At 43.3% G+C, this 72,089-nt stretch overlaps 1 long non-coding RNA gene across 1 annotated transcript; it reads left to right on the top strand.

Annotated features, from left to right (window-relative positions):
- Positions 1–18,206: 18,206 nt before the first annotated feature.
- Positions 18,207–42,008, top strand: LOC146006983 (uncharacterized). Its single transcript, XR_014444162.1, has 3 exons — positions 18,207–18,378; positions 21,761–21,813; positions 41,928–42,008. It is a non-coding gene; the product is annotated as an uncharacterized LOC146006983 (long non-coding RNA).
- The last annotated feature ends 30,081 nt before the right edge of the window (positions 42,009–72,089 follow it).

The raw sequence follows: 72,089 nt of genomic DNA, 5'->3' as shown, positions 1-72,089 counted from the left end.
TGTGGGCCCAAGTGCAAAAATATAATTTGGGCCCCCTCCTCCACCCCAAACCAAGTTCACAATATGCAACACGGCAGTGACAGGTAGAAAGTGTGGATAACAGGAAGAGAATGACAGGGGCTGCAGTGGGCCCCTTAGTCCACAGGGGCCCCGGTGCACTGCACATGCTGCACCAATGGTAGTTCTGCCTCTGCACTGCCCGATCTGTTGTGGTTTACATCAAAAGGCGGGCGCAGTAAGCTGTCAATCACCGGCGGCTCCTGCAGCAGCTGTATGGGCGGATGACGGATCACCCAGACAGAGGTGGAATTAACATTGGTGCAGCAGGTGCAGTGCATCGGGGCCCCAAGGACTAAAGGGCCCACTGCTGCCCCTGTCACCCTCTACCTCGCACTCACTGATTCTCCCTGTCACACTCTTCTGAATTTGGTCTGGGGTGGAGGAGGGAGGCCCAAAATATATTTTTGCACCTGGGCTAACAATCCACAAGTTCAGCCACTGCACTCATACACAGAACAATATGCTGATATATCGGGCATCGGCTTTGTTGCACATCATTCACAGATATATTGATGTTACACACTGGTCAATATATTGATTGTTCAGTGGAATGGCCCGTATATCGGCCAATATGTACGCACCTTAACAATCCAGGTTTTAGTGATATACATGCTTGAGCACAGGTGATTAATTAGTACCTCAGTTATTTGAAGTTAGGCTGTGGGGAGGTGAGTTAGGCACTAAGAAGGTGGGGTTAGAGTTAGGCTGCGGGGTGGGGGGTTAGGCTGTTGAAATAATAATATTTAGGGTTAGAGGGCTAAGGAGAGAGGGTTAGATACCTTATGGCAGATTAAGCACGGGGCTACAGTGGCGGTCACCAACGGGGCCCCCACACCGGCACTACTGTGGGTGTGGGGCTCCTGTCACCCCATGCTTGGGGAGCAGAGTCAGGCAGCGCAGGCGGGTGGTGCAGTGCTGGCGGGCAGGGGGTCCCTGCAGCGGTCTGGGCGGTCAACGCCAGGGTCACGAATGGGAAGTCAGCGGAGGGGTCCCTGCGGCAGATGGGAACTAGTAGCCAATACCACTACTAGTTCCCATCTGCTGCAGGGACCCCGCCACTGACTTCCCATACACTGCAGGGACCACGGCGCTGACTGCTTAGACCACTGCAGGGACACCCTGCCTGCGCTGCACCACCCGCCTGCGCTGCCCAACCCCGCTGTGTCTGTGGGGGGGGGTCTGTGGGGGCCCCCACAATTTTGTTGTTCAGGGTCCCCACAGACCTTAATCCACCCCTGCCTGTCCTATACTCTGAATCAAGATGTCGGGTTTGCCTTTGATCACCAGCATTCTAAATAACAGGATATATTATGTATCCCATTCAGACAGTGTCTACAAGGAGTTTCTTGGATGGGATTAACAACGGAAATATTCAGACATTCTTCTTGGAGTTCTGTTGTACCCAACCAAATTTAAGATGTCCAAGATGCCTCCAAAACAGCAGTTGTCTCCCAAGATGTGCGTTCTCCCAAACAGCTCCTCACATGGGCTGAACTCCATTCTGAGGGACTTCCAATACTACATACATTAGTATGTAGGAAGTATGTAGGAAGTAGTACATCCAATCTTTTCTTGTGGCATCATTCTCCAAATCCTCTACTTCCAGAAACTTGTGACCTCAACTAAATTGCTTAATCTCTATATTAACTTTGACATGAAATGAGAGCTCTGGCCCATTAATATGTTTTGGGGGAAAATACATACTTATAATTCAGTATACAGTACTTGGCAATGGAATAGTATCTGGATAGATTAGCATAGTCATAGGATCACTACTAGGGTTTTAATCCAACATATTGGAGTTTATTTATTAAGATGGGAGTTAAAAATTGTAAATTAACAGCATTCAAAAATTGGTGACCTTCCATCTGTTGGCACAGAGGTTTCACTTTTAGTGCCACTGGACAGGCTGTATCAGCTACTCCAGCTGCATCTTTGAACTAGACTTAGGATGAGTGTCAGTTGTGGCCCTTTAGTCGGTATCTGCAAACAGCAGTTCTGATTCTTTATCTTGTAAGTCTCCATTACTGATGGAATTTATCCAGCTGGATCTGGAAAAGTGGAAAAGCATTCCGAATATCAGGGGAAAGGGCAATTTAGGGGCTATGACAGATACTATGGTAATTATTTTAGATTTAGCAAAAGCCAAGTTTTCTCATATTTATCTGTGGTGACATAAATGCAAATCACTTTTACTTTAGTCAAATTACATTGATAACCTTCCATTATGCAACCCCTGGAGGTGCCAATACCCAGTCTCTAGAGAGTATACGTCAACACAGTCAACATGGATACCGTATCGCTGCACTCGCCATATAGTTACATGGTTACATAGAATTTAAGGCTGAAAAAAGACTCAAGTTCAACCTTGGTGTATTAGCTTCATCCCTTGCTATACGTAGTGTATACTGATATGATTTAAGGACAGATTATGATTATTGTTTGTACCCCTATATGTTTTTAACCAATAGATGTTTGTCCAACCTTATTTTAAATGTATTTATTCTGTCTGCTGAAACCACTTCTCCAGGAAGAGAGTTCCATAGCTGCCCTGACTGTAAAAAAAAAAGTTTTCTTCTAACTGAACACAATCTTCTTTCCTCTAATCTAAACTCATGTCCTTGAGTCATTCCTTACAGTAAAAAATGCGTCTGAAAGTTCCTTATATTGGCCCCTGATATATTTTTACATGTTTAGCATGTCCCCCCTTAAACATCTCTTTTCTAGCGTAAACAATCCTAAATGGTTCAATCTTTCTTCGTAGCTTAAATTCTCCAATCCCTTTATTCGTTTTGTTGCTCTTCTTTGGACTTTTTCCAGTTCTATGATGTCCTTTTTATAGTGCGGGGCCCAGAATTGTTCTCCACATTCTAGATGTGGTCTCACCAATGCTTTATACAGTGGCATAATAACATTTGAGTTCCTAGTCTCCATACCCCTTTTTATGCATGCTACTATTCTGTTTCCCTTATTTGTTGCTATATGACATTGAGCACTACACCCCAGCTTGTTATCTATTTGGACTCCTAGGTCCTTTTCAAGTTCTGAAATACCCAGTGCCTCCCCACTTGGGTTATAGCTAGCACATTGGTTATGTTTCCCAAGATGCATAAGCTTGCATTTATCCACATTGAATCTCATTTTCCACTTTTTTGTCCACTCGTCTAATTTATTAAGATCGCTCTGTAGCTTGTTTGATCTAATTACTCTGCTCAGTTTTGTGTCATCAGCAAAGATGGAAACATTGCTGAGTATACCCACCCCAATATCTTTAATAAATATATTAAATAAAAGGGGCCCTAGCACCGATCCCTGTGGCACTCCACTTAGTACTGGTACCATATTTTATAATGCGCTGTTTACGACCACTCTCTGTTCTTTATTACACAGCCAGTTCCTTATTTACAAATTCTTTCCCCTAGTCCCAGATTTTCCATTTTGTTTATCAACCTTTTATGTGGAACCGTGTCAAAGGCCTTAGCAAAATCTAGGAAGAGCACGTCTACTGCATTTCCATTACCAAGGTTGTTACTGACATCCTCATAAAAGCCTAGTAAATTTGCTTGGCATGAACGATTCTTCCCAAACCCATGTTGGTTAATACTGATTAGCCTGTGAAGCTCTAAATATTTTTGGATACCATCCCTTAAAAATCCCTAAAATAATTTACCCACTATTGATGTTAAGCTCACCGGTCAGTAGTTAGCTGGGCAATCCCTTTTTCCTTTTTTGAATATTGGTACTACCTCCACTATTCTCCAGTCTTTTTGGTACAGATGATAATGAGTTCTCAAAAACGTAATACAGTGGTGTTGCTAATTCCTCCCTTAATTCCAGGGGCAGATTGGGTCCCGAATCCGGCCCGGGAGGCGGGGGGTGTTTGCTGCGGCATGTACGTGGGGGCGCGGCGTACGCCGATATGTACACCTGGGGGACGCGGCGGCGGTGGATGTATGATGTATGATGTATGTATGAAACAATGCTCCCCAGGAGGAGGGGGGCTGGCTCACCTGCTGCTGATGTCAGTGGCAGTGCTGGCTGGGCGGACGGGGAGCAGGAACTCGGAGTCTGGGGAGGTGCTGTGTGCGCATGCGCAGCAGCCCTCCCACAGCCATTTTGGAAGTGGGCAAAGTGCTGCTGCCCGCGGCCCAGCCAGCCCACGACCGGTCCCTTTTTAATGACCTTTGTCACGGTCCACCGGGAAATGGCCCAGTTTCCCTGTGGGCCAATCCGCCTCTGCTTAATTCCATTAGTACCCTAGGATGAATCCCGTCAGGGCCTGGGGATTTGTTTGTTTTGATTTTGCTGAGCCGCAATGTAATCTCATCTGTCGTGAAATTGATTTTAAGATCTGGGTTGCTTGCCCCATTTGTTGTACCTGTATGCTCCACTGTCTGCTCTTCCCTAGTAAACACTGATGAGAAAAACGCATTTAACAATTCTGCTTTTCCCTTATCCTCTGTAAAGCTATTACTGTTTGTATTGGTTAATGGGCCTAAGTTATCTTTGATTATTCATTTACTATTGATGTATTTGAAAAACTTCTTGGGGTTGGTTTTGCTCTCCATGGCTATGGGCTCTTCATTTTCCTTTTTAGCTATTTTGATTACCCCTTTACAAATTTTGTTTGATCCTTTGTACTTGCTGAACGCCTCCAAATTCATGTTATTCTTGTAAAATGTAAATGCTCTTGTCTTTTTGTTAATTGCTGTCCTTACTTTTTTGTCCAACCATGATGTATTTTCTTATTGAATTTACCCTTATTGCCTTTAAGGATATATTTAATAATTAATGAATAAATCACATTTTTTAGTGTATCCCACATTTCTTCTGCATTCTTCCCCTCAAATAACACATCCCACTCTATTTATTTTAAAGAGTCCCTGAATAAATCGAAATTAACTTTCCTAAAATTGTATATTTTAGCTGGTCCTGTATGTTGTAGTTTACAGAAATATCCTTTGAGAGCATATTATGGTCACTGTTACCTAGATGTTCTATTACTTTGGTATTTGAAACTAAATCTGCATGGTTTCTTAATACTAAATCCAATAGAGCCTCATTATGAGTTGGTGTTTTAACCGATTGTGTGATAAACAAGTAAGTTTGAGTAAGTTTAGGAACCCACTGCTTTTTGCTGATTTACATGTCTCATTTGTCCAGTCAATGTCTGGAAGGTTAAAATCCCCCATAATTAATACCTGCCCCTGATCTGAGGATTTCTTTATTTGGTTTAAAAGTAGAGATTCATCCCTTTCATTAATGTTCGGCGGTATTTAGCATACTCCAATTAAAATGTTTTTAGATTTTTTATTATTTTCCTTTAACTCTACCCACACGGCCTCAGTATTATCTTCATCTATCCCCGAGCACATCTCCTTCTCACATAGTTTTAAGTTAGTTCTTACATAAAGGCAAAACCCCCCCACCCCTTTTATTTTCCCTGTCTTTTCTGAAAAGGGTATATCCCTCCATGTTTAAAGCCCAATTGTGTGACTCATTGCACCATATTTCTGTTATACCAAGTATATCGTAATCATCCCTTGTGGCCACGATTTCTAGTTCCCCAATTTTTACTTCCAAGCTTCTTGCATTAGCCAGTAAGCATTTCAATTTACCTTTTATTTATTTATTTTCCAGTAAGGGATGATTGTGTTTTAGATGTGCTACTGATTTCTTACTAAATCTAGTTTTTTTTTCCCAACCCCCACTTCTCCAACCTCCAATCTCTTGCTTAACCATTCCTTATTACTCTGTCCTTCACCCCCATAGTTTCTATTTGAACCCTCCCCCCCTATGTCTAGTTTAAAGATTCCTCCAACCTTCTAACCATCCTGCCTCCCAGCACTGCCACCCCCTTTCCATTCAGGTGCAATCCATCAGTTCCATATAGATGGTGCCTGATTGAAAAGTCCGAGCAGTGCTCTAGGAACCCGAACCCCTCTTTCGTACACCATCCCTTTAGCCACGCATTAAGCTCCATGAGTTCCCTCTGTCTCCCTATACTAGCACGTGGCACAGGTAATATTTCTGAGAAAATTACCTTGGATGTCCTTGCTTTTAACTTATGTCCTAGATCCCTGAAATAATTTTTAAGGACACCCCACCTGCCATTAACTTGGTCATTTGTGCCAACATGCACCATTACTGCTGGGTCTTTCCGAGCCCCACCCAGTAATCTGTCCACCCGGTCCGCGATGTGCCGTACCCGAACACCCAGAAAACAACAGACTGTACCACTATCGCGGCCCCGGTACCAGATTGCCCTGTCTGTCTTGCGGATGATAGAATCCCCTACCAACACCATCTGTCTTGTTGTCCCTGTTTCACTTGCCCCCACTAAACCCGATGTGCCAGACCCCTGGTTGCTAGTGGTACTGGTCACATCCAGCCCAACCAGTTTTGAAGTAACATCCGCAGTAGTTTTGTCCAGTCTGGAGAATCTACTGGGATTGGTTAAGTCAGCACTGGCCTGTCTCTTCCTCCTGCCTAATGCCCCTTCAAACTGTGACCTAGCTAGTTGGCTCACCCACCTCATCTGTTGCTAATATCCCCTGATCCTCCAAAGTTTCCACCGTGAGGCGAAAGCTTTCTTCCAATTTGGTAATGTCCCTCAGAGTTTCGATGGTCTGCTTTAGATCAGAAATCTGGGTTTCCAAAGCAGCCATCTCTACACAGATGTATTCACCCGGGATCACTTGATCCAAGTGCGCGTATATTTGTCAAGATATGAGATTGACGACCCCGCTCATGGTCATTTTAGGGTTTTTTATTTTATTTCTTTTTATTTTGTTTTAAGGGTTTTTTGAGGGTGAAAAACCTACCACAGCTGCTATATTCTATATTATGGAGAAAAAAGAAAATTATACACAGCGATCCACCCCAACAAGTTAGTCATGTACTTACCAGGACCCACGTAAAGAATACAATACCTGTGCAAGGATACAAATACCTATGCAATACAACACAATACAGTACAATACCCAATATACTAAAATACAGCTATAATATACAAATAAAATAAAAGCTACAGTATAGGTACACCTGTTCTCTGTGTCCCTACCCTCTATTCCTAGTTACCACTATTCTCTTATTTACTTCAGCACCAGTCTGCTCACCTCTTCAGAGCACACACTGGCAGTGCTCACTATCCCCCTCACACTTTCAGAAACCCCCCTGCAACATAATTTCCTCTTCAGCACTCTTATGCTTAAGCTCCTGATCCTCCTCTTTTTGGCCCCCAAGCTTGGCCCTGTAGTATGTACCCTGCGCCCACTCCCTTAGCCGTAGGTAAACCTATGTTACACTCACCCCCTCACAGTTAATAGACAGTTAATACTCACCCGGCGCCTGCCTCCGTTAGGCGCCTGCACTCCTCTCCGTCAGATGCCTGGTCCGGTGCTCCCTCTGCCCGCACTTTCCCGGTCCTCATGCCCTGCACCTAGCCCGGCTCTGCCTGGTGTCCTCCTGCATGCGATCCCGCACGTGCACCAGGTGTCCATCTGGTGTCCTCCCCCCCCCTTTCCCCCGGCACTTCCGACTTCCGGTCAGCGCATCACTTTTTTATTGTGTATTTCTTTTTTATGCATACAAAATTATTTTCATTGTGTTTTCATAATATTAAATTAATTGTTATACCTAGCCATGTCATTATCTATATACTTCAATATAGCACTGGCGCCGTTCAATACTTTTCTTTAGCTATTCTGGATATGTCATACAGGTAGCAGCAGTGCTTGGAATCAACTGGAGCTGAACAGGTTAATACCAGCAACTCTGGTAGGAGCCAGCAGGAGGTAATCAGACAAAGTCTATGCAAAGAAGGATATTTCAAATGCATCAACTAGCACAGGAAACAGCTAAGCTGTGGACTTCATTGACTTGGCAATTTCCCAGGTCTCAACCCAGTATACTTATAGGGCCTACTGCAAGGTGATAGGCTAGAGTCTGTGATGTCAGTAACAGGAATGGCAAAGTAATCATGTTGCTGAATCCAAGATGGCCACGCCCATACTTGGAGAATGGAGGAAACTCTGGTTTGTATGCACCGTGGCCTGCAATAATGGCAGAGAGCAGTACTCTGGAACACAGGGGGAGACCGCACAGATGAGACAGGAGAGAGTCTCAAAGGAACTGCAGAGAGCACTACAGTATGGAGGGCAGATTCAACAAAGAGATGCCAGACTGTCCGCAGCATATAAACCTGGTGAGCATGAATACCTGGATTCACCCTCCTGGGAGCACAATGCAGAGCAAGCCTGGAGAGACACTTGAGAGGTAGAACAACCCAATTCATGATGGGGAAACAATATATTTTTTACAAACCCACAGTAAAGCAGGATTATTATTGCATTCCTTTAGGTGTGTGTCTTCAGGACTCATTACAAAAGTGTTTGATAATAGGACTACAGTACATTTTAGGACTATTTACCAAACCATATTTACCCAATACACATCTCTTGTTCAGAATTAAATTTGATATACTGTATGTACTATATTCAGTAGAATTTAAAAAAGTGGGCATGAGGCCTAATTGTATGGAAGTCTGAGTATATTCCTCCATCCAAGGCAAAAAAGCTTAACATGAACTCCCGTTTATGATGTTGGGTCTCCGCTGCAGACATATAGCAGTATTTACTTCAGTGTCATTTACAAAATCCAGTGAGATTCTTCTGATGTTACAATGATGAAAACAAGAGATGCATATGTTGGATTTTACTCAGCAAGTTTCCATCATTCTGTCTCTGCCTGTCTCATACATATAAAATCTTATTGGCTCACAGCAGGGAACTACTTCGGGTTGTGCATGGACTGATGTGGCAGCAATCAATGAAGATTCCAAGATGGCATTTTACATATTAAAAAATGTTCAACCACCAATTATTTATTCTATAACAACAGTTTTGTTATTAACTGTCAAAACCTTTGAAGTATTTTAGAGTCTGTCTAGTAAAATGATTTACTGAAACATACTGTACAGGATATATTAATATAACGCACAGTTACCCTTTGAAGGAATACACATAACTTAGTTCATAATATTTGGTATAGATCATTTAACAGAAGACTAGGACTTAATTAAGGATTAGCATTAACAATTGTAAACATGGCAAAGAAACAACAAAAATAACACTGTTTCTGTCTCACACACTTGCAAAACTTTAGTTTTCACTGTCTCAGTAGGACCCATGTCTGGAACCTTCCATGGAGGGATCCCATTGCCAAATTATTAAGCAGCATGATCACTGCGTCGGAGTGGCTCATTTCCACATCACCCAACAGAGATGTATGCTGGGCTACACAGCGTTATGAAACCACTGCCTCATGGGGACAGGATCATGAATTCTGACCATGTGAGGAACCTCTTAGCTTAGTTTGTGGGTTGAGCCAACAAAAGTAGACATCCAGGTGGAACATAATGTTTCTATAGATTATTTCACATCAGAGCACTGAAAAAAGATCAGTATATACAACTTGACTCAAGTAAGTCCTGACCCATCAGTGACCTGATTCTGCATTACAGCATGTGATGTTCTTTTGTGCCTGGCACCTTTGAAAGAATGACCCACAACAGAAACATCTTGACAGCTTCCATCTCCACTCTATGGTTTTCTCACTGATCACCTACATATAGTTACATAGTTACATAGTAGGTAAGGCTGAAAAAAGACTTGCGTCCATCTAGTTCAACCTGGTATAGATATCCATTGCTGATTTGGTAGGTTCTGGTATTTTACAGACAAATTATATTTCTTATTTGTACCCATGGATGTTTTTCTCCAGTAAATGTTTGTCCAACTTTGCCTTGAACGCATGTAATGAGCCAGCCGTTACCACCTCTCTGGGAAGAGAGTTCCAGAGTTTGACTGTTCTGACCGTAAAGAAATTCTTTCTACTAGCTGAATGAAATCTTTTTTCTTCTAATCTATACTCATGCCCCTGTGTCCTAGATTCCTTTCTAGTAGAAAAGAGGGTGTGTGACAGTTCCTTATATTGGCCCTTGATATACTTGTACATGTTGAGCATGTCCCCCCTTAAACGTCTCTTTTCTAATGTAAAAAGTCCCAAATTGCTTAATCTCTACCCGTAGCTTAAATTCTCCATTCCCCTAATAAGCTTTGTTGCTCGCCTTTGGACTTTTTCTAATTCTATGATGTCCTTTTTATAGTGTGGGGCCCAGAACTGTACTCCGTACTCTAGGTGAGGTCTCACCAATGCTTTATATAGTGGCATAATTACCCTTGAGTCCCTAGTTTCCATTCCCCTCTTAATACATGCCAGAATTTTGTTGGCCTTTTTTGTAGCTACATTACAATGGGCACTACATCCTAGTTTGCTGTCTATTTGGACTCCTAGATCCTTTTCAAGTATGGAATTACCCAGTTCCTCTCCGCTAAGGTTGTAACTTGCACACTGGTTGTGTCTCCCAAGGTGCATAACCTTACATTTATCTACATTGAACCTCATCTTCCATTTTTTTTGCCCACTCATCTAGAATTGCAAGATCATTTTGAAGCATTGTGACATCTTCTGATGATTTGATGACTTTGCTAAGTTTTGTATCGTCCGCAAAGATGGATACATTGCTGAGTAACCCTATCCCAATATCGTTAATAAAAATGTTAAACAAAATGGGCCCCAAAACCGAACCCTGGGGCACTTCACTTAGTACCGGTATCATATCTGATACGGCACCATTCACAACCACTCTTTGTTCTCTATTACATAGCCAATTCCCTACCCATCTGCAGATATTTTCACCCAATCCTAGTTTCTCCGTTTTATTAATCAATCTCTTGTGTGGGACAGTATCAAATGCTTTAGCGAAATCTAGGAAAATCACATCTACAGCATTTCCATTATCGAGGTTTTTGCTAACCTCTTCATAGAACCCAATAGATTAGTTTGGCATGAACGATTTTTCACAAACCCATGTTGGTTAGTACTGAGTACACGGTGATGATCTAAATATTCCTGGATACCATCCCTTAAAAATCCTTCAAATAGTTTACCCACAATTGATGTTAAACTAACGGGTCTGTAATTAGCGGGATCTTCCTTTTTTCCTTTTTTGAATATTGGCACTACCTCTGCTATTCTCCAATCTTTTGGTACTATACCTGACGATAGTGACTTGCTAAAGATATAATGTAGGGGGGTAGCTAGTTCATCCCTTAATTCCATTAATACCTAGGTGGGAGAGAAACTTTTTTATTACACTGTAAAGACACCATCTGCTTACTCTGCCCAATGGGTTTGACAATAAAACATACAGTACCAATTGAATCCATGCCTCCATGACTATGCTGCCCACTTGATCATTGTTCTTCTCCATGAACACAATGCTTGATTGTCTCACTACAAAAAGAGAAGGGCTCATCATCAGACTCTTTGGTTGACAGCTGTAATGGTACTTTGGAGGAAGGGTAGGGGACAATGGGGACATTGCTAAAAAAAAATATTGATAACAGCACATTTAAACAGGTTGACCCTGGATCAACATACCCATGATACATACCATTCAGATCAACTTTGAATTCTGACAGAATGTGCCATTCTCCCATGATCAATGCCTAGTAACATCTTGGATATTTTGGACATTGTAATACTGCTGGTGTACCTTGGTGTCAAAGAGGTCAGTCAGCTAACCCATCTTTTTGTCTCTAAGATTTTGGAAATTGGACAGGTTGGCCAAGTGCTTTCATGGTTTGGTGAAGGCAAGTGGGATCCTTTGCCCTACAGTTCCAGTCAAAAAAAGTATGCAGTCTGTACCCCTGAAATGTAACGATGCAATTGGCCTGGAGAATATGAAGACATTGTTAGCACTCGCACTTCAATCTACATCACCTAATAAAGTTTCCTAAAAAAAAGCACACTTTTTACTGTAATGGTGTTGCAGTCCATCAAAGTGCTACCATGCTACCATGCTTGATATATTTTGCATGCTTTGGAGAAGCTTCAGCACTAGCTATAGTATCTTCATTGCATTGAGAATCATAGCTGATCTCAAATTGTACAGCTTGTAGGAAGTTTGTGAGGTGAATAAGATCATCTAGACCCTAAAAGCAAGTGACCTTTATGGAATGCAACATGAGAGACCCCACAACTTTGAGCTCATGGCAAATGTACTCATGCTAACTGATTTCTAATCTGAGATGGTTGTTTAATTGTGATTGATGAGCTGCATAATATACAGGTCCTTCTTGTTGGAGGATTTCATATCATCTTGCAACATGTTAGTCAGCAACCTAGGAATTGTTGGGCCTTCACGCTTCAAAAATAGGTGCAGCTAGTAATCTGTGTTAGTCACCTACTACCACAACAATAGAATACAAATAATAAAATATTGTAACCAGCGTGCCTAATTGGGAGTAAATAAAACCAGAATATCATCCTTAGTCTTTGTAATGTCTTTTACTCTCTCACGGGTTGAAATCAAGATTCACCCTGGTCCAGAGATGGACCTCTCCTAGGCCTGGATCAATCCCATGTCTGTGAGAGTGTTCCTTATATTATGATTTTTCTTTAAAGGGTCTCCTTATTCATGTGTATTCAATGGTATATTTCTCCTGGAAAATAAGATTAAAGAACACTTACAGTGTATCACAATGTATCAAATTTTTGTACATGGAATCAACCCAAATAAGTGTAACTGCATACCGGAAGGGGGCTTCTCCTAGGCCTGGTTTGTTCATGTTCTTTTTAGAGGAGAAGCAAGAAAAAACTCCATCCTTATTCCTTGATTACCCACCCAGGATCTCCTCCTCAGTGTCAGATAGATATGCATGCACATTTCAGTTGATTCCATGTACAAAAAAATTATACTTTGGTATCAATTGAAAGACCTGGCGATTTGAGTTCAAATGAGACTAGCCCTGAGCTTGTGTGACATCGGGGAGAGAACCGGCAACCGGTGGAACCAGGTGGGAGTGGGTAATTAGCTGTCCCCATTTTATCCTTTGGGAAAAATGGACCCAGTTCGCCTCACGGTATCTTCGTTTCCCTGTACGGGGGAAATAAATTAGGACCCTTGCCACAGAGAACCATGAATTGAAACCGCTATGTTAAGTCAATGTGCAGCTTTTCCCTCGCATATCTCTGGTTCCTGGAGGGGTGGAACCTTAAGGGGGTGTCGTTGGATAGGTCTGCCCGAGACATTTCTAATGTGTCCAGGCTTGTAATTTTAGGACCCAGTGCAGCAGCGTACGGGCATGCCTTGACCCCTTGGACCCAGTTCGCCTCACGGTATCTCTGGTTCCCTGTACGGGGGGCATAAATTAGGACCATGGCCGCAGAGCAACCATGAGTTGAAACCGCAATGTTAAGTCAATTGGTTAATTTTCCCTCGCGTATCTCCGGTTCCTGGAGGGGTGAAACCTTAAGGGGGTGTTGTTGGATAGGTCTGCCCGAGACCTTTCCAATGAGCCAAGACATGTCATTTTAGGACCCAGTGCAGCAGCGTACGGGCATGCCTGACCCCTTGGATCCAAGCTCTGTGAAAATGTGGAGGAGGATCCTGTCCCAGATTTCATTGGAAAGTGAAACCCTGTTGCTATATTTCTTCAATTGGGTGCAGAACTTGTTGACCAGCTGGTTTTCGAGAAAAACTGGAGGGAACTTTTTACTTTTTTCTCCGGTCAAGTTATGGTCATCAGATCGATTGGGCCCCAATGTCCCTGGCTCTGGAGCTATGACCTGGGGATATGCCCCCCCCCCCCCCCCCCTCTTATATGCATAGGAAATGCATATAAAAAACTGATTGGAATTTTCATCCAAATTGAAGGCTAAGAGTCAAACTTTTTCCAGGAACTGATTTTGGTGACATCAGATTCTACTGGATACTATTTTCTGTAACTGTTTTCCAAAACAATGATTTTTCATAGTACGATTAGTGTAAGTCATTTTTTTGTGTTTTTATTTGAAACTGCCCTAACCCTATTAAGTCTGAATAGAATAAACAGCATTTTGCCATTTTCATTTTGTGAGAGTCATGGCCTTTGAGGGGCTCAAGAATTATTGAATGCACTGAAATTTAGCATGTCCATGCAGACCTGTCACCTGGTGTGGCATAAAAAAATGGCAGGACCAAGAAATTACAAATGAGAAATTTGAAATAATATGTACCTGAAAATATCTCCATATTTCCTTCACTTGAGTGTCAAAAGTGTCAATTTGAGGGATTTTGATGTATTTGTGGGTAGGCATAACTCAAGTTAGATTACAATTTAAGACTTTGGGCCAGATGCACTAAGCTTCAAAATGATAAAATGGAGAGTGATAAACAGCCAGCCAATCAGCTCCTACCAGCCATCTTACAGACTATGGGCAGGATGTTGTAACATCCGCTGCCCATTATCGACCCCCTTCGCCGGCCACCGCATTCTTAATAACGGCATATGCTCTAACATATGCAGTTATTAACGCAAGGGACAGCTCTTGCCATAAGAGCTGTCCCTTGCAATGCGGTGCCGGCACTGAACTTCCGGGTCTGTGACCCGGGTGTCCATCTGCGCATGCGCAGAGCGACGGTGGGGGGCATGCATCCCTCACAGTAGCGCTGCGGTAAGAAGCCCATAGGCTTCAACAGGTAACTGGGTTTTTACTGCATTTCTGCTTTAGAGAATCTCCCCCAATGTTTGAAAAATGTCAGGTAGGAGATGTTTGATTGTTTATCACTCTCCATTTTATCACTTTTGAAGCTTAGTGCATCTGGCCCTTTGGGTGAAATTTAATAGGATGAGAGATTCAGAAAGTGAGAGATTTGGTAAGAAATCTCCAGGTTTTTTTTAAAAGAAGCAGCAATCATTTACACTGCAAAATAATTTTTTTTTACCAAATCTCTCACTTGCTGAATCTCTCATCCTATTAAATTCCCCCCTATGAGTTTTTGTTAGACATTGTTATACTTAACTGCCTTTTCAAGGTTACATTTTTTTTTTTGTATTAGGTAAAATGTTCGCCTTACTAAAGTCATGAATTTTCATAATGTTGTGAAAGCCAAGAGGCTGACTATGTTTGGTGTATGTTGCAGTTCTGTAGCTCATCATCTTACCTTTTCTCCTTCAGTGTCACCTCAGAAGACCGGAAGATGGGGCACAAAGAAGAGAGAAGATTTTGAGTCAAGCCTCAGGACAACTAAGCCCTTGTTCTGTGAGAGTCAATTAACCAGCAAAGTGAAGACAAAACCAAGAGGCGAAATAGTATCCAGCACTTTGTGGACTGAGCAGCAATGCTGACCTTTACTGGTAAGGGTGGAATGGAGGGAACTCCTATGCCAAGGTAAGCAAAGCATGTAAGATCCCAGTGGGACACCGTTTACACATAGCCACAGACAACTTGGGTATCAAGTTTTAGGAACATGGATATGTTAGGATAGTGATAGTCATCAACTGCTCTACCATCATTGATCAATTGTTTTAAACCAATGGCAGAAAACCATAGCTGGCATATAACCATCATTGGCTGTGTTCTACACATGCACAGACTGTGGCCATTGGACCAGGACATTTGATGCTTCCTCAAAACAGGGTGCTACTAGCAACAATGTCATGCTATCCATGGCACCCTCACCTGCCATTGACCATATACCATTTATGGTTGCAAAATAATCTAATAGTTGATGGCATTCCTATAGCAGTTGGGTCGGGGCACACTTAAAATATTAAAATCCCACATTCATCGATAATCTTAAGTAACCTTTGAAACATTTTTATATTGGTATAGTCATTGTCTCATATAAATACTTCTGGAATGCAGAGAAATTCATTTCTTTAATTTTAGAATTTTATAAAAAAAAGGTGCTGCCACTAAATCTCAGAGGTTTATTTACAAAGCATAAGCTTCTGAGCGTGTTTATGTGCCTGATTCACAAATGATCGCTTATCCCGTATTTTGCAACCACTGTGTAGCCATCCTTTAGCGATGCTTGATGCTGCCACCCACCAGAGATGCCTGAGTGGCCACTAACAGAAGCTGGCTCTGACAGGAGAGGAAGGGGGGGGGGGGGTTGGTGGCAGCAGGCAAATTGTGGAATTACTATGGCCGATATATATCTATTCATTTAATTTCCAGGCTATGCATATTTGTATTTTTTTAAATATGAATGTATATGCCATTGAAAGAATACTAATATGAATCAATATGTATTGATTTGTGATTCCTAATTTAGTAACCAGCCATATGTAAATTACGGCTGGTATAGGACCTAAAAATATGCATGGAAAATTCTTCTAATTTCCCAGGTGTATTTGAGTGAAGCCTGCACTGAACATTTAGATCCATGCAAGCTTCAGTGTGTAAAAAAATAATAATTAAATAATTTTTAAAAACCAGCATGGGGGGCCCCTCCAGTGGCTATAACCAGCCCTACGCTCAAAGAGCTGGTCCTGGTTTTAGAAATCTAGGGTTGAAACCAAATAGGGATTCCCCTTAATTTATAAAACCAGCAGCAGGCTCAAGCTTCCCAAAATACGTGGGAGAAAATTACTAGGAACCCCCCTTATTTTGGCAACCAGCATTGGGCCCAAACAGCCAGGGTAATTATTAATACTAGTTCCCCTGGTCAAAGCATTAACCCCTGACTAGTTAGCCCAGACAGGGACCCCCCCAATAAAAGAATCTCACCCAGAATTTACCCAGCCTGGGTGTGTAGAATTTACAAGACCCAGCTGGCCCTTTCATTCCCCCACATGATGGAACTTGTGGTTCTCCAAGTCCTTGCAGTTCCACAACAATAAACAATAGTTTTTATCTGTAGCCCAGGCAGAGGGCATCCTGGAGGGGAGACCCCTTCATTGGGGGATCTCCACTCCCCCAGGGTTCCTGTCTGGGCTGAACAGTCAGGGGGATTAATGATTTGACAGTTCTCCCCGGCTGTGGCATTACCCTGCTAATGGTTTGGGCCCGGTGCTGGTTCTCAAAATATGAACCATACTCATTTTGTTCCCTGTATTTTGAGAACCAGGACCAACCTTTGAACCTGGCACTGGTTTTAGAAATTACGGGGATCCCGTATGATTTTTGGCCCCTGAATTTCCGGGGGGGGGGGGGGGGGAGTACCACCACATTATTATTTTTTTGTTGTTGTTGTTGTTTTCTATTTTTACACAATGAAGCCTGAAAGGATCTAACTGATCCGTGCTGGCTCCATCCAAATACGCCTGGAAAATGAGGAGAATTTTCCAGGCCCTATACTGGACGTATTTTACAAACAACCTGTTTGTAAATTTGGAATCACCATTCGGATGAATGGTGATTCCTATTCTATCGATGGCGAATGAATTCGGAAGTACAAACACTCTTGGAATACGAAAACAAATGCCCATATTTCAGCCATAGTAAATTCCAAAAATACAAATTTACGTCTGTAAATGGGCAGAAATGGCTACTAATAGGCTTATTCACAGCCATTTGAGCTTAGTAAATTTCCCCCAATGTGTTTTATTACTTTGGGGGTGACATCATTTGTTTTTTTTACTGCGGAGGTGAAAGCATGTGGTTTATTACTACAGGAAAGGAAGCATTTGTTTTATTACTGCAGGGGCCAATGTGTGTTATTATTGTGTGGGTTAAAGCATTTGTTATATTGCTGTGGGGACCAATGTGTTTAATTACTGCGGAGGTTAAACCATTTGTTTAGTTATTGCTGGGGCCAATGTGTTTTTTCCCGGTGGGGTGTTATTCAGGGCTTAAAGTGGTCCTGGAGAAGTGTGTAAACTCATTTTTCTCAGCCATTTAATTACCCCTTCCCTTTCTATTATTAGAAAAACCAATGATCATGCACTTTAATGATGCTTAAGTCAAGGCACGTGACCACTACCCACCAATGATGTCTAATCCGCATTAAGTAAACAAACATAAATAATTATACTTTTATTTCTTATTATGGAATTACACACTATTAAGTATGCGATATCTATAAAATAAATTCTGCCGCCTCCTCATTTTCGAAAATATTTTTTATTATAATTGGACTGGTTATTATGTGTCATGTGACTATGTACCACGTGACCAATTACCACTTCCTCATCTAGTATATAAACCCTTCTGGTGGCAACCTGACATCATCCTTTGATAAAGCCGTTTGACAAGGTGAAATGCGTCAGCCTTTATTTACTCTACAGAATCCTGGTTTCCAATTCCTGGACTCCTGCCTTATTTGGACCCATCCGAACCAGCCCTATATTCTTCTTGCAGACCACAGCACAGGAGGTTTTGACATCAAACCCCTACACCACCAGCTATCCTCCTTTGGTGAAATGGACCCTTCTTTGGACCAGCCTAAAAACACCTACGTCTTGTATAAAACCAGTCCAATTGGTTTGTAGAAAATATTTTTAACACATTCAGCACTGCTTTTCCACAACCTTTTCCTTGTTCTAGTCTCTAGGGGATTGACTACCCACATTTAGTAGCTGCTTAGTGAAGTTCAACCAGCCGAGCGCCACTACCACATCTTAGGGCGCGCCGTTTGCTTTTTCATTTCTCTTTCATAACTAACCTATAACTCATGGGGCAGCATGGATGATGTAATGGTTAGCATTACTGCTTCTCAGCACTGAGGTCATGGGTTTGATTCCCATCATGGCTCTGTGTGGAGTTAGCATATTCTCCCTGTACTTGTGTGGGTTTCCTCCGATTGATTGCCTATATAGAAAATATTTTTTAACACATTCAGCGCTGCTTTTCCACACCTTTTGAAAGAGAAATGAGCCTAACAGTAGAAATGGTGATTATCTAGGAGGTGAGGTAATGGTACAGTTTAGGAAGGGCTGAATCAGAGGAGCTGTGGAGAATGTACAGTTATGATTATGAGTGTGATATAAACAGTAAGATGCTGGTAGGCCAGATGTTATTAAACACGGTCTGTGAGGTACCCGAATGGTCCACGTTTTAAGGATGTCCATAACTCATCAAAAATGTTTAAATCATATTGACTAAGGTACTAATAAGGGCACCTGTGGCCAAGCATGGATATTCTTAAAACTTGGATAGTAAATGTTCCTTGTGGATCGCATTTAAGAACCTCTGTGGTAGGTATTTAGAAAGTTGAATGGCACTTGAGACGTGTGTGTTGACTGATGTCAGGAATGAGGTTGTCTTTGGGGAGAGGGATGCATGGACTGAGCATTAGACAGAGTGTGAAGATTTAGGCTATTAGGCAGAATGTTTGTGGGAACTAAATTCCGATACTGAATGATGTGGCTGTAGGGAGAGATATGGATGTTGGATCCCAGTGGGATCTGTGTATTGCAGTGAGCACACAAGTCTATGAATTAGCAGCACTGACACTGTGCATACCATATCTGTATTGCACAAGGAACGCATACATTAAGGCATATGCCTTAATGGTAAAAAGATTATTACTTTTTCTAGTTTGAGTGGTAGATATTCTGTAGTTTTATTAAATTTCAGATAAGGTGTAAGACATTGGGTAAGATGCACTACGCTTCAAAAGACATCCAGCCAATCAGCTCCTGCCTGACATTTTTTAAACACAGTCTGTGACTTAGCAGGTAGGAGCTGATTGGCTGGTTGTTTATCACTCTCCTTAGTGCATCTGGCTGACGGTGGCATCCTAATGGTCATGATCTCCACACCTTTTCAGTTATTATGCTAATCTTTGAGGGTGAAGTTTAGTGCAGCACTGCACTAAACTTCACCCTGAGAAATTGATAACCTAACCCAGAACGGTCAACTGGGCAGTGCACAGCGGCGTAACTATAGCACCGCAGCCCCCGCCACCGCGGGGGGGGGGGGGGGGCGCTTTGCATGTGGAGGCACCGGGGGCTGCGGTGCTATAGTTACACCCCCCCAATCCCCCGCAGACTTACCTATCTCGCTGGTCCCGGCGGCTCCATTCTTCTGCCGAGGACCACCACAAAATGGCCGCCCCCATATAGCACACAGTTCTCTGAAACTGTCTGCTGTATGGGGGCGGCCATTTTGTGGTGGTCCTCAGCAGAAGAACTGAGCCGCCGGGACCAGCGCGATAGGTAAGGCTGCGGGGGATTGGGGGGGGTTTGCATGGGCGGAGGGGCGGCGGGGGTGCTTGGTGGGGCGGCGAAGGGGGGTGCTTGGCGGGGTGGCGGCAGGGGGGCGCCCCCCCTAACGACGGGGGGTACCCAAAACATAGCTACGCCACTGGCAGTGCAGCAGCTAGCGCCGCACAAGAGAGGACAGTGCGCAGACCCCCCCAAAAAGACTTTAAATTATGCTAATCTTACCTACTTACCTGCAGTCTAAACCATAAACCTCCCACCTGCAGTCTAACCCTCCTTAATATATTTATGATCAGGTTGGCGACAGTCAGGATTCCGACCAGCATTGCTAAGATTCTGGTGTCGGTATTCCAACTGCCAACATTGAAATCGTATCCTATCCGGATGCCTGTAATTCAGACAATGGCTGTAAGGTTGTAATACAGGGTAATCAGAATTATATGTGTTTGTTTTATATATTATATTTGTTTGTTTTATATATTATATTTGTATATATATTTTCACTTTGAGTAAAAATAAGTAACTGGCATGATGATAAAGTAGATTGAAATCAAATGTGTCAGCACACAATAGCTGTGATTCCACATATAACTCTTGTGCTTGCAGACACAATAATAAATCTTCAATACTGACTTTGAATGAAAATGAAACACAGAGAAAATATCTGTATATCACGCTGTTTTGTTGACAGCAGTTTCCTTATTCTAATGTAAAAATGACAGCAAGTGCTATGTTGTGTGATAGAATAACAGACTCCGCATGTCATTTGTTACAGCTAATTCATACTAGTGTGTCTCCAGTCCATTACTATATTAATCCCATATGATTTCATTATTGTTACTCGTAACAGAGCCTGGCAAATACAATAAATACTTCTGGGGTTTTTTTTATCTGTAATGTTTCTTTTAGTCCAATGAGAGCTTATGGGTGAATAGAACAGTTTTTTTTTTTTTTTTTTTTTTTTTGAGCAGACAAGGTTCTCCCCAGAGAAAAAAACTTCAGACAAATCATTGTTATACTGCCCAATTATTTGTTTCCTTCAATGTCTTTTATTGCCAAGAATAGAGTAGATCTAAACAAACATGTAATTCCAATATAAGGCTAGAGCTGTGCAGTCAAGTTCTCCAGAAATCTGAATCCCCCAAATTTTGTGGGTCCAAACGTGGGTTTCACGTGAACTCCTGAAGAGATGCAATCCAAACAGAGTCCCCAGTACAGATTTTTCTACAGTTTAGAATTTAGATTTTAAATCCGAATTTGGGGTATTGAATTGCTTACCTCTTTTCCTGGTTTTCTTTTTTTTTTAAATTATTATTATTATTATTATTATTATTATTATTATTATTATTATTATTATTATTATATAGACTTTTATAAATGGTTATAACTTGTTATCTTTTTTGTTTAATTTAAACCAAGCCAAAAACTAAATTTCACTTTATACTCCCGCCAGTTCTCTCCACTCCACTTATGCATGCCAACTCTCCTGCTTACTTATTACTTCCTCCCACTTGTAAGATTTTGCATGTGCTGCTCCTTTTCGATGGAATTCTCTACCTCTGCCGCTCTCCAACTCTCTACAAAACCTCAGTGTCATTTGCTGATGCAGCTACAGTATGTTTATATAGCCTGTACTAATTCTATAATGCCTTGAATTATAAGTCACTGTTTTCTTTTTTTTTGCTTTTTTATGTAAAAAGGAGGAGGAGGAGGAGGATGATGATGATAATCAAGCCCACTCGTGCATGAGGGGGTAGGTGATATTCGTTTTACCTCTTCCTAGACATATCTATCCCAATGTGGAATAACAATGGACTGTGCTTGGTGCTGATGGGCTTCATGTTAATTAGAAAACAATATATTTAAAACTTGCGGTCCTAAATTAATAGTTACCTTTTTAGTAGTCCAGTTTAGGTCCAATGTTAACTTGTGGCAATTTTAATACAAATATATATATATATATAGAGAGAGAGAGATCGTTAGACCAAAGCTGCATAGGAACTATGTCTGTCTCATGGAGGGGATGATCTGTGTCATGTCCATTATGCCCCTACCAATGCTAAGTATCAGTCCTTCTTTCTTTTCTGCACTATTTACATTTTTCTTATTTGATTGCATATATTGTGCGCTCTGTGAAAAGGGGTGTGGCCACTGAAAAGGGGGCATGTCTTTAAGTGTAGCATACCACACCACACCACATACCCTTTATACACCACACTAGTAGAACCCTTTATACTATCTAATACTAGTGCCCCTTACACATTGTGCCACACGGTATGAGCCAAAAGAGAGTGACAGCAGGGACACAGAGAGAGAGTGACAGCGGGGACAGATAGAGCGACATGTATATTGGGCATCACAGTGTGTGGCAAATGTATAATGGGCATCACGGTGTGTGGCATATGTATAATGAGCTTATTATACATAGGTCACATACCGTAATAACCATTATACATATGTTACACACCATGATGCCCATTATACATATGCCACACACCGTGATGCCCATTAAACATATGCCGCACACTGTGATGCTCATTATACATATGTCGCACACCGTGTTGCTCATTATACATATGCCACACACCGTGAAGCCCAATATACTTATGCCACACACTGTAATGCCTATTACACATTATGCCATACACCGTAATGCCTATTACATATTATACTACACATAACTGCTGCTTACCGACATGTTCGTTTTCAGAAGTTACATGCTTGTTGCCAGGGATTTCTTACTCGATGCCAGCGGTTACATGCTCGCTGCCAGGGGTTACATGCTTGTTGCTATGGGTTTCATACTCATTGCTATGGGGGGTAAATGATTGCTGCCATGTGGAATTATATGCTCATTGCCATGGGGGAAATACATGCTTGTTGCCATGGGGAATACTTGTTTGTTGCCCAGGGTGAGCTACATGCTCATTGCCATGGGGGAGATAAATTCTCATTGCCAGGGGGAACTACTTGCCCATTGCCCAGGGGTGTGCACTGTAGTGCACACCTGGGACAATTGCCCCAATAATACCCCCCTGATGGCATCCCTGGCATAGTACCCCCCTGATGGCATCCCTGGCATAGTACCCCCCTGATGGCATCCCTGGCATTCTTGGGCATAGCTTCCTGTGTGTGGGTGTGGGGGGGATGGGGAAGCCACGGGGTGTGTACCTGAGCATGGGGGAGAGGAAGAGGAGGGGTGAGACAGTCCCTGGGTTTCTGAGATGGAGGGCACAGTCACCAGGGGGAAGGGGTGAGACATCCGCTGGTTGCTGAGCTGAGACACGGTTGGTGCGAGACTGGGGCTGGGTGTTTTACCAGGGCAGGGGAGCAGGACCCGACACCACACAATCACCGCCGGAGGTACGCCCAGGGCCGGGTGGGACGGGACTGACAAACAGCGTGGTGCACGGGCAGGTACCGCAAGACTGCCGTGGTCTGATGCCTGAGCGGGGAACAGGTGGTATATGGATGAGGTGGGAGAGCTGCTACCACTTAAAAATAACACAATATATATATATATATATAATATATATATATATATATATATATATATATATATATATATATATATATAATCCAGTCTGGGCAACACTCCAGTATATGCAGGTTTAATAGGTAGAAATAATGAAGACTTCCCAACGGGTATCTACGCATATAGTATTCTGTACGATGGCGCTCAATAACAATAGTCTCACTCCAGAAGTGACTGCAACGTTTCGATGTATTTCATTTCCACATCGTCATCAGGCAACGATATATATATATATGTATATATATATATATATATATATATATATATATATATATATATATATATAGACATCTATATACAATATAAGTCTAGGGTCTGTGTGTCACTGAAACACTGCCATCTGTTGGCATCAAGTGAAACTACATCTCTTTCCCTCACACAGAGGCAATCAGAAGGCAGCAGACTAGCTTTCGAAGCATTAATTCAAGAATTCTTTGTCCTCTCTTTTCAATAAAGCAAACACTTAGGTGTTTATAGGCAGGAGATTATTTTCACCGATCCCTGCACCTTTAAAAATGAAAATCGTCTTCTCCGTGTGTCAGATGTTTGGAAGTGATAAGGACAGTGATGAATACCTTCTGAGAAACTGTAAGCAGGGGGTGCCAGCCTGGCAGGTTGATATGAAGGCTACGCAGGAGTTTGAAGAGCGCTCGTAGTGCCAGAATAGCAGCTTGTCCCTTGATGATAGCTCAGCCAGGAAGATCCAGACATCACTAGCATATTAACAGCATTCTGCTGCACTATAAATTTGGTCTGATCAGTTCTTGGCTTATGATCTGTTTTCTTTATTCTCTGGCTAGATGAAGCTGAGCAGAGGGATTCATGCAAAGGATGCTACTTAACCCTCTCTCTGCTAGAAAAAAAGGGAGGGGGGGACAGATGTTTTACTATTCATTGGTAATTGCTTTAATAGATATGCATCTACAATACAACTGCCTGGATAGCATCTTTCCCAACATATTAGCCCTGTTATTAAATATAAATACATTTGATGTGCTTCTCATTCTATTCTTATAACAATAATACAGCTTTGTTTTTTCAATTCTGAAAGACGTTGAGGGCTATTTATAAAACAAAAGAGCATTATTGCTTATATAATCTTTCATATTTTTCCTATAAATAGCGCTGGAGCAGGAACCCACTCCCACCATCCCCGAATATATGTCATTGTGACATTAAACTGAGGGGACAGCAATCAGTGGCTCCAAGAGAGGGGAAGGGGATTCTTATCACATGGGCCAAGGTTTGATAGAGGTGCCCAGTGGGGCCCCATTACCTTGCAACTGTAGATCTTTTCTCTGTGCAGAACATGCTGCTGTGTGGCCAGGAAAGTCCTTAAATTGCAATTTTCCTGAATTGTATTCTAAGGGTGCTTTGCCACGTCTCATACCGATGTAGCCGGCCTCATTCATGCAGGGGCTGGTGAAACTTTCGCCAGCCCCCGCTAGCCGCCTGCTCTCGCCAGGGGGTGCGTGCGCATGAGACGCTTGCGCGCCCTGTGGCAACGGAGCTCCCCCAGGTACACACCACCGTCGCCGCGGACGGTCCCCCTCGCCGCCCCGACCCCCCCTAACCCTGCCTGTCTCCGTGAAGCGGAGATGGGCAGGGACCCGCTGCACCCCCGTCAATAGACTGGGACGTGTCCCAGTCAGATGGAGCGCCTCTCTGCCTGGCAATCGCCAGCGGGGACATTCTGGTGATCCCCGGCGCTGAAAGAGAGACGCTCCATCTGTATGTTTTGCCCATGCCCCCTGAAAAGTACCTGAGCCCGGCCAGGTTCTATACTGCCTTGGTTCTCAAACTCGGTCCTCAGGACCCCACTCCGTGCACGTTTTCCAGGTTTCCTCACAGAATCACAAGTGAAATAATTAGCTCCATCTGTGTATCTTTTAAAATGTGTCAATAAGAAATGAATGCACCTGCCGGGTGACATGGAAAACGTGAACTGTGTGGGGTCCTGAGGACTGAGTTTGAGAACCCCTGGCCTAGTGCATTCTTAGGAGCATCCGTTACAGATATCATACAAACCAAAGTAGGGGCCAAATGCCATAGGGTGTGAGAATCGGAAAGTGAGAGATTTTTGGAGTTTCCCCCAAAAAATGTAAAGCGGCAATCAGTTAAATGGCAAAATACGTAAGACTTGTTTTGCAGTGTAATTGATTCCCGATTCTCTAACCCTTTACATTTGGTCCCTGGTGTTCTTAGTGGCATTGCTGACACTTCAAGTTATGGGTGGCAAGCTACCTCGAAGAAGGATTTCCTTTGCTTTTCATATAACTAACTGTCCATCATGGTGCTCTGAATATATACAGTAAAGAGCAATACTGAATGATCCCTACCATGTTGGATCTGATACAGGTCACATGCAAACACATGATTTGATTGATTGTACAGTATCACTAATAATAAATTCTATGCATACTTTAACATTTATTTTGAAACATCTCATCTGAAGTTGGCCATACATCTACAGATTTATTGTCTGATCTGGCTGGTTGGAACAAAATCCTGGTAGTGGATGAGAGCAAATGGCAGGTGACCATTTGCTTTGAAATCCTGGAAAACTGCCAAAAACTGTCACTCAGATATTACCAGGTTTTCGTTTCAACCAGTCAGATCTGACAATCAATCTGTAGATGTATGGCCAGCTTAAGTCATCTTTGCCTATAGTCCTGCTTCTAATCACCCATGTTTCAACTGGACACTTCCATTGCTACAACTGAACCCATACAGTTTGTACACTTAACTAGATAAAACAGACACCAACAGAGCACTGATAATGTAGTATGATAGCTATTCATTTTAGAACTTAACAGAACACTTATACAGTATGTATACATTACAATTGGATATTGACGATTTGTATTTTCTGTTAAAAGACATCACCTTGTGGGACTTCCCATCCAATATTATTACTTGGTTGTATTTATTAGGTCCTTTCCTCCTATATACTTATTCTGTTCTTGCACCAAAAAACACCCAATGAAGTAAAGGCTTTAGACCAGGTGTTCTAAAGCTATTTTGCTGTGTGACCCCATCAGACAATAGAAATGATTAGAGGACCCCAGCAGTTACTGCAGAAGGTCATCACATCACATGTGTAGTCAGCAGACAGCACATACATGGCAGCATTGTGGAGGCACAAAATGATTGGAGGAGTCTAACATAACAGACAATTCAACAGATATTTCAGACTACTTGAATCACTGACTGAGATTAGAATAGTCATCAGCCTGATGGTCAGCAACATGGAGTTGGGACCCACTTTGGGGTCAGGACCCACAGTTTTAGAACCACTGCTTTAGTCCAGTCATTGGTCAATACAACTAAATGCTATAGAACTTAAAGATGAAAGGCCCTTAGAAATGTATTTAATTCTGAATGTCACACAACGGACTCTCTGCTCCCATTACCTGCCCCTCCACTGTCTCTAAAGTCAGCATGCTCTGCTGGTCTCATGTCTCTATGCAGTTGCTCATGATGGAGTTACCCCTAGAACTGGTGCACGGGAGCCATCATTCGAGAGTCACTTGCTCTCTCTCTCTCAGCCAGTCAGAATCACTTATTCTTGCTTAGGCAGTGCACTTAGCATTCCGGTTCCAGTCCATTTCAGCAATCCAGTTCCAGTCCAGTCTAATTAACCAGTTCGAGTTCTATCATGAATTCTGCATCCAGTCGAGCTCTCCCGACTGGTTTTGGTGCTGGTTTGCCTGTTCTGGTCCTTTAAAAGCCTCATTATTATCTTGCTACTTCTGAATACATGCCAGATTCCAGTTATCAACGTTACCTAGTAGTTTCTTGAACTCTCAGCAACTACTACAGTATATGACATCAGTTCCTTTTAACCTACGCAAAAGAATCTAATCAAGCCACCTAGATTTTTGCATGTTACCACCAGCACAACTTAAAAGACATGACCATTTATAGATACAGACAAGTCATCAGGCGTGGCAATTAAAATTCATAAAATAATGTAATTCATTAAGTATTCAGCAGTTCCACTTCACCCAGAATGCATGCTGCTTGATACTAACTGATGTTACTTCCAAATTCCAATACAGTAAATCTATTCAATGCATTTCATTACTGTTGGCATCTTTTTTGGGATATGGCTTACTAAGAACAGTTACATTATGCACTTAAATAGGGGATACGGTCACTTTCATCAAGCATTAGGTCGACACCACTAGGTCGACATGCATTAACGTCAACATGACTGAAGGTCAACATGGGCTAGGTCGACAGGGTCATTAGGTCGACATCGGTGAAGTCATCAGGTTCAAACGGTCGACGTGGGAGCTTTTCACTTTTTTGTGTGCCGACAGGCGGTATTTCATGCCCTACCATCCACTAGGGCGTGGTTGGAGAATAAAATAGTGTGACCAAAGCATGGTGAGTGCAGCAAGCCATGCGAGGGGACGCGGTGCTACGTTTCAGTGTCAATGTCGACTGTGTCGACACTCGGGTAAAAAAACAGTGAAAAACCCCATGCCGACCTTATGGCCCTGTCGACCTTCCCCATGTCGATCTAATGACCCTGTCGACCTAACCCATGTTGACCTTCAATCATGTCGACCTTCCTGCATGTTGACCTAGTGGTGTCAACCTAATGCTTGTAGACTTAATGCTTGTATACCCAATGATCCCATTCCTTAAAGAGAGATTCCAACAAAACCATCCAATAGTGTCTTCAGATTCACATTTACAATTAGAAATCAATGTCATCATGAACGCTTCTACACAAAGGGTAATATACTGTATTTCCTAAAGAATACAAAATACTAATCATTATTTAAGTCCCTGTGTCAATAGTGTACATAATTAATTATAGATTGCAAATTCAGGCAATTATTTCACATAAGAATGCATGCTTGATACTGAAATAAAACTTAGACGGATATCAAGTCAACTTCACTTTCAGGATAAGTCCATTGGTAAACATGGCTTACATGGCTTCTATTCTCCTATCATTGTTCTCAGAAAATATAGTTTAATTAGTTTGCCACTTCATATTGACTGAACCCTTACGTATTATTAGTAACAGATTTGCATTCAAGTGTGCTAGCAACCAAATTAAGTACTTCATAAAGGTAACTGATTCCTTTTGCTTAAACCAAAACTTACGGATGGAGCCGGCTCCATCCATTGAGGGTGTCCAACAGATCCCCTTCTCTGGCGAGCACCAGCGATAGGGACTGGGACACACGTGCCTCTCACGTGCACGCACGTCCCAGTATCAAGGCAGTTCGGCAGCGTCTCTCTGCCCGTCTCCGTTTCAGGGAGATGCTGCCTATTCCGGGGAGGGGGGTCCGGGGCGGCAAGGGGGACCGGCGGTGACAGCATGCTCCATCGCCACGGGCGTGCTAGCGTCTCGTGTGTGCGCACCCATGGCAGTAGCCGGCCGCTGGCCCCTGCTAGCCGGCCGCCAGCCCCTGCAAAGATGTAGCTGGCTACATCCTTTCATGTGATAGGAACTGAATGGCTGGAGTACCATTTATCATTCACAATGAATTTAATACTTATCGTTTTATTCCACCTCATTGTTTATTTCCACTCTAGAAATTAAGTGTTTACAATTTGTACTTATATTATAATTTAACAAACAAGATAATTCATGAAACTCACCCACTGTAACAATACCAAAGTACATTCAATTAATTAATATTTCCAATACACATCTTGAGGGTACTCCGAGGTAGATATTGGCTTCTTTCCCTAACAACTATTTTTGTCTTTAATTGAACTATAATTTTGCTCACCTAATTGAAAAGTCCAATGACACGGCCATAAGCACACTTATTTATGTGCTTATCCTCTCATTTCATAATCAATCTCCTATCTTGAATATCATGATTATTGTCTATCCTACATACTCTATTTATTATGAACCTTATCTTAAAAAAAAAAAAAAAATTTTCATTTTTTTCATATATTAAATAAAAAAAATATTCATATATTCTTTTTCATAATTTTCTTGAATTTGTATTATATATTTTTTCATATTTTATTCTCATTATATATAAAAATTCTTCCAAAAAACTGTATAACAAAAATTATTTCGTTATAATGATTAATGTGTGTACATATATTTCTTTATATATAAGATTTTTTGTATATAATAATTTGGTACTTGTGTAGTTTCACGGCTCCAGCATGGCGCCGTGCGTCTGAGTCCCCTTGCGGGGCTCGCTTCGCTCGCCCACGCTGCGGGCTCGGGCTCGCTACGTTCGCCACACTATTTAAAATCAACTCCATGCCAACATGGATAGTGGAGGCATGAACTATCCATGTTGGCATGGAGTTAAGTTACTTTTTTGGACATATTTCGTGGCGAGCGTACACCCGGATGTAGCATGGCGCCGTGACACACAAGTATCAATAATTTTTAGATATAAATATTTAATTTTTATATATATATATATATATATATATATATATATATATACTTTTTCTTTCAGTGTCTTTTCCTTATAATAATGTATTTAACATTGAGTAATCCATTTACCATTTGGTTTGTGTGGGAGTAATAGAGAAATAACAGCCATTAAATATAATTGAATTAACATTCCAATCATCCTCAATTAATTAGGAACATTTCCTTTTAAATTCAAACCCTCCCGTCAATTCCTTCACCGTGAACAAGCTCTTTGGCGAAGCGATATCGTCGGTTCAACAAGGAATGCACTGTGCGCACAGTGCAAACCTATCATGATGTACCCCCCATCACAATATCTCTAAACTATTGCGGCATACTTTTCTGACAGGCAATCTGCGCTGTGAGACGCTGGGACGCAGATCACCTACACAACGGGCAGTTAACCGGGACTTTCCCGCTCTCCCTGCACTACAGCACAGGACTGAGACTGTGTACAGACCTCTGCAGCAAGTGCACGGAGACAAGTACTTTGGACCTCCGTGCCTTCCCAGATGTCCTCACAGATACAGCGGCTGACACCAGAGTAGTGAACGGACTAGGGGCTAACAAACAAGGACCGATATCCGGGCATTGCTCCACAGCTACAGGTCCTCTCGCTATCCCTACACAGAGAATACAATCTCAAAATACACCATATTGGGACCTCCGTGCCTTCTCCCTGCACTACTGCCCTTATTCAGATCTGATCGCAGTGCAAATTTGTTCTCAAAATGGGCAAAACCATGTGCACTGCAAGTGGTGCTGATGTAACATGTATAGAGAGAGTTAGATTTGTGTGAGTTATTTTGTTTCTGTGCAGGATAAATACTGGCTGCATAATTTGTACACTGCATTTTAGATTTCACTTTCCACACACCCCACCCATATTTAACTCTCTCTGGCTGCACATGTTACATCTGCCCCACCTGTAGTGCACATGGTTTTGCCCATTTTGAGAACAAATTTGTACTGTGATCAGATCTGAATAAGGGCCTAACTAACACTTGGACAGACAGCACTCCGTTTAATCTTACACAAGGGATGTGGTAATGTAACCCGAATATTACACTAGTGTTATGATCACAGTAGGATTGTATGCCGTATACTTATTTCTAAGTGCATATGCAAATTCTTAGTCACACTTTGTTATCCTAAAAATATAGCTGAATGTAATGTGACAGTTGAGACACAATAAGATACCAGTGGAAAGATGGTCCAATCTGATGCTGAGCAAGATTTGTGCAATGTTACAAAGACATTCAATATCCAGTTAATAACAATCAATAATTTAGGATTAAGTGTAAAGAGGCTTCACTGTACAAATACATTAATATACCTATATGTTGTGAGATATACCCTGAACTGTATTCTTAAGACAACATAAATATTATCATAACAGGGCGTAAATTGGATTTTATTTTGATATATGCTGCAATCCGATTGATAGCTACATACTGCTGACTATATTCTACATAAATTAGTGTTCTGGACATGGATTCAACACGGGCAGACAGACGGTCCAGTCTGATGCTGGGTTTAATTTGTGTATTGATACACTCAGACGAAGTGTCCCGCACAAGATTGTGTTATGACTCTTAATTGAAAACTTCTTATTTATGTGGTTTCTGTAAATATCAGCCTTCCCTGCCTAAACTATTACTTCTGAGTCCACTCATTGGCAGGTTAAGGGCGTATAGCCGACAGCAGTAGCTCTCTATACCTGTCAGGATTTTGAGACACGGAGATCAAACACCGAATCTTCCCCTCCGCTGTAAACTCTACATGAGGGGAACTAGTAAGTGTTAGTGGCTAGTCCTGTCACAGGTCGTTTTCCAAACTAACTCATTTTTTACTTTCCGGCTATTATATATAACATAGAGTCAACAGGAGATACTCATGCATCATCAATGTAAAAACCTATATGATGTTGCACAGCAGGCATCCTGCACTAAAGGTTATATCTTTTCATGCTCTCCCTATCCCTGACTATCCTGTGACTTTAAGAGTAAACCTATACAGCTGCCTCTAGGAATTTATGCATATTGTAACATTTTAGAAACAGACAATTCACTCTATCTGTTTCAGTGTGTCAATAAAATCTCTAAGCCAATGGGGACATCTAATGGTGTGTACACACGGTAGATGTGCCTTAAGATCCTATCCACGATCTGACCAGATAGGATCGTGGATAGGATCTTAAGGCACGTCCGATTTGCATCCTATCTTGACTATATAGTGCAGATCTGCACTATATAGACAAGGCAGCCAAGACTTTCTGGCTTCCGATACGTGAACGCGCATCGGGATCGGATCGGGATCGCAAGGGTTAAAACCCTTGCGATCTGCATCCGATTCAGATCCGATGCCGATCCGATGTTGACTATATAGCATAAGTTCTGAAAATAGGTAATTTATACCGTTATTAATGAATTATTAAAAGTATTTTCCGCTCATTCAAGCACAGTTAGCTATTTATCCAAAGTAGGCTTTAACTCCACAGTATACCTTACACAGAGTGCATATGCAATAGCTGTATTTTGTATGTCTTTAGTGTTATATGTTATGTATTTCTTTTTTATCCAAAATTGAATAAATGATTTTTGTCTAATATCTTTAAATAACAAGAAGTGCCCCAACAAAAAGAGTTTCTCTGTTTCCGCTTTTCCTTATATTATAATTTATCAAGAATACATTAATTACCAGAATTTGTGATCAATGCATCCACCATCCATGTATATACTCTTAGATAATACTGCACCCTTTCACTGAAATTAGGTTCCTCACTCTTAAGGGGCAAACACACAGGGTGATTTCAGCCCTATTTCTAACCTATCTGACTAGATCACTTATTTTTTTATTCTAATCATTTTTATAGTCAAAACTCTGGAGTCTATGGCAGGTGAGGCAGTGCCTCACCTGGCTACCTTTTCTGTGCATCTCTTATCAAAACTCAGCGAATCTCCAGCAATGTATACTGCTGCACATGTGTATAATAGTGGCATGTTGTGTGCATATCTGGCTCTGGTACTTGTGTGCATATCTGGCTCTGGTACTTGCCTGGGACTCTTGAGCCCTTTACCTCACCGCATGTCCCTGGGTGGTCCCATGCATCCCCATTGTCCACAGGGAAAGACAGTGCATGCAGTCCTGCTAAGATCGCAGCGTTTTGCCTATTAGCATACATAAAATGCTGCTCTGCACAGATCGCTCAGCACACATCACGGGTGTGCAGCAATGTGTGCTGAGCAATCCATGCTTAAGCATGTCACCCAGCACAGGCTCCCCCATCGCCCCATGTTCATCAAAGCGCACCCTTCACACACACTGGGTGATGGGAGCCTTGTGCTATTTAAGTACAGTTCGCTCAGCACACCTCGTTGCACAAGCGAGGTGTGCTGAGTGATGTGTCACTGCCTGTGTTCTCAATGGAGAGAACACGAGCAATGACTAGATATTTCAAGCATGCTGAAATATGTAGCCCAGCAATAGCAACGCGTTGTCGTCGAGGGCCATAAACACGGAGCGATCCGTGTTTCACTTCTAAGAAATTTTGTCAGATCGCTTAGAAATTATACTTATGTCACCCTGTATGTATGCCCCATTACTCTCAAGGCTGCTCTTCCACCCCCCTTGCCTTATCTCTGCCATGCTTACTTCCTGCCAACAGGACACTAACTGCTCACTTGCTCTAATCTCTTCTGGCTGTCTTCCCTGACCCCTCCCCTCAGTTTGTAAGTTCCTTTGAGCAAGACCCTCTTCTCTAACAAATTAATTTTTAGCTCTTTTTAGCTCACTCAGCAACCACTAAAACCTGCATCTCCTCTCACTCATAAACGTTCATCTCTTACAATGGTTGCCAGCCCCAAGTAGTATGCCAATGACTATTTTGCTTCCGTACATCTCAGCTGTATAGTGTACTGAGAATTTTGAAACTGTTACCTGTGCTCTGGTTTGGTTTGTCAGTCCCTGCAACGTGACAGTACGTTTATGTACTCACATTGTTTTATGTATGCCTTATATACAGCACTGTGAACCATTTGTGTTGCCTTATAAATAAAATGTAACAATAATACCACTTCTAATATGGCTTTAAAAATTATAAAATTAATACAACATTAATGAGATTATTCCAATAAATTTTAGACCAATTCTATTTACTATAGGTTTAAAAAAATTGAAAATTGCCCACACTGAATACTTTGGTTCCTTTTGTTTGCTTGTGCAATTTGCCTAAGCAGGAGACAATGTCTTTCCCCTAACTGAGCCATAGAGGAGTCAGTGCCTTTTAAGTATAAACCGAAAGATTCCATTTTGATTGATAATTATTCCTGTTATTGACAGATTGTCATGGCTAATTGGAGATCCCCTGGAGACACAATTACCAGCTGTAAATTACGGCACCTAATTGGATACCTCCCCTAATCTGTTTGTTATTAACTTGTCTGATTTATTTTTTTTATTTTCGTTTTTTTTACCCTGTAGTAAGGCACAATGGTACTATATATTGTAAAGTGTGGTATAATTTTTTTGGTGTTGACAAGTTCCAAATGTTGATATTTAGAATGTTGACATGAACGGGAGGTCAACATGTCAATGTCTACTATCACAATGTCAAACATGTATATTTCTATTGGCAGAGTATCTGGCAATGGTGATTGTGGTTGTTAGACGACACAATTCAGAAGACTTAACCAGCTTAAGGTTTATTCTAAATGATATGCACGCAATGTACAACAGTACTGCAGAGGTTAACTTCAGGTATGATATAACTGGTGCATGGACCACAATCACAGGTACAATCTCATACAGGTGATATTCAGCAGGTGTATGATGCAGTTGTCTACTTATCTGTTCCTTGTAGCTTATAGGGTAATGGCGGCAGCCCTGAGCGTCCAGACTGATCTGCACTTGGGAAGTCTGGACCGGACTCTGTCCCTCTAGCCCTTCGGGGTGAATAATGGATCCCTCCGTATACAGAACTCGCTGACAGCGGGGATATAACAGGACTCCCTGAATACACACTCCAGTGCTCGGGATGAAAGCTCTATACGCATGGGATGACGCCAGTACACGCTTCTCCGGCACACAACACCCGCCAAGCTCAAAGGAGGAAGCTGTAACAGCCGGGGTTAGAGGATACTGCCCTGCTGTTTGGCTATGCACGATTTCACTCAGTATAGTGACAGCGATTAGGGATGCTGAGACTACTCTGTGCTAGCTACAGTGCCTGCAAGGCCACAAGGTAGCCTGTAGGCTCCTCGCTGGTGGGGAAACTATGGTGACAGGATGCTGAGCGCTCCTTTCCAACATTCCCCCTTGCTCAAAACTGTCTCCGGCTACATAAAAGAACATATTACTATACTTTTTCCTTGGCTATACCTGTAACCGAAAACATATGGTTAGAGTAAAGACTCATATAAGACAGCAAAAACATTGTGAGCAAGTTTGTCAACAGTCCTTTTGTAAGCATGCCGGCAACATTTTCTTCACTCGCTATGCAATCAACGTTGATGGACTTGTCGTCCTCTATTCTCGAATTAAGTGATGTCTTATCGCGATGTGCTTTGACCGTCCATGGTGCTTGGTACTACAGGAAATATCTATAGCTCCCCTGTTATCACAAGCATAGTAATAGTCTCTGCTTTGTAGAGTAGGCCTAATTCACACAAAGTCTCTTTGACCCAGAGTGCTTCTTTGGATGTCTCTGTAAGAGCCATGTTTTTGGCCTCAGTCATTGAAAGGGCAATGGTTGGTTGCTTTCTATTTGCCCAGTTAACTGCTGCTCCAGCCAGTGCAAACAGATAGCCGGTAGGGGAACGCCGGTCGTCTTCATCTGCTCCCCAGTCGGCATCACAGAAGACTTTCAAGTTTTAGTTGCTTGTCTTTGTGAACTTTAGTTTCAGGGAACTTGTTCCTTTCAGGTATCTCGGGATTCTCTTTACTGCGATCCAGTGTTGCCTTCCAGGATTAATTGCAAATTGGCTCACCCGACTGACTGCATGTGTGATGTCAGGGTGGGTTCCAACACTTGCATACATAAGACTTCCAACCATGTTCTTGTAAGGGATATCTTGCATTTCCTCTATCTCTTCTACTGTGACGTAGCTTTCACCATCTTGATACTTTTGTCAATTGGACTATTTACTGGCTTGGAATCTGCCATTCCATACTTTGAAATAGTTGCTTCAATATACATTTGTTGGTTGACTGTAACCATTTCTTCAAGTCTTGGACAATCCTCATTCCCAACAAATGATTGGCTGGTCCTAAGTCCTTCAATTTGAATATTTATTGTAGTTGATCCCTCACACCTTTGATGTGATCTTCTTGACCTGCCATCAGTATATCGTCCACATAGACCGCTATGAACAACTTTTCTCCTGTTTTGTGATAGAGGCAGTGTCACTGTCTGGGTAAAACAAACATTATTTTTACCTTCAAGTGTCTCCCCACAGTCTCTCAGCTGTGCAGCAAGGCCTGCAATCTTGCCTGATGCCGCAGCTCACTACAGCTGCACTCGTTATTACTTTTGTCATTGGCCAGCCAAGTCTCCTCCCACTTGCAGGTATAAAGGTGCTAGGAGGACTCCTGCACTTTGCTAGTGCTTCATTTGTCATTCCTACATTCAAGTGTTGTCTTCTGGTGTTTGTCTCTCCCTGCTGCAGTGTGATCCTCCAGGTATTCCAGCTCCTGAGGCTATCCAGGAATTCCGTCTCCTGTGGCCATCCGGGTATAACATCTCCTGTGATCAGTGTCCGCTGCCAGACTCACCAGCATTGGTTCCAGCCTAGCTCCAGGACTCAGGTCCTATCCGATGCTCCGCCATCGATCCTGTCCGATGTTCCGCCATCGATCCTAAAGTCCGATATTCCGGATAACCCAGTTTTCATCTACAGTCCGATACTCCGGATACCTCATTCCATTCCGCATCCGATGTTCTACCATCAATTCTTAATCGCATCAAGGCTGTAAAGTATTGCTTCCTACAGTGACTGTATTTATCCTATACTTTACTGCATACTTTACTGCCAATGATCATTACAACCATCTGTTTAATAAATCTGGTTGTATTTTACAAATGACTGTTTATTGCCTCTGGGTGCACTGTCGTGCAAGGTATATGCACAAGGGTCTCCTACAGCCTGCCCGGTTTAAATACCGATCCAGACCCACGCCAGAGGTCTTAGTCTCCCCGACTCAGACCCCTGGTGTGACAGGCAGTGGTCAGTTTTTGATCTAACAAAGTTCATTTCAAGTAGTGCTGCATCTAGTTTTACCACTCTGTTTTAGGCCGTATAATGATTTCTTCAGAAGACATACCTTCCCTGTCTGGAACTCACTCTCTTTGTAATGATCTGGTGATTCCATATAGATTTCTTCAGCCAGTTCTCCATTCAAGAATGCTGAATCGAAGTCCAATTGGTATAGTTATAAATTGTGTAGGGCGGCGACTGCAATTACCAATCTAAAAGTGCTGTATCTTGCAACTGGTGAGTAAATCTCACCGTAGTCAATCCCGGATCTTTGAGTTTATCCCTTGGCAACAAGACAGGCTTTGTAACGGGTGACTTTTCTGTCCGCATTTAACTTCTTGCAGAAGACCCACTTGTTTTTGCCTGTCTTACAGTTGTCTGGCCTATCTACGATAGTCCATGTATGATTCTCTTCCAGTGCTGATAACTCTGTGTCTATTGCAGATTTCCATTCCACCCAATCACTGCACGTTTTTGTTTCTTAAATACTCTGAGGTTCACTGAAAACAATGTTTGCATAATCTTCGCTATACCTTCTGGCTGGTATGCCCTTCTTGTTACTTGCAGAAACCCTGTTTGTCAGTTCGCTTTCTCTTTCGGTATTCTCTATCTCAGGCACGCTTTCTGTTGCGTACACTTCTACCAGTGCTTCCCTTTCTTGCTCTCTTGTTTTTGTGAGTGGTACTGTTTCTTGAAATATCACATCTCTTAATTACTTGATGACTACTATGGTGCATACTGTCATATGAATTTAGGGCACTACTATGGTTCAGAAAATGAACTAGGCAATATCATGCTTTAGAGAGGTGTCTTAAAAATCACCGGGACATTGGCCCTTCAAAATGTTGCTATGGGGTCCAGTGAGTTCTAGTCACATCCCTGCATGCCCGATTTAGAACTTTTAACACTGTACTTAACCGTTATTACCTTTAATAAGGCATTCTGAACTCTCATTTTGAGCTATACATTTTATTTCAGAGTGGAAAATGTATATTTTGATAAGGATCAGTACTGAAAATATAAAAACATAATGTTTCCAAGCAACACCTTGCACTGGACCTTTCCTTTGTGCGTGCCAGTGAAAAACGAACACATGGAATTCATATATTCATACAAACAGATTCAACACTGGCATGACTCCATTTAATTTATCTATAATTTTATCACAAGAAGCTTGTGTTTAATGGAAGACCTTTTTATTTAAATGAGAAAATCCCCTCATAGTTATTGCATTAACATTTTTCTCCTCAGATGAAATGGAATCTTGAATATTTGATCAAAAACATTAAATGCTTTTGCTGCCAGGCCGGATCACTGGTGTAATTTATTCAGCAGACTACTAATGTTGATGCCTCTGTTTATGAGTCTTCATCAAGCTCTTCATAAATACATAAATGCATAAAACAGTGCCTTCTTTAGCAATGTCATATGATTATAGTTCACTTTACCTCGCCGCAAGACTATGCAAATATTGTTGACTTGTCTTCTACAATGGAGATGAAAAATTATTATAATTTTGCCTACTGCTGCTTCCTTTTTCAATCTGAATGGATTGAACACTCATAATTCATTTCTTCTGTCCAAGTATCACCAGACAAGATGACAAAAGGAAGCCTTCAGTATTATAAATAATTCCTAGAATTAAAAACAACTCTTACAGAGCACATTGAAATTCTTGGGTTTTGGATGAAATATGTTTTCAAAATCATTGGACTGCCAAATCAATGGAAAGTAAAAAAACAAAAACATAAATTAGGTTAAACATGGTTCCTTTCATTTATATGTTGTCAGATGTTATATATTAACATAAGGGCATTGTATATTGTATACTGCTAGAACCACATTAAAGCTAATATAAATTACATGGCAGTGGTTTCATCATTAATAGAATTTTTGCATTTTTGCTACTCTATAAAAGATTTACCTTATTTGTGTGTTTAATAACTTTGTTGGAGTGTAGTTTTTACCAAAATCCAGAATCTTAGTATATTTTTCAGATCTGTAGATATTGTTTTTCTACCATATAATGCTTGTGAATTAGAATCTCTATTTTAAAATGAGATTCACAGTAATATGTTTTACGTGCATGTTTACCTGTTCAATCCTAGTATATATATTCCCAAGTAAATAATCCAGATACCAGTATAGTTTACAGAGAAAAATGAGGACACTCACCGGAATTCATATATGGATGAATAACTTTTTCTTTTTAATCCATCTTCCATATGACATTGCTATAAAATCCAGATACTTAGGGGGGTATTCAATGTCTGGGGCACGGCTGTCGAGCTAGCGCGACAGCCGTGCCCCTGTCCCGTTCTCGGTGAGCTCGCCAGGAGCTCGGCAGTCGGGATTCAATGTCCCGGCCGCCGAGCGGCGAGAAGGGGGCGTGGCCGCGAGTTGCGGCCGGGAAGTGACGAGATGCAGCCGGCAGCTCGTCACTTCCCGGCTGTTCTCGGCAGAACGAGCCCGACAGCTAGAGATGTCGGGCTCGTTCTGACAGGAAACCCTGTTCAATGCTGTCGGGGAAGACAGCATTGAATAGGGCCCGTCGAGCATCTCCCCCACGGGAGATGCTCGACGGAGATTGAATATCCCCCTTAAACTGAATGATGGCTAATGTTAATAAAAGACTAAAATGCTTAATTTTAAAGGTACCTGGCAGTCACATGGAAAAAAAATACTCATAGTTGAAATGCAGAAACTGCAAATGAGTGATATTTAGCTTTAAAAATAATGGAATTTGGGTTGTGGTTACTGCGCTATAAAAAGAGCAGCTCTTATAGTGTTAGGCTGGCAAAAAGGGTTTTTAAAGAGCGCTTGGTATTAAGAGAAATATGTGCAGAATGAGTTGGTGAAAAGATTAATATGAAATTGGGAAGGGTGGGGGGAACTTGAGGGTTACCTGTGAAATAAAAAAGGTTAATATTTGTGATGTTCACACCCTTTTGGTGACTATTTGAGCTATTTTAAAAAAATGGATATTTCCAGCTTACCTGAAGGAGGTACACCAAATCGGAGGAGATTCAGGGTAATACAGGGACAGGGTCTTCTCTACTTTTTTAGTCCATCGTAGTTGAAATAAGAAACTATATTTTATTTTCTACTTTTATTATTCAATGTAATCAAAATTGAAGAAAGTACAAATTAATTACATTCTCAAAATGATAGATAAATTACAATGAAGAAGCGGTACAAGCTCACGTACTCTACTTGTTATTTTTTCCTTTGTTAAATGCATATTATGTACATCAGAAGCGTACACAATTACATACATAATATAGCCAAACTCAATATAATTGTAATCAGCAGATGCTGCTTGTGTGTCCAGTTCACACCCAATGCGTATAAGATTCAATTAATTGGGAAAAACCTGAGCTGTTTTCACAGATCAATGTATATTTTGCACTTTTTAGAATAGAAATAATTTTGAAGCTGTTTGTTACAAATGTTCTCTAATTTTGGACTTGTAAGTAAATTTAAACATTACTGAATACAATTTCAATTTACCCAAAAAAACAGTCAGTTATGTCCAACTTTATAGAGCTGTTTTTGTGAGACTTTCTAACACTGCTACTATTACATCCTGGTCTTCAACTATGACCCATTTTAGTTGGTCCTCAATAATAAGATGCTTCCTGCTCTAAAAATACCATTAAAAGTTGGGATTCTAACCTACGACTTTGAGCGACATTTTCCCTGCCATTAAAATTGGATGTCATTACATCCCGGGCCATAACATGAAAAAATCTCTATACTGTAATTCTTGTCCTGGAGTACCGGTGGCATCCACATCTATAAAGAAGGATAAAGTTTTAGCCCACTTAAAATGTTTTGCCCCAAATGGGGTTCTCCTACAGGAAACCCACTGCAAGGTTTGGGATTCTACCACATTATAAGACTCTTGGATAGGAGAATGCCTATCAGTAAATTAGGGATCCTTTTACTGATCTCTAATAGGGTTTGCTACACTATTTAGATAGTATATCTGACCCTGAGGGTTATTAAATCTTAAACTAATTTTAGAAGCAGAATGTTTCACTATAGCTAATACCCCTAATTCAGTTCCCGGGACAAGCAGGGATATTCCCGGGTTTGGACCCATTCACACCAGAAAAGTCCCTGCATTTTCTGGTGTGTGAAGGGGGCGGGGAGGAGGCGGGCGGGATGGCATCGGGATGGTGGGTGAGGTGGGCAGGAGGTGGGGAGAATACTCACCCCGGTTGCTGGTCCTGAGCACAGGCCAGGGATCCACACAGGCGGCGGTGCAAATGACGGGACAGGCGGCGGATGAAGATGACGCAGCTCTCCGGTGCCCTCACTGCCGCCGGAGAGCTGCGTCGTCATCATCCACTGGCTGCCCCGTCATTTGCGCCTGCCGTCTGCATCAAATCCCCGCGGGACAGGACACCGAGGACCTGGCAACCCGGGTAAATATACCCTAACCCATTCACACCAGCCAGGTACCCGGGTTGAACCCGGGAACAATCCTGCTACCTAGCAGGGTTGGATTGCCGGCAAATTAGCCCGGTAATTTGTCCTGGGTACCTTTCACACCAGAGGTAGTACCGGGTTGTTCCCGGACTCAACCCGGGAATTTATGCTGGTGTGAAAGGGGTGTAATTTATATAAACCTACTGATCTCAATGCTTCTTGTTTTATAGATGTTTATAACTTTGGACAACAGGTGCATTAAATACAGCGACCATATCTACTGTGTACTGTCACACTTAATAAAGGAAAGGCAAAAGAAGGCATGGATAAGTGGAAGAGAGAATATACAGATATTTCCTGAGGTAATGTACTGGCACCTGTTGTTAGGTTAAACTTACAACTGGTTTCTACAACCTATGCTGAAATGCATTATAAATTGTTACATCGTTCATTTTAAACCTGGACTGTGCAATTGCGGCCCTCCAGATGTTGATGAACTACACATCCCAGGATGCTTTGCATTCGTTTTGCTATGTGGCCATGCTGAAACTGATGCAAGGCATGCTGGGATGTGTTGTTCATCAACATCTGGAGGGCCGGTGTTGCCCAGCCCTGTTTTAAACCCATAAAATTTGTTGTATTATTGGGACTTCTAAAACAAATTGTTTTAAAGGTAAGACACATGAGGGTGATTTTTTAAACTATTTGTGGCCATGCACCAAAATACAGTTGTTTTGGACAGAGATGCAGAATTATAAACAGAATGATTTAGGTATTTATTATAATAATAATAATTATTATTATTATTGTTATTATTATTATTATTATTATTATTATTATTATTATTATTTTATATGGTGCCACAAGGGTTGAGTACAGTACAGCAGTACAGTCAGAATGGCCCTCCATATTGGTTTGGTTACCTATTTAGAAGGACATGGTGTGTTGCCTTGTCGACTGACTTTTTGAAATAGAGAGGACTAATCTACTGCTGCCAGAACTCCCAACTGATGTTAAATTTGAGTTATCAAGGGTGTGGTTGAATGAACTAGTAAATGGTTTCTGATGTGATAATTCATAGGTTGACCATGGTATTAATGAGTTATGATTCTCGTTTCTCCTGATTCTGAAGAATCTTTATTGGTAGGTTTTTGTTTATTTGCAAATATCTTCAGGCAAAGCCTAGAAAACTGGTTGATAGTCAAGTAACTATCTCTTTCTAGGTGAAGTGGGTTATGTTTGGTGTGCTCTTGCCCGAGGCTAATGCAATTGGCTTTCATTGAAAGCTGGATAGGACTGACCCAAAATATGTTGGTTCCAACCAATTTGAAGTCCTGTATCTCAGCATGGCAGTTATTCATTATTGTCTACATACGTGGGACCAAATAGGTAAGCCAATACCATAGAGCTCCTTTACTTTCCTCTTGAATCATTACAGTAGAGATAGCTATAGCTTCCACTTAGGACTTCAGTTTAGAGTTTGTCATTAAGTAAAACCTATACATGAATTGTCCATGAAAATACGGTACTTGTTTCCTAGCACGGCCACACCGATCAGAATCGCGGTCATCGGGGGTAAAATCGGGGCCATCGCGGCCGCTAAAAAAATCGGGTGCGATGGCCAGACGCGATGCCCGCGATTTCCCCATAGAGAACAATGTTAAATGCCTCAATTTACCCGCGATGACCACGATTTCCCATAGGAAACAATGTGAAATGGCTCAATTTAGCCAAATTATCATAGGGAACAATGGTAAATGGCCCAAAAACACCCCAGAACATTGAAATGTCCCCCCAAAAGTTATTGACGCCACCCCGCCATCAACGTGAACCCGAAGCGTGGCGAGCGGCGGCGGTACGCGTCCTCCGACCTTTTCATGCCCTACTATCAACTAGGGCGTGGAGTGAGAATAGAATAGTGTGGCGAGCGCAGCGAGCCACCGAGCCCGAAGCGTGGCGAGCGCACGCGGATACCTTCACAGTTATACGCGTCCCCTCGCGGGCTTCCCAGGTGTCCATGGCGACGCGGACACCTGGGAAGCCCGCAAAGGGACGCGTTTACCTGTGAAGGTATCCGCGTCCCCTCGCCACGCTTCGGGCTCGGTGGCTCGCTGCGCTCGCCACACTATTCTATTCTCACTCCACGCCCGAGTGGATAGTAGGGCATGAAAAGGTCGGAGGACGCGTACCGCCGCCCCTCGCGGGCTCGCTGCGCTCGCCACGCTTCGGGTTCACGTTGATGGCGGGGTGGCGTCAACTACTTTTGGGGGGACATTTCAATGTTCAGGGGTGTTTTTGGCCCATTTACTATTGTTCCTATGCTGATTTGGGTAAATTGATCCATTTAACATTGTTTCCTATGGGAAATCGTGGTCATCGCGGGTAAATTGAGGCATTTAACATTGTTCCCTATGGGGAAATCGGGGGCATCGCGTCTGGACCATTTAAGCATTTTTAGGTGCACACGACGCGACCGACCCGATTTTTCACTGTTTTCAATGCATTTCAATGGAAAAATCGGGGGCATCGCGTCGGTTGCGTCGCAGGCCACTCAAATTACCCCCGATGGCCAAGATATGTGGCCGTGCTAGGAAACAAGTACCGAAAATACATATATGCATCACTCAAAGTTCCAATTGAAAACAAATTATGACTACTAATACTCAAAAAAAGACTGCTTAATTAGAATTTTATCTTAAAAATATCTGTTGGCGGGGGGATATATATTTTAAATGTATGGTGCGTGACATGAGGTTCCTATTTTAGCAGCTTTCTACAGATTACTGTGCTTTTAGCATTAATACTGCCACACAGCTGTAACCTGTACATTATAGGTAATCAGAGTGCTGCCATATTTCGTTATGTTATGTCTCAAAATTGTGACTAGTGCTATCATGGCTGCTATCAATCAAGGCTATAAAAGGCCTAGTTGAACGTGGCCCCCACTTTTCCAAACACCAGCCATAACCGTATATCTCTGCTAATGCCAATGTCTCAAGCATGAATTATATACGCTACATCTGAGAATTCATTGATTTAGACCTTCTTTCAAGACAAGGTAGTAACTGAAACTTTGGTGCCATATGTGAAAGAATACTGTCCATGTAGCTGAAGGCTGTTCAGGGAAAATAATCAAAAACCTTGCATTAGCCAAAGTCATGGGGTGGGGTGGGGGGGGGGGGGGATCCATTGGCATTATGAGAGTATTGTCATACTGGGGCAGATGTATTAAGCCTTAACAAGATAAATGCAAGGTTGATAAAGATAGATAAACATCTAGCTAATCAGCTCCTTACTGACTTTTTTCAAACACAGCCTGTAACATGGCAGTTGGGATGTGATTGGCTTTTATCTTTCTTTATCACCCTTTAATTTATATCTTGTTAAGGCTTAATACATAATACTTATGTACAGATAATAGTATATGTACTCCTAATACATTCATGGGGGGGGGCACCCAGGCACATGCCCCCTGTCATATTTTTATAGCTGAGGTCCAGGGCTTTCCAATGAGCCCAGACCCTTGTCTCTAGCCCCCTGGGAAGCAGAGATATCACCTGGCAAAGCTGTAACGTTTTTCCCCATAGGATAATATGGGACCCAGTGGCGTAACTATAGTGTGTGCAGGGGATGCAACTGCTATGGGGCCCAGCAGGTTGGGGGGCCCGGGGACCAAGCAGGCTATCCCCTGCACCCTTTTAATTTATTTTTCAATATTGCTGCGCCAACATCCAGTGATCAGTGGCCACTGCCTGCTCCCACCCAATCAGCGGCTACCTAGATGAGGAGCCAGCGCACAGACCATCACTCGCAATTTCTAGAGACCGTGCAGGTGCACACTGAACACTTGCGGCGCGGAGGCACAGAACACCCGCCACCGCCACTTCCAGCCCTTGGGAACAGCACAGGACAACCTCCGCTGCCGGGTACAGGAGACCCAATACAACACGCCACTACCACCCAACACAACATGCCGGGCACAGGAGACCCAGCACAACACGCACGCAACTACCACTTCCGGCGCCGGGCACAGGAGAGACTCAGGCACCGGAGCTTGAGACACTGCTACTTTCAGACCCATAGTAAAAGAGACACTCTCGCGCCAGGCACAGGAATCCCTTCACCCCCGGAGTAAAGCCACTGAACTTCCGGCATCAAGGCACCCGACCATGCCCATACTAGAGCCGATGCAGGGTACAGGAGACCTGCCAACACCACTGTCTGAGCCTGCTGGAGCAGAGAAGATCTGGCAGGTGAGAAGTAGCCCTGCACACCCCCTCTATGTCTCTCTCCCCACCCCTTATCACTCCCCCCACCCCTTTTCACTCTCCCCATCCCGTTTTCACTCTCCCCATCCTGTTTTCTCTCCTGTGATCTCTCGTTCCACGGTCCCCCCTCTCCCCCCCCCCTATCTCTCTTCCTTCTGCCACCCATCTTTCTCTCCCCCTCCCTGCCCCCTCTCTTTCTCCCCTGGTCTCTCTTCTCCCCCTCACATCTATTTCTCTTTCCTTCTCTCTTTCTCTTGCCACCCTTCTTTCGCTCTCTTCTGCTCCCTCACTCTCCTGGTCTCTCTGCCCCCTCTTTCTCTCTCCCTGCTCTCCCCCCTGCCCCCTCTTTCTCTCTCCCTTGCTCTCTTTTCCCAGTGCATCCTCTCTTTCTCTCAACATTCTCTCACTCCACCTACATCTCACCTCCATCCTTTTCTTTCTCTGCCCTTAGTTTTTCTCTTTCTCCCCCCACCTTTTTCCCCAAGCTTCTCCTCTCTCTCTTCTTCTCTCTCTGAAAGTCTCTCTCTACCTGGCACCACTTTCTTTCCCTATAGCTGTGTACACACGGGGGCGATAGGGGCTGAAATCGCTGGGAATATGGTCGCAGGCGACCATATTGCCAGTGATGGAAGTGTGCCCTGGCGATAAATCGCCGGGTGCGCGCTCCCGTTTTCAGCCCCATTGTAATTGCTGGTCGCAGGAGCTTGCTCTTGCGACCAGCTAATTGCCAGTGCGGCTCCCCCAGCAGAGGTTCCCTTTCATCAGCAACCATCTCTGGTCGCTGATGAAAAGGAGACACTGGGCAATATATTGCTCAGCAATGTATTGCTAGCAATATATTGCTGAGCAATATATCTCCCCCGTGTGTACGGGGCTTAACTCTCACTCTCTATAATAGTTACGCGTTACGCTCCCCTCTCTTTTTCTAATTCACTATTTTTCCATGTAGCAGCCTCTCACCACCTGACCACCCCTCTTTCCCTCTCTCAGGCCCTTATTCTAATTCGGACGGTACGGCCCGCGTGCGGCCGTACCGCCGATGTTTTTATTCTGCACATGCGCAGAGGTCAATCTGCGCATGTGCAGCCCCCTTCGCCGCAGACGTATTTCGTCCGCCGCAAAGGGGGCGTGTAGGGGCGTGAGGGGCTTCATACCCTCATTTCCCTATGTGTACGCCCCGCGTTTCATGGGCGTTCCCATGCAAACGCGGGGCGTATGCATGGTAATGAGGGTATGACGCAACTCATGGGGGCGGAAAGCTGACGTCGCCGGATGTCAGCTTTCAGCCCCCATACAAGCTAACACACGGACGATTGTCCGTGTGGTCTCAGCTTGCGGGAGCTGCTGGGGCGTGCGGACCTGCCTTCGATGGTCGACGACCATCGAATGCAGGGGGCAGCTCCCACCATGGTGGAGGCGTACGCCTCCACCATTTTCGTGCGGATCGCCAGCCGTCCGTGTACGGACGGCCGTGGCGATCTGTAGTGTGGGCGGGGATTGGTTTGTGCGGCCAGAGCACCGTGTGCGGCTCTGGCCGCACCAACCAGAATAAGGGCCTCAATCCTCTCTCTTTTTCTCACTCTTTCCCCGACACTAGGATGGGATGTACCAAGCTGTGGTTGGGGGGGCCCTTTCAAAATGTTGCTATGGGGCCCTCAAAGTGGTAGTTACGCCCCTGATGGGACCCATTAATTCCGACCCCCACCCGGTTCTGACGGCTGCCAGGTCCTCCCCTAAAATCATAGAAGCTTGTAGTTCAATTCTAAATCGCTGGGTCTTTAACAGGCTAGTCCATATCGGTCAATCGGTTCCAGAGATATTGCGGATAAACCGATTTTTTTATTTTTGAAATGTAATTTCATGGCTGTTCATGTTTTTTGAGTACAGATTACTCTGGAATCAAACGTTCCAGTATCACTGGACCAAAATCCTTCAAAGCCCATTCAAAAGTTCTTCAATATGATACTTGTCTCATGTTGGTTCCGAAGATATAACCGGTTAAATGAGATAACTGGTTAAAGGGGGGAGGGGTGGTTTTTTTCTTCCCCTCACACCAGAAAATGCAGGGACTAGGCTGGTGTAAAAGGGGCCAACCTGGGAATGCATTTTCTGGTGTGAAAGGGGTATTATTTCAAATAGCTGGGACCTTAATACAGCCAGGCTCTGCCACTGTCAGTGACTATCACTTCTGCCTGGCCACAGCTGTCCCCCATTTACCGCGAGCCTGTATTCCCCCTTGGCAATGAGCATGGAACCTCTGGCAATGAGCATGTAGATAAGCAGCACTTATGTAGCATTATTTTTAAAAGGCATTATGGTATTTGGCATAATACATAATGGACATAATGGTGTGTAACTTAACGTGTAATAGACATTATGGTGTAAATATTTAATGCGCGCCTTTGGCAAACAATGTCCCTGTTTATGAAGCGTATTGTGAATTTTGGCTTAATCTGTGTGGCATTATATGAATTCTGGCTCAATCCGTGCGGCATTATGTGAATTTTGGCTCAATCCGTGTGGTATTATGTGAATTTTGGCTCATTCCGTGTGGCATTATATGAATTTTGTCTCAATCTGTGTGCCATTATGTGAATTTTGGTTCTTTCCATGTGGCATTATGTGTATTTTGACACAATCCATGTGGCATTATGTGAATTTTGGCTCAATCCATTTGGCATTATGTGAATTTTGGTTCAATCCGTGTGGCATTATGTGAATTTTGGCTCAATCCGTGTGGCATTATCTGAATTTTGGCTCAATCCGTGTGCCATTATGTGAATTTTGGCTCAATCCGTGTGCCATTATGTGAATTTTGACACAATCCATGTGGCATTATGTGAATTTTGGCTCAATCCATTTGGCATTATGTGAATTTTGGCTCAATCCTTGCGTTATTATGTGAATTTTGGCTCAATCCGTGTGACATTATGTGAATTTTGACACAATCCATGTGGCATTATTTGAATTTTGGCTCAATCCATGTGGCATTATGTGAATTTTGGCTCATTCCATTTGGTATTATGTGTAAGGGGCAATTATAATGGGCTCCAGTATTTTGTTGCATAATGTGTAGAAGTTGTATATGGTGTGGTATACTACACCGAAGGACATGCCCCCTGTTGAGTGGCCACACACCCTTTTCCGGAGAGTGCCTTCGGCACGTGCACAACTACATCCTTTACATTTGTCGCCATGGTGAGCCTGCGTACTTTAAATGCCAGGGCCTATTTTTAATCCCATTCCCACCCTCTCTCTGGCGCTCTCTATCAGCATGTACACTGGCACCACTAACACTGCCCCTCCCCCACCCAAACCCTCTTTTATCGTGGTGCCCCACCTGTCAGTTTATCCTGGATCCGCCCCTGGCCACAATGACTACCATGCTGCATACAGTATGTTTCCCTCAGACTCACTACTTTGCTTTCATTGTTCTACTTTTTACTTAAATATGTGTCTTCATTTGAAACTAGTGTACAAGGTTTGTGGTGTGTTTTTTGTGGCAAAGAATGTATTTATTATTTATCAACCGTTTTATAGATAGCACACACATATTCCGCAGCACTTTTCAGAGAATATTTGAACATTTAAAGCAGTCCCTGACCCAGTGGAGCTTACAATCTATATTCCTTACCAGATGTACATGCAATCACATACATTCTAGGGTTACAGAAACTAGAATACCCAGAGTAATCCCATGCAAGCACGTGGAGAATATACAAACTCCACACAGTCGGGACTATAGTGGGAATCAAACCCATTACACCATCTGTGCTGCCCTAACGGAATTAAAATATAACTTTGCAGACAGTACTATTTTTCTGGAAAAATAGGTGCAGGAGGTGTAGCTAGGTGCCATGGTGCCCGGAGCAAGGGCATGTTTCGCGCCCCCCCCCCCCCCCCCCCTATTTTTAATTGTTTCTTATATAGGTCTCCTTCTTTCTCCCTCTGATATTCCTTCACGTCTTTCCTTTTTCTGTGTCTCTCATTCTTGCTCTCTTTTAGACACATAATATCCTTTTATTTCTGACACACACACTGTGAGCACCACTCTCAAACATACATACACCCTGCTGCTCTCAAACATACATACATAAACCCTTTCACTCTCATGCATACATACATAAACCCTGTCGCTCTCATACATACATACATAAACCCTGTCGCTCTCATACATACATACATACACCGTCACTCTCATACACACATACATACACCCTGTCGCTCATACATACACCTTGCTGCTCTCAAACATACATAAACCCTGTCGCTCTCATACATACATACACCATCACTCTCATACACACATACATACACCCTGTCGCTCATATATACATACACCCTGCTGCTCTCAAACATACATACACCCTGTCGCTCTCATACATACATACACCCTGTCGCTCTCATACATACATACACCCTGTCGCTCATACATACATACATACACCCTGCTGCTCTTAAACATACATACATACATACATACATACACCCTGTCGCTCTCATACATACACCATCACTCTCATACACACATACATACACCCTGTCACTCATACATACACCGTCACTCTCATACACACATATATACACCCTGTCGCTCATACATACATACACCCTGCTGCTCTCAAACATACATAAACCCTGTCACTCTCATACATACATACATACACCCTGTTGCTCATACATACATTCACCCTGCTGCTCTCAAACATACATACATACATACACCCTGTCGCTCTCATACATACACCGTCACTCTCATACACACATACATACACCCTGTCGCTCATACATACATACACCCTGCTGCTCTCAAACATACATAAACCCTGTCACTCTCATACATACATACATACACCCTGTTGCTCATACATACATTCACCCTGCTGCTCTCAAACATACATACATACATACACCCTGTCGCTCTCATACATACACCGTCACTCTCATACACACATACATACACCCTGTCGCTCATACATACATACACCCTGCTGCTCTCAAACATACATACACCGTCACTCTCATACACACATACATACACCCTGTTGCTCATACATACATACATTCACCCTGCTGCTCTCAAACATACATACATACATACACCCTGTCGCTCTCATACATACACCGTCACTCTCATACACACATACATACACCCTGTCACTCATACATACACCGTCACTCTCATACACACATACATACACCCTGTCGCTCATACATACATACACCCTGCTGCTCTCAAACATACATACACCGTCACTCTCATACACACATACATACACCCTGTCGCTCATACATACATACACCCTGCTGCTCTCAAACATACATAAACCCTGTCGCTCATACATACATACACCCTGCTGCTCTCAAACATACATAAACCCTGTCGCTCTCATACATACATACATACACCCTGCTGCTCTCAAACATACATAAACCCTGTCGCTCTCATACATACATACAGACACCCTGTCGCTCTCATACATACATACATACACCCTGTCACTCTCATACATACATACATACATCCTGCTGCTCTCAAACATACATACATACATACATACACCGTCACTCTCATACACACATACATACACCCTGTCACTCATGCATACACCGTCACTCTCATACACACATACATACACCCTGTCGCTCATACATACATACACCCTGCTGCTCTCAAACATACATAAACCCTGTCGCTCTCATACATACATACACCGTCACTCTCATACACACATACATACACCCTGCTGCTCTCAAACATACATAAACCCTGTCGCTCATACATACATACACCCTGCTGCTCTCAAACATACATAAACCCTGTCGCTCATACATACAGTACATACACCCTGTCGCTCTCATACACACATACATAAACCCTGTCGCTCTCATACGTACATACACCCTGTCGCTCTCATACACACATACATAAACCCTGTCTCTCTCATACATACACCGTCACTCTCATACACACAAACATACACCCTGTCGCTCATATATACATACACCGTCACTCTCATACACACATCCTGTCGCTCATACATACATACAACCTGCTGCTCTCAAACATACATACACCCTGTCGCTCATACATACACCCTGCTGCTCTCAAACATACATAAACCCTGTCGCTCTCATACATACATACACCGTCACTCTCATACACACATACATACACCCTGCTGCTCTCATACATACATACACCCTGCTGCTCTCAAACATACATAAACCCTGTCGCTCTCATACATAAACCCTGTCACTCACACCACCACTTTTATACATACATACACTGCTTCTCTCATTCATACATATATACATACAATGATGGTATCATATATAGATACATGCACCCACCTCCACTCTCACCATACATATATGCAAACATACACTGCCTAACATATATACATCCTATCATATATACCTCATCACACCTCCTCCAGCTCCATAAATATATATACAACTCCCCCCCCCACTCCCGAGTCCCCACCAATACATCAGAAAGCACTCATTCCCCTTACCACTGGAAGCCTGCAGTGCTATCATCTCCCTGCTTCTTATGGGGCTGCAGCTGCTTCATCTGATGGGGCCTGCTTCTGGCTCCTTAGTTCCGCTGGTCTGTTTGGCGAGTCAGGGTGGCAGTGGCACCTGTTGTGTCTTCGTGTACAGCACTGACTGCACACAGGAACCAGGGCCGCGGTGTGCGCACAGGAAAATGTGCGGTGACAGGTACTTCTGTCTCGCGGGCCTCCCGAAACAGCCGGGGCCCGTCCCAGTCCGCCACTGAGCAGGGGAAGGAGGGAGCGCCGTTGTGACGTCATGGTGCCACAACCCATGGCACCAGCGTCCTAATCCGGCGCATGCGCAGTAAGAGCACTCGCAGGATTTTTTTCTTTAAAACAGCGGGGAGCGGGCGAGCAGGGCGGGGGAGCCGGCGGCAGAGTGCATGGCTCCAGCGCCAGGTGACATGGCAGCGCCTGGAGCACATGCTCCGCCGGCTCCACCGTAGCTACGCCTCTGGGTGGAGGTCTGGAGGTGGATCGATTAAATAGCGAGAGAGAGTGAAAAAACTGTAATTGAGAAATTCAAAATCGGCTAGTGTGGAAAAGTTGTGACTTGACTTGAATAAGAAACGTGCAAAAGCATTTTGATCTGAGTCAACATCTTCTGTTCTGGCAAGAGGCCTGAAGTTTCACTTTTTTGGTGAAAATGACGAAAACTATGAAGATGATCCGATCTAGTTAAAATTATGTCAGGATGTCTTAGAGTGGTTCATTAATATACTTTAGCATAGTAAAAGAGAGTACGAGCTTGTCCTAGTGCAAAGTGACTGACTTTGGTGGGATAAAAAATCCCTAATAATTGACCTATTTTCATGGTCACAATTGTGAATATTGTGTGTTTTCTCCTGAACGTGTTTATAATAGAAGCACAAATACTCTAAATGGAATTTCGGTGACACTGTGTGAAATATAATACTGCATTCACCACCTGCGGTCCAGCATTTTTTTGCCCATTTTGGGAACAAATTTGTACTGCGATCAGGTCTGATTAAGGGCCATTATGCAGTGTTATATTTCACACAGTGTCACTGAAATACATGAAATTGGATTTATGCTGCTCTCTTTGCAGTGCATATACAAAGATAGACAATCCTGTGTATATAAATAAGAAATAACTGTTGCAGTCTGTTATTGAAAAACAGTAACTGTTACAATAAGTGTAACAGTGTAAACTGTCTAATGTATCATTTTACATATCACTTCTGTTTATTGACAGAAAAACAGTGTTGCATCCCCTATACTGGGAACATGATTGGGCTGCATTACAGCATATAATTATGCCAAAAATAAGCCAATATATTAACTGGTCAATACGTTGAAGTGTATTATGATGTAATAAATTGTAAGCTTGCAGCAGGGCCCTCTAACCCCCAAGTCTGTCTGTCATTACCCAGTTTGTTTTATCACTGTCTACTATTGTAAAGCGCAACGGAATCTGCTGAGCTATATAAGAAACTGTAAATAAATAAATAAACAAATACATCTAATGTTTAGGGGGAAAAAAACAAGAACATTGATTCAAAAAATAACAGGTTAATCATTCTATGAGTGGTGTCCAGCAGTACATATATGCCAATCACTGTGTTCATTTCTAGGCAGCAGGGCCATCTTAACAGCAGTGTGGGCACCTGGGCAAAGCAATGCACTGGGGCCCTTACCCATTCTCCCCTCCTAGGGGTGGGGGGTGATATCAGCAGCAGCTTTGCTGTCCCATGGGTGGCAGGGGGTGCTCTATCTTCCATTCAACATGTAGGACCTGGAGCAGTAACTTCTGCTAATTACTCCTTTACTGCACAGGTGGTGGGAGGGTGAACACTAACATGTGGAAGGGGGCACTGAGCTGTATGAAGGGTCCCTTGTAAATGACTTCCAGAGAGGTAGGGGGTGTTTTATACACAGGGGACGGTTGGATAATGGAGTGGGCTTAATATTCGTCATTTTCCGGTGGAAGGGCAGCTTGTTTGACTGCAGATATCGCCATTATCTGGAAAAAGATTTCTTAGCCTAGTATAAAAACCTAGAGTCCCAACTTTCAGGAGGTGCTAGGAACTTGGGTATCAGAGATCAGGAGCCAGAGCAATCCATTGACAAAAATATAAAACTACACCAGAAGTTTGGAGCTGGAGCAGGGACCGGCTGCTTGAAGGCTGATATCTCTGGTTCTGGGCATGATAGAGACAAGCCGCTAGTGTCAGAGAGAACCTGAGAAATATGACTGGAAATTGTAATTAACAGGTCGGATGTGGACTGCTGCTTTGAAGTTGGATATCTGCAGTTCCCCAGGGCCGATTTTCAAAATTCTGGTATCCCTGGAAAAAGGGGATCCTCAGCTATCAACATAGAGCCCTTATACGCCTGGGGACCCTGGGAAAGTGCCCATTAAGCCCATACAAAAAGACGGCCCTGCTAGGCAGGATTGATCAGCAATACTTATTACAGCATAATGCACTTTAATGTATTTAACTGTTAATATATTGGCTTATCTTTGGCATAATTATATGCTGTAATGCAGCTGCAGGTGGGGCAGATGTAACATGTGCAGAGGGAGTTAATGTGGCCATACATCTACAGATTTATTGTCTGATCTGTCTGTTTGGAACAAAATACTGGTAATGGATGAGAGCACTTTGCTTTGAAATGCTGGAAAACTGCCAATATATATATATAGATATTACCAGGTATTTGTTCCAACCAGCCAGATCTGACAATCGATCTGTAGATGTATGGCCACCTTTAGATTTGTGTTGAGTTATTTTGTTTCTGTGCAGGGTAAATACCTGCTGCATTATTTTTACACTGCAATTTAGATTTCAGTTTCAACACACCCCACTCAAATTTAACTCTCTCAGCACGTTACATCTGCCCCACCTGCAATGCAGCATTTGTTTTGCCCATTTTGAGAACAAATTTGTACTGCGATCAGGTCTGATTAAGGGCTATTATGCAGTGTTATATTTCACACAGTGTCAATGAAATTCCATTTAGAGTATTTGTGCTTCTTCTATTATAAACACGTTCAGGAGAAAACACACAATATTCACAATTGTGACCATGAAAATGGGTCAATTATTAGGGATTTTTTCTCCCGCCAGTCATTCACTTTGCACTAGGACAAGCTCGTACTGTTTTTTTACTATGCTAAAGTATATTAATGAACCACTCTAAGACATCCTGACATAATTATAACTAGATCGGGGCATCTTCATAGGTTTCGTTATTTTCACCTAAAAAGTGAAACTTTAGGTCTCTTTGCCAGAACAGAAGATGTTGACTCAGATCAAAATGCTTTTGCACGTTTCTTAATCAGGTCAAGTCACAACTTTCCCACACTAGCCGATTTTGAATTTCTCAATTTCAGTTTTTTCACTCCGCCCTAATGTATATATTGTATTTAGAAATAAAGGCAATCGCAGGTGATATTAAATAATACTTATCTTATGGAAAGTACATTTTGACCCAGAACAGGTTCAGGAACCCAGTTCCTGATGATGTCATATTTAATTAGAGGTTCAGGAACTGAGTTTCTGCTGAAAAATAGCACTGGTTGCATATTAAAAATGCATGTCAGACCTGTCTTTTGTGTTTGTGTCCGGTTTTGATGAGTTACATGTAGGGTGGCCAATCCCGGGATCGGGATCCGCGGGATCCCGGGATTTGGCCCTCAAAACGCCGGGATTTCAATCCCGGGATTGGAGTTTCCAATCCCGGGATTTCAGGATTAGACTGCGCATGCGCAGTCTAATGACGGGCAGCGTCTGAGCGGGTGCTCAGCAACTGCCCGGCTTCTCCCGTCCTGTGTAGTGCGGCTCTGCACAGCGTGATGACATCGGAGTTCACGCTGCGCAAGCCGCACAGGCTACCACCCACTCATCCAACAGCGGAGCAGCAGCACGCGGCGCTGTGCAGCGTGATTACATCAGAGTTCACGCTGCACAGGTTACCTCCGTCAGCACACACCAGGCGACCAGCCCGGGGTCAATCAGACCGGCTCGCCCACACGCCCGGCTCCACCTCCTGGCTCCCGTCCGCACCACGCATGTAAGAATGCGGGGCGGACGAGGCAGACTTACTTAAAATCTCGCAAATACTATCTAGTCCGGGCTGACTGTGAGAAGATAGGTGAGAGAGGAGTACTGCAATAATCTGGTGAGGATTCATCTCACACACACACATAAATACTGACTATACTGCAACTCTCGGTACACATACACAAAGACCCCCCACCCCCCCATGTTACTTACTGTGCGCCTGGGCCGGGGGGCTGCACAATGCATCAGTCTGGGGGTCCTGACAAGTCCACAGGGTGCGTAGGGAGCAGAGTCTGCTCAGCATTAGGGAAGCCAATCCCGGGATCGGGCATTTTTCAATCCCGAATCCCGGGATTGAAAAAATGCCCCGGGATTGGCATCCCTAGTTACATGTATATTCACTGTATGAAATTTGGGAACAGAGTGGTAAAAATCCTCAACCTGCAAACTTATTTCTAAAACCAAATGCGATTCTAGGTATAGAAATAAACGGTATCCAGAAAACGGGTCGACTTGCAAGAAGGTCGTCATGACTGTATGTCGACATGGGTTTAGGTCGACGTGTCATTAAGCCGACACAAGCATTAGGTCGACATGTGGTTTTCACTTTTTTTGGAGCCGACATGAGCCGACAGGTGGTATTTCATGCCCTTCCATCCTCTAGGGCAGTGTTTTTCAACCAGTGTGCCGTGGCACACTAGTGTGCCTTGAGCTGTTCTCAAGTGTGCCCCCAGATATAGAGATGCCCAAACCCATTTACAGCCACCACCAGTTCAAATGTTATTTACTGATATCTTCTTTTAATATAAAGGGCCTATGTATTTTATTTTTGTTACCTGTGGGGACCAGTGTGATTGTTTTTAATGTGCGGGCCAATAGGTTTTTTTTTTCCTGTGGTGGCCAATGTGTTTTGCCCTGTGGGGATCTTAGGGTGTGCCTTGGCAATTTTAAAGTCTTATTTAGTGTGGCGCAAGGTAAAAAGGCTGAAAATCACTGTTCTAGGGCATGGTGGGAGAATAAAATAGTGTGCCGGGAGTAGCGAGGCACCGTGCCCGAACCATGGCAAGCGAACGCAGTGCTACATTTTAGTGTCAATGTCCTTCACCATGTCAACCTACAGTCATGTCCACCTTCTTGCATGTTGACCTAAATGCATGTTGACCTAATGGTGTAGACCTTTTTGCTGTCTACCCAGTGTCCCACACCCAAAATAAACACATACAATAATGGCAATATGTTGGACGTTTTAGGATATGGAAAGCTGGAATTAGTTATTACCACTTGCTGTGCTTGGTGCACTTTTATGCCAAATTAAATGTCACTTCTAGAATTGGAGATATTTAACCCATAAATAATAGTCCATCATTTTAACATTTTGTAGACGTTGCATGTGTAGGTTCTGTAATATTAAGGTGTGCAAGAAAGCAGCTTGTCGTTAACATTTTATTTTCTGAATTTAAGCTCATAGAAATACAGTGAGCATCTTCAAACATTATTATTGCCCCAGGTCATTTACTTGTTACAAAGAAGTACTTGTATGGCCTGAAGACAAATGCTGCTCTGCACTATCTTATCTGCTTGCTAATTCTACTAACATAGTTCTTGCCTTAAGCAATTCAAGGATATGGCACTCCAGGGGTTAACATGGCCACATAACAGAATTATTAGTCACTTAAAATAATGTAACTCAGTTTATTTTACACAATGTCCCAGTAATGTTTGGAGAATCACATATGCTATAGTGAGAAATAGTCAATTATTTTATTTGTTTGTATATGTATATTAATATATACAGTACAGTACACTGGAAATCTGCATTGGAGACAAATCATCCCAATAACATGTGTATTTACAACATAACATTTTAGTCCTCAATGGCATCTTTTACAGGATCTACAGTATATGACAAAATGATAGAAACACATGTATCTAAAAAAAAGTGAAGTTTAGGCCTAAATGCAATGATACTTTGTGATCTTCATTATAGATCTAAAAGTGTTCACATAGGCACTTTTATCCTGATGTAAGCAAAGTTATGCAGAATGGACCAATTTATTAAGGGTCAAATGTTTTTTTAGAGCTTAAACTTGAAGGCTAATACAGGTTGAGTATCCCTTATCCAAATAACCATTATTCAAATTATTCCGAAAACCATACATTGCAGAAAGTGGAATTTTTCTTTTTGCTAAAAGCACTACTGGGGACATCTGTAGCAGCACTACTGGGGACATGATATATAACTGGCACTACTGAGGAGAAGATATGTAACTGGCACTAATGGGGATATGATATGTAACTGGCACTACTGGGGACATGATATATAACTGGCACGACTGAGGACATGATATGTAATTGGCACTACTGGGGATATGAAATGTAACTATCACTACTGGGGACATGATATGTAACTAGCACTACTGAGGACATGATATGTAACTGGCACTTCTGAGGACATGATATGTAACTGCTACTACTGGGGAGATGATATGTAACTGGCAATAAATATGTGCAAGAAAATGATTGCTTGGCATTTAAATTCAATATCTGAGATAAGACACAAACTTTCATGCACAAATAAAATGTATTTGTGTGTATTTCATGTGTTTGATGTGTTTATACAACATAAATGCAAGATACCTTAGGATACATCATTGAAATATAAAAATATTCTGATATACAGAATAATCCATTATCCAAAATTCTTCTGGTCCCGAGCATTTTGGATAAGGGATACTCAACCTGTATATGTAACAGAAATGACAGTAATTTATATAAGACAAGATGGTACTTCTTTACTTTCACGGCGCCACTAGATTAGGACAGATAGGAAATCGCGGTCATCGCGGGCATTGAATGCACTAAAAAATCGGGTGCGACGCGATGCCCGCGATTTCCCATAGGGACCAATGTTAAATTTCTCAATGGACACGATTTTCTGTTCAATGCCTCAATTGACACGATTTTTCCATAGGAAACAATGTTAAATGGCCCACAGAGGCCAAATAGGCACCCTCAAGTTGTTAACGCCACCCCACGATCAACGTCAACCCGAAGCGTGGCGAGCGCAGCGAGCCCGCGAGGGGCGGCAGTACGCGTCCTCCGACCTTTTCATGCCCTACTATCCACTAGGGCGTGGAGTGAGAATAGAATAATGTGGCGAGTGCAGCAAGCCACCGAGCCCGAAGCGTGGCGAGCGCAGCGAGCCCCGCGAGGGGACGCGGATACCTGTGAAGCCCGCGAAGGGACGCGTTTACCTGTGAAGGTATCCGCGTCCCCTCGCGGGGCTCGCTGCGCTCGCCACGCTTCGGGCTCGGTGGCGCGCTGCGCTCGCCACACTATTCTATTCTCACTCCACGCCCTAGTGGATAGTAGGGCATGAAAAGGTCAGAGGACGCGTACCGCCGCCCCTCGCGGCCTCGCTGCGCTCGCCACGCTTCGGGTTGAGGTTGATCGTGGGGTGGCGTTAACAATTGTGGGGGTCATTTCACACTTGAGGGTGCCTATTTGGCCTCTGTGGGCCATTTAACATTGTTTCCTATGGAAAAATCGTGTCAATTGAGGCATTGAACAGAAAATCGTGTCCATTGAGAAATTTAACATTGGTCCCTATGGGAAATCGCGGGCATCGCGTCGCACCCGATTTTTAGTGCATTCAATGCCCGCGATGACCGCGATTTCTAGTGGCGCCGTGAAAGTAAAGAAGTACCGACAAGATCTGTTACATTTTTTAGGGGTTGCAAGACTCAGGGCAGTATTCAATGATGATTTTCGACATGTGCAGCGAATCCGGTTTAGGATTCACTGCACAATCGCTGCGTTCTGGAGGGCTGGAGCATTTGTTGCCAGCCCTCCCTGTCACCCTATTCAATGCCGCAGGGGCTTGCTGCCCCTGATGGCGAATTTTAATGCCGCAGAGAGCTGGGGGACGGCGTCAGGCAAGGAAAATGAAGTCTCCCTGCCTGCGCAGGAATGTGTGGGGGGAGGGCTCCCGGTGACACAGGCAGCAGAAGCTGCCCCCCCCCGGAGAGCTGGCAGGGGACGCGGGTAGGGAGCTGCTGCACTGCTTACGCTTGTGCATATGTAATGAGTGGGAGAAGTGTGAAATTAATATGTAATGAGCGGCTCCCGGCCCTCTACTGGCTGATATGTGTAAAAAAATAAATTAATTAAAAATGAAATATATATACATGTGCACATGAATAAAAATAGCATGCCCCTATACAGGAAAAGGTACTCTTTACCTAGCACGGCGCCCACGATCTTGATCGTGGGCATTGTGAGGTAAAAAATCGCGTCGGTCGCGTCGTATGCGGGCTAAAGATGCCCGGACGCGACGCGACCGACGCGATGTCCACGATTTCCCCATTGAAAACCATGTTAAACATGGACATCGCGTCGGTCGCGTCGCGGCCGGCCATAAATGTGCACACGATGGCCGCGACGCGATGCCCACGATTTGCCATAGGAATCAATGTTAAAAGGCCCGATGGACACGATTTTCATGTTAAATGGCTGAATGGACCCGATTTTACCATAGGAAACAATGTTAAATGGGCCTTAGAGCCCAAATAGTTACCCTGAACTCTGAAATGGCCCCCCAATTGTTTACGCCACCCCACGATCAACGTCAACCCGAAGCGTGGCGAGCGGCGGCGGTACGCGTCCTCCGACCTTTTCATACCCCCACTATCCACGTCGGCGTGGAGTTGAGAATAGAATAGTGTGGCGAGCGCAGCGAGCCACCGAGCCCGAAGCGTGGCGAGCGGACGCGGATACCTTCACAGGTAAACGCGTCCCTTCGTGGGCTTCACAGGTGTCCGCGTCGCCATGGACACCTGTGAAGCCCGCGAGGGGACGCGTATAGCTGTGAAGGTATCCGCGTCCCCTCGCGGGGCTCGCTGCGCTCGCCACGCTTCGGGCTCGGTGGCTCGCTGCGCTCGCCACACTATTCTATTCTCAACTCCACGCCGACGTGGATAGTGGGGGTATGAAAAGGTCGGAGGACGCGTACCGCCGCCCCTCGCGAGCTCGCTGCGCTCGCCACGCTTCGGGTTGACGTTGATCGTGGGGTGGCGTAAACAATTGGGGGGGCCATTTCAGAGTTCAGGGTAACTATTTGGGCTCTAAGGCCCATTTAACATTGTTTCCTATGGCCACATCGGGTCCATTGAGGCATTTAACAGTAAAATCGTGTCGGTCGGGCCATTTAACATTGATTGCTATGGGAAATCGGGAGCATCGCGTCGCGGGCATCGCGGGTACATTTATGGCCGGCCGCGACGCGACCGACGCGATTTCCATGTTTAACATGGGTTTCAATGGGAAATCGCGGGCATCGCGTCGGTCGCGTCGCGGCCAGACATAAATGTACCCGCGATGCCCGCGATGGGCGCCGTGATAGGTAAAGAGTACCCAGGAAAAAATTACTGATTTTTTACACCAAATAAAAAAAAAACTATATTTTAAAATAAAACACATCCAGTTCACCTAAATAAAATGGCTATTGCTACACGGTAAAGCACAGCGAAAATCATGCTGAAAGCAATTTGCCATCCTAGCATTGAATACACTCACGGCGAATCACGGTGAATCACAGTGAAAAACCCATTGGAAAACAGCAGCGAATTGCGGCGACTATAAGACAGTGAATTGTCCGTCATTCACTGTTCGCCATCGGCGAATAGTGCAAATTGAATAGGACGAATCACTTTTTCAGTAAAAAGATTCACCTTACAGTATGAAAATAGCACACAATCGCTGTAGAACATGGCGAATCAGCGTCATTGAATACTGCCCACTGCAAACATTCTCTCAAGCATTCAGTGTGTGTGTGTGTGTGTGTGTGTGTATATATATATGTAAACTTTGTATGAGTGGCGCCACCTGTGCTAAAGAAATATTTATTTAAAACCGTAATGTTCCCTTAATTAATGGAGGGTGTCAGCCAATCTTTTATGAATAAGTAATGGTATGTTACTTTAAAAAATGTGAACAAATATATAAAGAGATCGGCGACTAATTACTGTACGATTAAAAAGCTGATTGTATATATAGAAAATATATTTATTTAGATGACAAAAGGGTATAAATGTACATAAAAATGTGACAGTGCCCCTGTAACGGTGTGGTGAAAAATGATACCTGAACCTGGAGCTGATGACGACGGCAGCTTCTGGATTCCTCACAGCTTCTTCCGGAGAACCTGTGGCAGGGAAACGGCACAACCCAAGGAGAACCCACAAAAGACAAGGCTACTACGGTTAGCAGCAACAAATATTTATTTAGAAAATATATGAAAACCGGTTGCTGCAAGACATTCACGGCTATATGCAAAACAGTCACTTAATACTATGTAGTACTTAAAGCAGTAGATCATCAATACCAATACGAAAAGAGCAAAACATTCAAATCACAAATTACTACGTCACTACGGCACTTGCTACACATATGACACTTCAACACAATAAGTCCGCCAGGTGGCGCTATGCACCCTATATGCTGCACGGTAGCCCCTGGTGCAAACCACACAGTTATTACATTCAAATAACGGTCCCACGACGGTAATCCTCACAAGTAAACGGTAATCCCTACCTTAGTGTGCACACTACTATATAAAGGCCAGAAAATATTAATGGTCCCCTATAACGGGGTACAGGCGAGTCCCCGTTACCTAGGGCAACTCCCTGCTAGACATACAACACAGGCTGTAGATATGGGCTTGGAGGTGGTGGCAAATCTGGCATGCAGCCAGAGGGGCGTTGCAGGTGTCTCTGGGCTGCTAATGTCGCAGGGTGATCAGCACCCCAATAACAGTTGTCCCCTATGCAGTGGAGAGCCACTTCAATGGCTGGGTAAAGTGGGCCAATGTGGGGTGCAGGCCAGCCTGGGGGTAGGGGTGCTCCTGTACCTTAACTCTCAGCTGCAGATGCCAGCTCCTGCTGGTCATGACTCTTCAGGGTCTCTCACTCCTCTCTGGGTCTCACTCCTCTCTGGGTCTCACTCCTCTTCAGTGCAGGACAGGGGAACAGCTTCTCCATTCACTGCACCCACGCTGCTGGGCTTTCTCCTTTTCCTCTCTCTGCCTGAGTCTCACCCTGCTCCCAGCACGTCTTCTCACTCTCTGCACACCTCCTCCCTCTCACCTTGCTGCTGGGATCACCTCTGACCTCTCAGCTTCCTGTCACAAGTGCAGGGGAGCTGGGACACTAGCTGTCTGTTAACCCCTCACAGCCCTGCTGTTTCTATAAAAATGCAGTTCTTTCTCTGAGCAGCATTAGCTGCAATTTACCTTCTTTGAGGGCACAGGGACACCTCTGGGGTGGACTGCCACAAAAACACAAAAGAGAAAAAGTTAAAAAATATATATATATATATATATATATATGTGTATATATATATTTAAAAATAAAATTATATATATATATATATAAAAAGGGGGATATAATATATAATAAGAGGAGTATAAATATTCAGAAAAGCACTTATCTTATGATGATGGTAGGAGTTTGGTTAACCAACGCGTTTCGCCAATGTGACTTCATCAAGGGGACCCATATGTTGTATAAACAGAACATGCACACTGTATTTAACAAAACAATAATTTCAGTGACAGTCTTCTACACAACTGGCTGAAATGATTGGTTTGTTTGGGCCCCCACAAAAAAAGAAGTAAATAACCTACCCTTGCGCAAACTGGCTCTACAGAGGCAAGATGTCCTCCAATTCCTCACCCCCTTCAGTGTGTACATCCACATCCTCACGCTGTATTAATTCATCCCCACTGGAATCCACCATCACAGGTCCCTGTACTTTCTGAAGGCAATTGCTGGTCTTCCTGGAGGAATTTTTGATTCATTTTGATGAACATCATCTTCTTCACATTTTGTGGAAGGAACCTCCTACAAAAAACGCTGACCATGCTCCCAGCTGCACTAAAAACTCTTTTGGAGTACACACTAGACGGGGGGCAACTTATGTAATATAAAGCCAGTTTGTGAAAGGGCCTCCAAATTGCCTTTTTTTTCTGCCAGTATAGATACGAACTGTCTGACATGCCTACTTATACTGTTTTCAGACCGCAAACCCGTGTCCAACCCTGCATTTTGAACACGGGTTTGTCCTTGTGAAGAGCCGTGTCAGACTCTTAAAATGCCCCTTTTACACTGCACTGCAACCCGGGTTGTCTTAGGATTGGTGCTTACACACTGAACCTGTGTCCGACCTGCAAAACCTAAGTGTGTCATTAAAAATTTACTTTTTTCACGGGATGCCAATACCATCGCAATATTTTTGTAGACCACAGGGTCCTTTACGGTTCCGGTGATTTGTCTGCGAATATCCTCCTCACCCCTAATGTTGAGCAATTCCCTCACCTCCTCATCTGTCCAGAGAGAGGACATATTGCTGTAAAGCAGGCTGTAGAAGTGTGGAATACACACTGGACAAGTGTGGATTGCAGGCTGTAGATTTGTGGAACAATAGGCTTCCAAAGTGTGGAGCGCAGGCTGGGATGGTGCCTGTGTCCCGTGGTCCGCAGCTTCTGCGGGCTGCTTGTTGGTTTACGGGGTCAGACTGCTGACCTCACAGGAATCCACCAATAGCGGCATTTCATAAGCAGTGTCGGATGACACGGGTCGGGGCCTTTCTGACCGCACAGAAACACGTGTTAGAGCCGTGTTCAACCCAGGGTTGAAAAGCCGTGTTGCTCAACACGGGTTTTCTGAGTGTGGCGCTTTCATACCGCACCTTCACCCGTGTTTAAGCCCCGTGAACACGGCAATAACCCGTGTTCACAGTGCGGTCCGAAAGCGGTATTAGATGCTGTCACTGATATAATCCTCCACCAGTCTTTTGATAGTGACAGCATCATATGCAGTGGCAGTACACATGTCAGTAATTGTTGGCAGCTCCTTCAATCCATACCAGAAGTCCAAACTTGCTCCTGACTGCCCTGCATCACTGCCAATGGTTCTGCTATGAAAATTTATTTTTTCCTTCCTTCCAGTTCCAGTTGCGGGACAAAATGAAGGAGGAGCTGACTCAAGCTGGCAGTGTCTGAACTGACTTCACGTATGTCAAGTTTGAAGAGTTGGAGAACCTTGCACAACATGGAAATCAGTCTCCACTGCGCTTGAATCCGGTGCATTCCCCCTTAGGTAAAGACCTGTGTCATAGGTGAAATCAATGGACTTTTGCTGCTCCTCCATCCTCTGAAGCATATAGAGGGTGCAATTCCACCTCATTACTAGTTCTTGCTTCAGGTGATGGTAGGGTAGGTTGAAGAGGGTTTGCTGGTGCTCCAGTCTTCAACATTGCATCTCTTGCGCACCGCTGTAATTTCTAAAAAAATTCTGCACCACCAAACTACTGGTGTGAGCAAAACATTGGACATGCTGGAATTTGCCCAGATGTCGGCATCAGATATCACATCAGATATCACAAATCCCCAGGAGAGTCTAAGTGGTGTAAGCCATTATGCGATGATGTCCCTGAGGTTCTCAGCGGTGTGCATCTTAGAAACTGGTGATAAACAGCATGGCCTGCCTAGGAACAAGTTGGAACTTGTGGGGTGCTGCTACTGGTGCCACTTCTGTTGTTGCTTTGTAAGGTAATAAATCTACCCAGTGTACTGTCACAGTTAACCCCTTAGTTTTACCTGTTCTGCATGTCCATGGTTAAGTGGACAGTGGGTACACCTGCATTTTTGAGGAAACTAAGGACACTTGCTTAGTGTCTCTGTACAGTCTGGGAATCACTAGCCTAGTGAAGTGGAATCTTTACAGGATTTGGTACCGGGGACACAGTACATCCACAGGCAAGGAAGTCCAGAAACAGAGCATTTTGTACCTAATGAAATGGGTCATGTTGGAGGGTATGATCTCTGCTACACTTATACAGCACCACAGGACATCACTGCTGGACATATATACAGCACTTTTAACAGCCTAGGACAGAGCCCTAGAACTGCACCCCTGTACAGCACAGGATGAAAGCATCTCTAACAGCACACGACACCACCACTGGACTTACACGGCAGCACAGGGCAGTACCGCTGGACAGCGTCCCAGAAGAGTACCCCAGGACAGCAGCCCTGTACAGCACAGGACAGCAGCACCCCTAACAGAATAATGAATAAGATTTATCACGGTTTTAATGCATTATCCTTAATTGTCACTATTATTACTATATACACTTTCATTTATTTGTTACAGTCACTGCCTTTGTAACATTTTCTCACTGACACTCAGGGTGTATTTACTAGTTTCTTCCTTGTAGCTGAGTTGAAGTCAGACGCCGGGATGGTTGCCAGGGCAACGTGACGTATTTGGAGGTCGCCGGAACCGACTATAGGCTGACTGCCCACCCATTCTTTCCACCGCTCGGATGCACGGTGATGGGTCCCCTCCTCATTGAAGACTCCTATTTAAGGTAGGGCACTATGTTTATCTGTTCACTCACCTTGAAAAAAGACGCATACTGTCTCGAAGTGTCGATTTTGTGTGATGATAGATAGATAGATAGATAGATAGATAGATAGATAGATAGATAGATAGATAGATAGATAATAAAGCAATATATGGGAGCATATGACGATTAACCAGTCACTCCCAAATGCTCAAAAATGGACAAAATGATTGTTTGGATAAATTTGTTAAATCAAATAGCATTGTCTGTTTTCCAGTGTTTGGGAGCACCAGTTCCATTCTCATACGATCCCATACATTATCAGATTTTTGTTCCCACCAGATATACATTGTATCCAGCATAAAAAGAACATTTTTCACAAACTCAGATTCTCGTAAATGAGTGCTTTAGTATCTAAACCTACCTGTTTCGTCTCAAATGAAAGATTCTTTCATTAGTAGCAGCTTGTATTTGTTTTACATTTTTTATGTGTTTCTTTAGACAACACAAACCTTATAGTGTAGCTGGAGCAGATGGTTGTTTTCTGTATAAACTTGTGGACCACTAGCCCCGAGTGGGTACTTGTGTAGTTTCACGGCGCCACCGCGCGCACAGTCTGTTTGAAACTTGGCAGCTTGCCAGACTCTGTGCACGTGCCGCTCTAGCTTTTCTCAGCACTACGTTACCAGCGTAGCGTGTGCGCGTGCCGCTCTAGCTGTTCTCAGCTCAGCACTACGTTATCACGTAGCGTAGTGTCTAAATCCGTCTAAACTTAGACTCCCTGCGACACCCGGCACACCGCTATCAAAGGGGGTGTCTAGATTTAGACGCTAAAGCGTCTGAATTTAGTAGGGTGTAGGGGTACATAGGGGTGCACTGTGCAAAACACTCTTAAACCTGTTCACAATGACACTAGTCGACGCAACAGCTGTTGACCTTGTTAATTCCACTATCCACGCCAACCCGAAGCGTGGCGAGCAGCGGCGGTACGCGTCCTACGACCTTTTCATACCCCCACTATCCACGTCGGCGTGGAGTTGAATTTATAAAGTGTGGCAAGCTCAGCGAGCCACCGAGCCCAAAGTGTGGCGAGCGGAAGCCAGCTAAATCCAGAAACCCCGCTTCTTAGCGGCTTGCAGGCTGCCTGGATTCAGACGCTTTAGTGCCTAAATCCAGACTCCCCCTTCTTAGCGGCTTGCAGGCAGTGTGGATTCAGACGGTTTTGCGCCTAAAATTTAGCGTCTACATGGGGGACACCCCCTTTGATAGCGGTGTGCCGGGTTGTGTAGTTTAGAAGCCCCGACACGACAGCGGTGTACCAGGGTGTCCACTTCACATGCCCCCGTTGTCAGCGGTGCGCAGGACTGCCTATTTCACTGTGGAACTACAAGTACCACAGTGACCTGTCAGCGCCTGGGCAGCGCGCTGCTGCTGCTGCCCGGCGCTACGCTGATAACGTAGCTTACAATATGTAGCTTACAGCTAGAGCGGCACGCGCACAGTTAAACAGAGCTTCTGGCAGGCTGCCAAGTTTCTGAGACAGAGTGTGCGCGCGGTGGTGCTGTGAAACTACACAAGTACCCCCGAGTGTTCTCCAATCGCCTGTTAAAGGAGCCCAACTTAAAATGCAATTGGATATCCCATGCTTTTATTTATTATGGCTCTATAACTGCAATACTGTAATTGAGATAATTTGATATCCATAATCTATTGCAGTGATGGCTAACCTTGACACTCCAGCTGTTGTTGAACTACACATCCCAGCATGCCGTGCATCAGTTTTACTATGTGGCCATGCTAAAACTGATGCAGGGCATGCTGGGATGTGTAGATCAGCAATAGCTGGAGAGTCAAGGTTAGCCATCACTGGTCTATTTGATTTTTATATGAAAACGCTTCATAATAGTATTGGGACTTCCCTTTGATGGTGAAAGGGTGCTTCCACATTAACATTACTAGCAGCAATGATTTTTTATTTCTTCTATGTTGGCATCAAAAGTTCACATTTCCTAATTTACTCCTTCTCTGCTTCTCTCAATGACTGTGATATGAATACAATTTGCTATTGAAAATTTGCTGTGTCTCGACTAACAGGGCTATATATAGCGTCTGTTTATAAAGGATTGAGATAGATGAAATCCAGATACAAAGTCCCTGAGGTTGTTAAATTCACCATTTACTTGGTTGTACCCTCAAGGGTTTGTGCTATCTTTGGAGTTGTCCTTAGGTATCATAAAACCTCACAATTAGGAAATATCTTCCATACAGTTCACTTTTGTACAGATCAGAGTCTGATCAAAATGTCTAATTCCACGTCATTATGTTTAATGATTTATTGACCTTTTATTTACATCAATGTTTATATTTGTTTATACTTACAGTAAATGGCATTTATAGAGACACTAGTAAGCCCACTCATAGCTAATGCTTTGAAAGCTAGTAGATGTAGTTTTACTTGCTGCCAACAGATGGCAGTGTTTTGGAGTCACATGGATACTAGGGCCTTATTCTAGTTCACTTTTTCTGGCAAAATTCTTCTTAGATGGACAAAAAAATGTGCACTGCAGGGGGGGCAGATGTAACGTGCAGAGAGAATTAGATTTGGGTGAGTTATTTTGTTTCTGTACAGGGTAAATACTGGCTGCTTTATTTTTACACTGCAATATAGATCTCACTTTGAAGTAAAACCGCACCCAAATCTAATTCTCTCTGCACAAGTAACATCTGCCCCACCTGCAGTGAACATGGTTTTGTCCGTCTAAGAAGGATTTTGTCAGAAAGAGTGAACTAGAATAAGGCCCATAGTGCTGGGCCATGAGAATGAATATATTTGTTGGATAGAAAATGACCATATCACAGATATTGCTAATGTATCAGCATATATAATAGTAGTATGATCATTACTGGTTCATGTCTGGTACTGGATCAGTCTGCCCTGCAGCCAGTGGTTGACATATGTTGTGTTTTTGTGCTAAATTCTATACATTAGTCATATTTTTGTTATTTTAGCAATGTCTGATTACATTAAAGACAATATTTAGCTTATTTTCATCCTGATATAGTAAAATTAAAGAGTTTAAAACACTTGCATTTGTGAATTGTATATTACGTGACTTTTCATATTATACATATGCTGAAAAATGGGTGCATGCAAGTACACATATATATATATATATATATATATATATATATATATATATATATACTGGGTACTTTTCTAAATAAACGGCTATATCCTAGAATGGATCACAGTGGCGTAACTATAATTTAAGCAAACACCCCGGTCCCGGCTCCCCTCCTGGCTTCATTCTGATGCTATGAAAAACGGACCATCACAAAATGTCTGCCCCATACAGCAGACAGTTTCAGAGAACTGTCTGCTATATGGGGGCGAACATTTTATGATGGTCTGTCTTCATAGCATTAGAATGAAGCCAAGAGGGGAGCCGGGACCACCACAGCAAATACAGGGAAATCTGCAGGTCTGTGGCGTCGGCATTACAATAGCCCCGCAGCCCCCCCCCCCGCCGGCGCCCGCACTTACACAGCGCCTCCCGGCTACCGTGCAGGCTGCAGGGCTTTTGTTACGCCACTGATGGATCCTGCGTTGAATATATGATGACATCGGATATATGAAGAGTGAGTCATATTGTGATTTATTTTAAGAATATTTTATTATATTATCATTACTATTGGGTGCTACTATAATCGTAGGTTTAGCGCACTCTGATAATACTCTGCTGTACCATTTTCTGTTCCTCATTAACAAGAGGGATTTTTTTGAGGTGCTACTCTCTGTTTCTTAATTTATTAGCACAATACGGGGACCACACCCCATAATAAACTAACTCTGTTTAATATACAAATAATCAAATAAACAAATACTGGGGTTTTACTATACACTAGTTTATGAATTGATCAATGCATTCAAGGTTGAAGCCCATCGCCAAGGTACATGAACACCTGGTCTCTTAAGAACCTGGCAACTGCTGACACATTATAGCTAAAATGAACTGGTTTAGAGCTCACCTGCCATAAGGTAGTTGACAGGTGAGCTCTTACTTGATTATTTGTATATTAAGGTGAGTTAGTTATTATGAGGAGTATAGAGTCCCCTCTATCACAGGCCACTGCCTCCCATTTGTAGGAATGGCGAGTGCGGTGGTAACCTGTATGTATATATTTTGGTTGATTTTTAATGAACCATTCTGTGATCATAGCTTTCTCATGCACCCAGGGAAGCTCATTTGTCTTAAACCTGTGACAGCTGCCCCTTAGTGCTAATTCAGGTGCTATGTTGGGGATTGTATCACCTTTAAAAGCCATAAGGTATTTGGCAGATGAGCTCTAAACCAGGAAACAAGCACATGTTCATTTTTGCTATAAGGTTTCAGCAGTTGCCATGTTCCAGAGACATGGGGCGGGATGTACCAAGCAGTTGCGGCACATTCCGACACACATCGCAATCATACTCATCGCATATGTAGAAACTGTTAAAGTCGAGTTACACACACGCCATTTTAGGATTGTATGGCCGCCATTTTGGTTCGCAGAGTTGCGCAAATAAAGTAATAATACCCGAGTCTGTGTGACAAAGTGGACCAGAAGCGCAGCCATACTATTACACATAAATTCATAATACCATACTTACACCAAATAAAATATAGTTAATTAAAGGTTTAGAGCACTACACATAGTTTAATCAGCATTACACACTTCTGTCAGTATAATGTTTGGTACCGTTACGTTCCGTTTCTTATGCGCAGTACTCCGGTCGTTGCGATGTTTTCGCAACTCATATGGTCTGATAATTACGGACAAAATCCATATTTCAAGGACTATTTCTCTTAATACTGTGTGAGACAAAGGAATCCAGTTAAAACCGGTTCTTGTTGCTGTTTACGACCCCCGACGACGATGCCAACAGACAAAGGACACCAAAGTACACTCCCCCCTGCACCAATACAAACCAGGTGTAATACTTTATCCCAATCACTGAGGACTGGACATTCGAACCCCTGACCAATAGGAATGGCCCTTGACCTCCCCCTTCTGACCCTATAATATAGCTAACCCTGGGCTGCCTCGGTCACTTTGGCACTGCTGATATCCCCTCACCAACCCGGGCTGTA

Source organism: Crinia signifera, chromosome 6 (assembly GCF_055691185.1).
Source record: "Crinia signifera chromosome 6, ASM5569118v1, whole genome shotgun sequence".
Classification (NCBI taxonomy): Eukaryota; Metazoa; Chordata; class Amphibia; order Anura; family Myobatrachidae; genus Crinia; species Crinia signifera.
Note: the sequence above shows the minus strand (reverse complement) of the source record. Positions and strands in the feature narration are given on the sequence as shown.